Here is a 72,089-nt window from a genome sequence, read left to right on the forward strand (position 1 = left end):
TAATTTTCATGCCTTAGCGACAGTAGGGTGCGAAATAGAACAGCGTCGTAGGAAAATCGGCAACGGAAGAAAAATACACTTGAAAAAAAAGCGTAAGTGATCCCCCTAAATTTGTCTTGTAAGAATCGGAGAAAACATGTTCTGAATGGAGTTAATCGGCTAATTAACACCGGTTTTGTCGCTTGACTAACTCAGGCCTACGGTCTTTGTGGTCAATTCATGCGCATCAAAACTTGGAATAGCCGATAAACACGCCAACGTTAAACTGCCAACCAATGAACATATGACACATTTTACGTCATCAATGTAAACATTAAAATGAATTTTTCTGGATTATAGACTTTGATTAGTTTAATATACATATTAACAGTAATTCTGGATTCAATATTTTAATAATAGTTGTTTAACATTTAATGTTAACACGCATTTATGTAAAACAACATTTGTCGTAAAATATTGTATAGGATTTACCTAAAACTATCATGTAATTTTAAAGATGTTCTAGTGCAAAGTTATCCATATATGACAATATATCAAAATGTGTTGGAAATGAACTTTGGATATGGACTTATTCTATAAATGGACTAGTGAAGTAAGTAGATGGTACTAATATGCTTAACTATGTGACTGATAAAAGTTTATAAAATGATTATCGAAAATTCGTTCATTGTATATTTCTATAGCTATCGTGTCAAGTATGAGCAATGTCTCAATTGTTAAGCATTATATTCAAAATACTGGCTTAACTGTCCACTTACACAAGACAGCAGTTACGATGTTAGCCTTGTTTCGACTCAATGTCAAAACAGAGGGAAAAAGAATCCCTATAGAACGTTCATAATGACTAATTTGAAAATGTTCGCATTTCAAATTTCACCATTTTTCAAGTTTAAATGTTGAATCTGCTTAAGCCGGTGCGAGGTGGAGGGTAATTTGCACTATTACCGGCCATGAACAGGCTCAATCAAAACGAGCCTGCAATTATTTCATTTTTTACGCGTTGGGCTTTCTATAGGGATTCTGTTTTTCTCTATTTCTTTTTGTTCCATACTACATTTTGTGTCCTTTCTTGTTGTTGTCTCGTCTACGGTTATTATCCCAATTCCCCCACCCCCCATGTTTGCTTTATTTTCATTTTGTACCCCCTCTTCCCCGACCTCAAGTCCTGTTCCACTACAACCCTTTACATGTGCAGGCCTATTAATTAATTTTCCTATTAATTTCCTTGTCGGTTTCTATCTCCTATTATGTATTTATAAAGTAATCACCCGTCAGTGCTTTGCCTTGTGCCTTGTCCTACTTTTGTTCGGTGTCCTGCTAGGCTCTTCACTGGTGGTTTTGTGTCCTGTGTTGCTGGGTCGTGTGGGGATTGCGTTCATTGAACACCGCCCTTCCTTCTACTTCTAGTTCTACATCATACTGCACGATTTTTCTAAGCAGGTATACATTGTATACATTTTTAAGAGACAGCTATGAAATACAAGGGAATCCGGGAACCAGTCCGTTGCTCTTATTGAATAGACACCTTGGTTCTTTTACATGCCCAATGTATAGCACTGAAACATGCGAGGGTTACCTGGATTTTTCACCAGTACACCTCTAGGAAGGTGGGAAACACAGACAATGTCTCTGAAGAATGCCTCTGAAAAAAACCCAGGGTCGAACCAAGGACCTCAGGAGTGATAATAAGTGGTATAACCTACTGAGCTATCGCGCCACATTGATGAAAACCAACGTATGTTCGACGTCCATGTAGCCCAGCCTAACGCAAGTGATTGCGCACAGATTTGGGAGATATACGGTAAGCATTGTTAACAATTTTCCTGGTTATGCGCGCGTACCTCAGGTTACATAGCCAAAATCATTTTACTACCATGAATCTTAGAAAATTGACTTTACCACACCAGACGAAAGGATGCAAAAGACCTCGGACATAGATTCAAAGAAATATTAAATCCGGCGTATTTATAATATTAAATGTGTCAGAAGAAATCCTATAGACACACTAATTGGTCTTTAAAGCCCTGAAAAACGAATGGGACAATCGTTAGGAAATAATGCATTATTGGCCAATTCTTTCCGTGTACTTCAAAAAAGAAATAAAATTATTTTCAATGAAACATCATGCTCATCTATGGAATCATGGTGTTTATTTCGTTAAAATACTGAATACCTATCGTAAAAAGAAAGTTATTTAAATATTCGTTTGCTCATTAACAGTCACATAAAGCAAAACTCGCTGCTTCTGTACAATCTTATTTAAATTAAAAGCATGTAAGTATTGATGAATGCACATTTTATTTTACCTCCAGCTTTACAGCAGATCAAATTAAGTTAAAAATCATTTGGAATGAGAATGTCATTATTAATTCATAAAGGTGTAAAATGAATTTTTATTTTATTCTGTTTGCAAAGTATTTGACGAGATTTATGTCGGTCTTTTCAAATGATAGGTTTAGAGTGAATAAGATCATCGATATTATTGTGCCGCTTTTGAAATTGTGTTCATTGTCGTGATAAAACATATTTCTGCTTACGGCTAATCAATAACCTGCTAAATAGTTAAAAGGCCCGGTTTTCAATACCCCATTTTACATGCTTCATTCACGCATATGATTCTTTTCAACAATTGAAAGACTTAGATCTTATCATATCATTTACTTTACAGGGTTTAGAGATATATCCAATGAAGATTTTAAAAAAAGTAAACTATACCAAAATCTTAAATGCTCTATAACGCCCATTATGCCCGAGAAATGCTTTTATTTTAATTCTCAAAAAGTTTTTTCTTGGTGTCCGGCCACATAATTTCCAAAGGAGTTACTCGTCTGCTTGTTCCTGAACCTTAGTGTGTTTCTGTTGCTTTCAGGCAATTATTGATCGTAGTGATAAAGTATTTTAACGGAAGTCAAACAATTACATTTTGTACATTTTGCTGCACGTATGACAATCAATTTTACGTTCAAAGCTACCTGTTCAGGTAATGATCGAGCATCTTACATGCTCCAATACTACTCTTTTAATGTTATAAACCCATGTTTGCCCTTATTTAAGAATGGAAACAAGTATTAGTCTCTAAGGAATATCTTGCCTTCAAGGGAAAATACAACAATATTATATGGTGCAATGCCATGCAAACTTTACGAAATGATCAGGTTAAAGCCTAGTTGTGGATATCGGCGGCATTTTACGGTTCAATGATTTTTGTAAGTGTTGCCCTTTAATGAATGTTATTGCCCCGAAGGCACACTGTCCCTCCCCCCGTCCGTCCGATAATCTTCATCTCCTAAACTTCATGTTGGATTTCAATGAAACTTTACAGAAATGAACAGTACATTCCCTAGTTGTGTAGATAATCGGCACGTTCCGCTCCGCTGCACAAAATGGCCACCAACCCTATATATAGGAAGTTCTTATCTAGCTTTTAGGTCAAACAGCTGGTCTGATTTCAATGAAACTTCTCAGACGTGATCATCACCATCCCTTGTTTTGCATTTCGCTGGCATGTTTTGTTCCGCTGCACAAAATGGCGCCAGGGCTATCAATAGAACCCTCTTGGTCGGCTTTCACAGGTCTAACTGCTTGCGTAATTTCAATGAAACGTCACAAGAGTGATCAGTACCATCAGTAGTTGTTCATTTTTCCCCACACGTTCAGCTTGGCTACACAAAATGACCACCAGAGCTATAATTAGAAAAAAACCCTGTCCGGCTTTCACAGGTAAAACTGTTAGTGTGATTTCAAAGAAATTGCACAGAAGAAGTCAATATCATCCCAAGTTGTGTAAATCATATCGCAAACACATTCCGCTGTGCTGCACAAACTGTACGCAAGACCCGTTATAAATAGAAAAATCTTGTCCGGCGTTCACTGTTGCTTGCAAGATTTCAATGAAACTTCACAGGAGTGTTCAGTTCCATCCCTGGTTGTGCATATCGCCCACAAGTTTCGCTTTGCTTAACAAAATGGTCCCCAGAGCTATAAATAAATAGATCTTGTCTAGCTTTCACAGGTCAATCTTCTGGTGGAATTTTAATGAAACTTCATAGATGTGATCAGTACCATCCCTAGTTATGTCTTAAACACACGTTCCGCTCTGCTGCACAAACTGGTCGCCAGATGAGCTAAAAATAGAAAAATCTTGCGTGGCCGATAACTTTCACTTTCTTTTACCGTCCATGAAAAGGCTCAATCAAAACGAGCCTGCAATATTTTCAATTTTGACGTGTTGTGCTTGATTAAGGGAGTCGGTTTTTCTCATTTTTTTTGTTTCATACTATTAAAGTGACTCTTTTGTGTTCCTTCTTGTTGTTATCTCGTTTACAGTAAGGATCTTCACTTCCCCGCCCCTAGGTTTGCTTTATTTTAATTTTGCACCCCCTCTTCCCCGACCTCAAGCCCCTTTCCCCTACAACCTTTTTTTGTAGGCCTATTGATTCATTTTCTTTTCAATTTCCTTGTCTGGTTCCTTCTCCAATTATGTTTTAATAAAGTAAACACCCGTCCTTGCTTTGCCTTGTGTCCTAATACCTATTCTACTTTTGTTTGATGTCCTGCTGGGATCTTTGCCGATGATTCTTGGTTGCTGGGTCGTGTGGGGATTGCGTTTATTTAACGCCGCCGTTCCTTGATGAAAACCAACGTATGGTCAACGTTCATGTAGCCCAGCCTCGCCATTCCTTGATGAAAACCAACAAATGATCGACGTCCAGGAAGCCGAGCCTCACGCAAGTGATTCCGCACAGACTTGGCAGATAAGAAGCTGTACTAACAATTTTCATAGTAATGCACAGAAAAATGTAGCATACATCAGGTAACACATCATAATTATCTTGAATCTTGGAAAATCACTGATGCAAAGGACCTCCAAGATAGATTTAAATAAATATTAAATTCGGCGTATTTTTAATATTGAAAGTGTCAGAAGAAACCTTTTGATACACTAAATGTTCTTCAAAGCCCTGAAAAACGAGTGGGAAAACCTTCAGAAAATAGTACATTATTGACCAATACTTTTCACATATTGAAATAAAATTTATTTATCATGCTATTTATATAACCATGGTGTTTATTTCCTTCAAATGTTGAACACGTATCGTACAAAGTACGTTATTAAAATGTTTGTTTCTTCATTAACAATCTTATAAAGTAAAACTCAATGTTTCCGTATAATCTCAAATATAGAAGCATGTAATTAATGATGAACGCATATTTAATTGTCCCTTTAGCTTTACAGCTGATCAAATTATGTTAAAGATCAGTTGGAATGAGAACATTTCATTTCAAATATATATAAGTGGATAGTTGTTATTTATTTAATTCTGTTTGCAAATTTCTGGATGACATTTATTTGTGTTATTTTCATTAAGAAATAGATCGTTGTAAAGTGAATGAGATAATCTTATTCTTGTTTACTTTTTGAAATCGTGTTCACTGAAAATAAAGACAAGTCGTGACAAAACATATTTCTGCCTACGGTGAACAATTGACCTGCTAAACAATAAAAAGGCTCGTTTTTCTATACTAAATTTTACATGCTTCATACACACACTTAATTCTTTTCAACAATATAAATACCTAGATCTAATCATATCAATAATTGTAAAGGATATAGAGATATATCTGATTACAAAATTTAAAAACAGTAAAGTATTCCATAATCTTCTCGTCATTCAAGGCTAACTTTTCAGGTAATGATAATCTAACATGCTCCAATAACAATTTTTGAATGCTATAAACGAATGTTTACCCTTTGTAAAGAATGGTCTCTAAGGCATATTATGCCTTTAAGGGTAAATACCACAATATTTCTTTCACACGTGAATTTCGGCGTAATTGTTTTTTTTGGTGTCGCTTCTACGGAATAATGGCGACATATATAGAGATCATTTCTCCGTCGTAGACTGTCTGTCCCTGTCTGTAACATAAAGATACTTAGGGGTTATCGAAACAATAGGAAACCGTAAATTCCCTTTGATTCTATTCATTTAGTAAGCTCTTATGTGGTTACGTTTTCTCTGATATGGCTAACAGAACTAAAGAGAGAACAAAAGAGTAGCACTTAAATACCAACCTTTGGGCACATCCGTCCGGCCATTTGTCCGAAACAAAAGTGACCGGATAATCCTAAAAAAACTTCTCGTGCAATTTCATCCAAACTTATTATCAAACTAAATCAACTTAATTAAACCGAGCCTGCAACATTTACAATTTTGACGTGTAGGGCTTTTTTAAGGGATTATTATTTTCTCTATTTTACATGAAAGATCAGTTGTGAATATCGTCGGCATTTTCTTGTACAGTTATTTTAGCTCGACTATTCGAAAAATATGAAGATCTATTGCAGTCACCCCGGCGTCGGCGTCCACGTGCGCGTCTGCGTTTGTTAAAGATTTTTGTAAAGTCAAATATCTCAATTGTTGCTTGAGATATTAAATTGAAACTTACAATACTTACATAAAGTAATAATGTTCATCAGATTGACAAGTTGGATATCTCTGCCTAAAATATTAACAGAGTTATGCCCGTTTTTAACTTAGAATTTTTGGTTAAAGTTTCTGTAAAGTCAAATGTCTCAATTATTGTTTGAGATATTAAATTGAAATTTACAATACTTTTTTATAGTAACAATGTACATCAGTTCGCAAAGGTTCATAACTCTGTCTGCAATATTTGCAATTTAATGCCCCTTTGAATCTTATAAATTTTGGTTAAAGGTTAAAGGTCTTAAGAACTATCAAAAATATTTACTTGAAACTTTACACATGTACTTATGGTAATAATTGAAGGTCACATCTCAAGATCCATTACTCTGCCATGTATTTTGACTGAATTATACTCCCTTTTGAACTAAAAAAATCTCCTTTTCTTGGTTAAGTTTTACATGCAATTTTTGCATATCTCCGAAACTATTAAAGATACAAACTTGAAACTTCATATGTATATTGTGGTCATAAATAATGATCACTGAACAGCATTCATATCTGCGTCATGTATTAAGGCTGAATTATCTCCCCCTTTTTATTTAGTATCTTGGTTAATGTTTACATGTAAGTTTTACATATCTCAATAACTATCAGAGATTTTGATTTGAAACTTCACATATGCATGAAGGGTCATAATTGCATGTCACTGACCAAGTTCCAGTACTCTATCTTGCATTAAGGCTGATTTATCTTCCCTTTCCTTCTTAGTCTTTTTGGTAAATGTTTACATGCAAGTTTTACATAACTCAATAACTATCAAGTTATTTATTCAAAACTTCAAATATGTATTTTTGGTATAATTGTAGGTCACTGCCCAAGATCCATAATTCTATCTTGCATTTTAGCTGATTTTTTCTCCCCTTTTGAACTTTATATATATATTTTTTTCCGAATATTTAATTACATAACCTTTTGAGATATAGCCTTGATTCTTACATTACTTGTTCTGTAATCAATTAATATTTCAATTTTCACTTTCAGTACTACAAACTTCTTTTCAAAAGCCATGTTCATAATAATATTCTGATAAATATAAAATGCATTTCCACTTAACCAGCCGGACTAGCGCACAGATAGTGTGCTCGTCTGTCAAAAGGTAGACCTGTTTTCAATCCCTGTCCTTTCCATTGGTTCAATGCCGTTATTTTGATAACTGTTCTAATTGTCGAGCATGCTGTCATCGGACAGCTCTCATTTGCTTATTTCCAAATTTATGCCCCTTTTTATACTCAATGAATTTCATGGTTATTTTTTGCTTGTAAGCTGGTATCTCCCTAACTACTGAAGGAAATGGATTGAAACTTAACATATATTTCCACTGTGAGTTTTTAAGATGATTGGCACAAGCCCATAACTCTATTTAATCTAAGGAAAGATTTAGTAATAAAAACTAGAACAAATTTCCAAGATATGGGGGCTGCGCAGCATCGCCTGAAATAAAATTGAAATATTCTCTGTTGGAAAAACTAGCATGTAATTGTTTAGTTAACACTTTTTTAGGTATTTTATCTTTTTCTATCTATAATCCATACATACATTTAAACATCAAACTCTGATTATTATTTACACGCAAAGCAAAGAACTCTGATCATTATTTACACCCAAATCAAACACATTTATCAGCCACTTATACAAAATATCTTTTCACGTATACGTCTCTTATACTAGACACCTGGCGAGCCCAAGCTCTAAACAACTTATGATCAAACAAAACAATAAAATCACTACAAAATGAAAAACACAAATATGAATATCTTTACAACTCTAAGATACAGTATAAACCACAAACATTCAATCAACAATATTATCTTCACAAAATCTAATCAACATCTGAAAACAACTTAAACTGAAGCAACCAATATTTACATATATCCTCAAAACAAAGCATGAACTTATATTATCTTGACCAGACAAAATCACTCTAAACAGTCAACTATTTGCAACCAAATATTTATTACCAAACATATATAACTGAACAACCAAAACAACTAATTACAACCAATAAACCCAATTAACCGACTTCAACAAATCAACAAAACTACCTTCAAAACAACAAATTATCTTCTCAACAAAAAAGTAAACGCTACTACTGATTTAAAATCTCTCCCTTTACTCGCATATTTTCTATTCGACATTTACATCCACAGCAACAGGTTTCTAAATACACTGTTCATTGAAATATGATGCACTTCGGTGTATCGCTGTAGGAAGACATTAACTCATTTGAAAAAAATATATATATTCGTATCTACAGTAAAACTGTACAATTATTCTGACATACTCAATGAAACGTGCTTGTGACAACTCTATCGAATAGTCAAGCATTGCTGTCATCCCACAGCTCTTGTTGAAAACGTTATTGCCCTTTAATGATTTTTATCGGAATACTCGTCTTATTTCACTAAAGCAGTTTCAAATTTTCAGAATTTATACATAGCTCAAGTACTAACGCATATTACACAGGTTTTCCGGTTGCATCATATTTGAGTTGAGTTATAGCCTTTCAAATAAAAACATTTTTTATTTGTGTTGCCAGCTGCACATGAGTCAATTGTAACTACTCGGTCCTTTCTGTCAATCTTTGGATAAGGACCCCGAACACAATAGTATGAATACACAGAACTGAGGCAGTATTTCGGTCTAACCTACGCTAAGAAACTAAACTACTTGTGCAATTTTATCCAAACTTTACAGGAATGATCAGTACCAAGTCAAGTTGTGCATATCGTTGGCATTTTCTGGAATTATGATTTTCCTAAAAGTTATTGTACTTAAATATATGATTTTTATTTTCAAAGATTTTCCAAACTACCCCTCTTATACCACTAATGATATTACAAATTAAACTTTACTGGATTGAGTGGTTGCCCAAGTACTTGTGAATATTACAAAGGTTTCCGTTTGAATGATTTTTGGCCGAGTTATGGTCCTTGAAAAAAAAAGTGTTTTTGTGTTGCCAGCTACACAGGAGCTTGTCTGGTTACTCAAAACAAGAGCCACTGCCGGGTGGGGCCACGCTCGTCTATTTGAAGTCTATTTTACTTTTTGCTTGAATTTTTTTTATGAATGTTCTCCACAAAGAGCTGAAGTTACATGCATAAATTTGGAATCAACATCGTGTCAGAAATATGAATAATGCTACATGCTCAAGTGGTGTCCCCTACTTTTTATATCACCTCCTAAGTATTATGAAGCAAATGAAAATGGTAAATACGTACATAAGAACATGCGTAATGGCTGTAAAAAATCTTCATTCATACAAAGGTAGCGATTTTGTATGTACCGATTTCTTCAGTGAATGGGCCTTAAGCTTTATGCTTCGGAATAGTTTGTGTTTACCAGAGACATTCAAGGATGCATACTCACTGTATTCAAATAAACAGTTTAAACAAATCTTAAAGAAAAAAAATCCTTTTTTAATTTCAATAGGTATATACTTAATACGGATTGATAGAAGTTCTAGCAAGTAATTTCAGATACAAACAGAAATAAATAGTGTAATCTTCAATTATATAAACCGAATGTATATATTTTACATCCAAAGGAAAATATAGTATGTTTCGTAAAATATGCCTGACAACAATTTATAATTTAAAAATGGCAACAGATGTGCAATTTTAAACAAATCCGACTCAATGTCAACAGGTTGACATTTTGTACTTTTAGTTTCTACAACCATAAAAATTAATATATAAATAATGTATTATTTGCTTTTGCATTTATGAATTCACTAATCTAAGGCGGTAGTTTACTTGATATGTTGGAAATAAACTTGTCGACAACTCCCAGCATTAAATTACCAATTGTATCCGTTCTGTGTATTTATACTATTATGTTCGAGGTCCTTATCCGAAGACTGACTGAAAGGGTCGAAAAGTTGCGATTGAAGAAGATCTTTTCCAAAATGTTGTTTTGTCAAAGTATAAGGATTATACATTTATTAATTACCAAGTTACAGTCAATTAAAGCAAAAGTCAGTACAATTTCAACAACTTAACCTTCAAGGTTATTGTGATAATAAGGCCAAGGTCAAATTGGGTTTAGTATACATGAAAGTCTTATCATAAAAGCATGTCCTACTAAAATATGTAGTCAATCCATTCAATAATAACAAGTTACAGCCAGTTACAGCAAAATAATATAATAAATAAAAATAAATGAAAATTTCATTAATTTGACCTTCAATATCAAGGTCACAAATGAGTGAAAGTCAAGGTCTGTCTAGGTTTTTTAAAGGGCTGCTCCTTGAAGATTATTATGTTCAAGTTTTAAGACAAACCATTCAAAAATAACAAAGTTATAGCCACTAAAAGCAAGTACCCAGCAAGAGAGTTTGAAGGTCAAGGTCATTTATGAGTGAAGATCAAGGTCTTTATAGTCATCTAAAAGGTGTATCCTAAATAATTATTATGTTCACGTTCGGAGGCAATTTATTGAAAAATATCAAAGTCATACTAACTTATAGCAAAATCACCAAAAAAAAAATCCAAGTAAAATTTAGACATTTAACCTTGAAGGTCATAGTCATTTATGGATAAAGGTCAAGGTTGTTATTGACTTTTAAAAGGTATTGTCCTAAAGGTTGTTGTGGCCAAGTATGAAGACAATACATCAATGACTTAAAAAGTTATGATCAACATACAAGTTTTCGGACGGCAACAACAACGTCAACGGCAACGTTGACATGACTGTAACAATACATCTACTTTCAGTACAAAATTAAGTCGAGGTAAAATGTACTGGTACAATTTCACCCAATCTTCACAGGAGTAATCAATACCAAGTCTAGTTTTGCATATCATTGACATTGTTTTTGTTCAATGATTCTTGTCAGACTTATGACCCATTTATGGTTTTTGTTTGTCCGGATTAATTTTCTTATACCACTTATACTATTCTATGAAACTTGAAAATAAACGGGATTAATCTGTAGCTCAAGTAATTGCGCATATTACATAGGTTTCTGGTCAAATGATTTTTGGCTGTGCTATAGCCTTTCAATATTATATCCCGTTAATTATTTTTGTTGTCTCTTTCCACACAGTAGCTGCAACATGCAACTGGCTATCACGAGGCGACACATGTGATAACTTAGTTACACACTATTTTCACTAATTATATTTAGACAGTATTAAGATAAATGTCATGAAATAATAATCAGTTCAATCAAAGGGTTACTTCGTCTGATTTTAACAATAGCTTCATTCATTTATGAATAGTAATATTGTGCCGATGAAAAAGTAATTAGTGACTATTTTAATTTAAAACTATTAGTTATCCTTATAAATAAAGAAAAAGTAAATAGCAATAACAATTAAGTCAGGATATTAAACTGACACAAGAAGTTTGTAATACAAAGAACATAATTTACATGTGAAATTATTTTTCTGGAAGAGAAATTTTTTGTCCCACACCCTCACAAAAATAAATAAATAAAATAATAAATAAAAAAGTAAAGAAATAAAAAAAGAAAAAAAGATACATGTTGTGTGTATGTGTGCGCGCGCGCGTGTTTTTTTATATCTATTTATTCATTTTATTTATTCTATTTTACTATCATTCACAACAGAGTAATAAACATGTTTCGTCTATTTTTTGTAACTTTACTATTAATTAGTACAACACATCTGCAACTGTAAAATGTTGTCTGTAACCAAGGGACAGAGAGGGAAAAGTCCATATTAACAGAGCTTAAGATATGATTGTTTTATATGTTATTCTTTTCTTTCTTCACCAATATAGTTTTTATAGACCCTATACAATATAGTTTTTATAGACCCTATATGCTTTCAACAGAGTTAAATTATTTGTCATGAACACTGCATAGTTGTAGTCTGATTAGTATACCATTGCAGTGATTTTTTAAAAAAGAGCAAGACCACGCTTAAGATAGACCCAATAATGACAATGACTTTTTGTTTGGTTTTGATTTTGAAAAGATGCTATCACGAAAATCTTTAAGACTTATGAAGCATATTTACGGGGACATAGATTCGACATCAGAAATACTTTATGTAACACGTGCGCACGCAATGGAAGACATCAGAAATATTTTATCTGTCACGTGCGCACGCGATGGGGGACATCGGAAAATATTTAAATACCACGTGCGCACGCGATTTCTACCACGTGCGCACGCTATGACTACTACGTGCGCACGCGATAGCTACTACGTGCGCACATACAATTTATTACGTGCGCACGCAATAGCTTTTAATTTCAAAAAAGTCATGAATAAGCACTTCCCTGTCCATTTTAGAAATTGAATGTATTACGTGCTCACGTAGTAGTTATCGCGTGCGCACGTAGTAGTTATCGCGTGTGCACGTAGTAGCTGTCGTGTGCGCACGTAGTAGCTTTCGCGTGCGCACGTGATAGATCAAAATATTTCTGATGTCCCCATCACGTGCGCACGTGATAGATAAAATATTTCTGATGTCCCCCATCGCATGCGCACGTGTTAGATAAAATATTACTGATGTTCTCTCTATGTCATCGTATATTTCAAGTATAATGTATAAATTTGTCAATAACGTCATAATTAAACATTTTAGGACCAACGTAGACATTTGAAGAAAAAAAGATCTATATCGTTATGTGGTTAAGTTTTGTAGTTCATTATAATGAAGGAATCTCAAATTTGCTTTGTAAGTTTGACACGTCACAATTAAAATCGACCTCGACCTATCCTACAAACGTTATTATAACATTTAAAATAGATTGTATAGATCGCGGATACTAATATCAATGGTTTGGCTAAAATCATTGATTGTCGTTGAACGGTTGAACAGACCAATTGTGGTCAAAAGAAATAAGAACCGGGATGATATCTTAAGGTAGATAATTCCTCCAAAACAACACCTATTGTAAAATGTAGATTACATTTTGCTTGCAATTTAATTCGTTTATTGAACCTTAACAATGGTAATGTCATGCTGCAATCCTAAATTATAAATTGCAGGATTTTTTATTTCAAAGGAGCGTGTGCCTTTTCCTACACACTTTATTAGGTGTTCTTACATGATAATTCTTCTCACTATTAATAAATAAATAATGCTTAATCATAAGTCTCCCTTTTTACAGATCTTAGCTTATTCTGAAACATTTCATGAGACATTGTTTTGCTTGACTTTTGCTTTTAAACAGAAAAAGTTTTGACATTGTCATTTTTGTCAAAATTGTAAAATACTGATACCTTGAATACATCTGCTCATTATTTTATTCCGCATTTACTATAGTAATTAAAATAATTACACTATTTATTAGTGACCCGTGTTAAATACAATATGAAATACATAAGTATTTAAAGTTTTAAACCAAAGGACAAAGTCTCGCAGGCCAAGGGACCTGTACGTAACAAAAGGTTTTTAAATGGTATGACCATCCTAAAGGGCAGTACAAGGAACTAACATAAATGACAACATATGTCAAATATATACTTTAAAGGACACTCCTGTATGCAAAAATGAAACCAACTTTACCATACGGAATTAAATCTTGGATGTAAAAAGTGCCCTTTTCCGAAATAAGGAAATCTTTAAATAATCTACAATATCATCCATTTGAAAAATGTTTTCCAATTTGTAAGAAACATAATGTAACATTCATTTAACAATCCACATAAGCAAAATGATTGTTTCTAATCAAAATTCATGAAATATGTATAAAAATGTTACCCTACCCCACCCATTTTTAACACGTGTTTGACCAATTTCCTACTTAAAGAGCCTAATTTTAAAATCACCAAACTTTGTCTGTAGTATTCTTCGGTAGTCTTTTATCCAGTTTGCTCATATGAATTTGATTGGCCCCTTTTAGGGGCCGCTTACGCTAAAAATAAAAATACCTTTAAACGTCTATTTCTACAGAACTAATCTATGGATGGTCGCCAAACTTTGTCTGTAGCATTCTTAAATAGTCTTTTATCAAGTTTGCTAATATTATTTTAATTTGCCCCTTTTAGGGGTCTCTAGGACTAAAAATAGAAAAACCTTTAAACATCTTCTCCTTCAGAACTAATTGATGGATGATCACCAAACTTTGTCTGTAGCATTCTCGGGTAGTGTTTTATCAAGTTTGCACACATTAAATTGTTTGGCCCCTTTTAGGGTCTGAAAAAGCTAAAAATAGAAGTACATTTAAATGTCTATTTCTACAGATCTAATGGATGGTTGATCACCAAACTTTGTCTGAAGTATTGTTGGGTAGTTTTTTTTATCAAGTTTGCTCATATTATTTTGATTGGCCCCTTTTAGGAGCCGCTAAAATTAAAAATAGAAATACGTTTAAACATCTTCTCCTACAGAACTAATTAATAGATGATCACCAAACTCTGTAGGATTTTTAGATAATATTTTATCAAGTTTGCTCATACTAATTTGAGTGGCCCCTTTTAGGGGCCGCTTAAGCTAAAATAGAAACACCTTTAAACAACTTCTTCTTCAGAACCAATTGATGGATAATCACCAAACTTTGTCTGTAGCATTCCTGGGTAGTTTGCTTATATTAATTTGATTAGCCGCTTTTAGGGGCCACTAAAGCTAAAAATTTAAAAAAACCTTCGAACATCATTATCTACTGAAATAATTGACAGATGATCACCAAACTTTGTAGCATTCTTAAATAGTCTTTTATCAAGTTTGTCATATTAATTTGATTTGTCCCATTTAAGCTTAAGCTTAAATACCCCAGGTCATGGCATTTCTTCAAATTATTGTTTAAACATATTATATGCTCAAATTTAATATTAGAATTTATTGACATACCAACACTGAAAAGCAGTTGTTTCTGGTGAGCGACTCATGGCCATCATGGCCTTCTTGTTAAATTTAGCATTTTTCAGTCAATAGATAACTATAATAATTAAATAATAAAAATTAACAGAAAAAAGTTGACCTTTCTAAGGTTTGAATCCTCGGTCCTAAGTTTCAATGTATTTAACAAGTGTTCTAGCTGTTTGGAATACACTTCAATGCGAAATGTTGCTATGAATCTATAAAAAAGGCTTCAATATTGTTCAAACTTGGCACACATCTTGACTGTATCAAAGCCTTTGTTACGGCTTCCTCAATCTTAATTTACTGTTACTATTGCAACGAGGGTACATCTCAAAATTGCTTAAAATCACTAATTTATGATGTTTTTTTCCTTCAGAAGTGAATTCAAACTACAGTAACTGCAACTTCTCCATGGATTAAGATAGAGTCAAATGCTCTTCAGCGTAGGTTACACATTAACTAAAGGTCAACCAGCTGCCATTTTTAGCCTCTCACAAGTCAAATATTTCCTGGAGATGAAGGAGTCTGCCCCCCTCTGGCATCCCTTGATGTATCAATTTGATAGTGGATTGCGCCGAAAAAGTGATCACTTTTTTAACAACATTCCTCAAACGAAAACAAGTGTTTGGGGTCTAAATATGTCTTTTTTCATTATTTGAAGCCTCAAAAGATGGAAAGTAAAAAGGCATGAAAATAGGTCTATATGAAGTAATGGGGAAAATGATTTGTAATAAACAAATAGATGTATTTTGAACACTGTTCAACAAGTTTGGAAAATGTTAGAAATGATTGCCCAACCAAATGCAACCAGTTACAATATGCATGAATTTAAATTTACGCTGTGTACCGTTAATACTCATTAAATACACGTGTGACAATAAATTTTAGTAAATATGTAGACGCATTTATCATTCGCCCGATGTAAGCTGATTCAGGTCTATGTCCTTAGTAATATAATAATCTCTAAAATTATGATCATAAATCACCTGATTTCAGCATAGTTCAACCTCGGTTGGTTCGAACTACGATCTCTCGAACAAATTTGCGCATGCCCATTGAATTCGAGCGCAGGATGTTTGACTGCACAAATAACTGAAACGGGACAGTTATACAATACTGACCTACAACAACGATACTGTTCATAATTTTATAAAAATATGGTTAAAGATCCTTATCATTTTTACTTGTTTGTCCTAAACAAAGACAGTTACGACCAAAACCTTTACTCCGTAATGTTGAAGATGATCATATATTCAAATGTTTATTATTTTAATGTCGACAGATTCTAATGAATCTGTTTACAAATAAGCCAGACTGTTTTATTTGTCATACACAGAAAGACAATGAAATCACTCCAATTTAACCACAAGGATAACAGATGTCTAAAACAACCTAAAATTTGTCAAATCTAAATTGTCATTTTTTTCTTTTTGTAAATTTTGTATGCACCGCTATACATGTATGTATTTTATGGCTATAAATATAGCTTAAATTCTTTACTGTAAACTAAAACCTTTGTATTTGATTCAATTTATAGATTTCACCAAAGATCCCATTGTCTCTTTGTTCGAGTGTTTTTTTCGTTTATAAATGAATGAATAGATAAACGTCTCAAATGATTGGACACATTTATGATTTATCATTTAAAGTATTCATTGTAAATGGAAAATAACTATTCAAATCTTAAAATCTTAAACCACTACACTATTATGGCGTGTTATTCCTAGTGTCAAGTAGTTCAAAATGGTTAACCTAAAGCCTATTGAAAACCCATTCTCACGATAGTCATCAGTTACTATATTATTTTCTTAATGCGTCTTTAACGAGGGAACATATGTATGATACAATTAATTCTGTTATTTTAATTTATTGCATTAAAGATTTTCTTATATCCATATTTAGAGAGAAGTAAGCCCTTAACTTTAGCTGTAATACATTAAACCGTAACTCAAATTGTGTACATACATAAACCCTAACTTAAAAAACTTCTTACTTTCCTTGTTGATATGCACTAGTCCTGTTATTGTAAAATGTTCCATAAAAAATAGCATACCCTTTTAATAGGAAATGTTTACTTAGTTAATAGTCAGAATAACTGCGGATATGTAATAAGTTCCATACTAGCGTTTTTATGACATATACATGTATATGTGTTTTCCAGTTTCATCAATTGTCCAGTTTAAAAAGGAAAATAAATACCAAATGGTTAAAGTAATGAAGGTACATAAGCCTTTCTTATGATTGTTAAAATGTATACATTTTTCTTAGATATTCCAAATAACAATTTAAAATGTAGATTGTAAGATAAATATGTAAACCTCGACGTTATTTAAAATATGTTATCTATCTGAGCGGTAATTATTAGCAATCTAACTCCAGTCTGGAGTTTTGAAAAAGACCGATCTTATTTCGATTTTAACAAGACAAAATAAGTAAGACCATTTCCGCACCTTAAAGTAGTAAGTGAAATTAAAATAAAAGCTAGTATCATAGATCTTTTGTAAATTATAATTAAAATACCCATAAATATCAGACTTGATTTTACAGACGTGTTTACATCCTTGCTAAATTAATGAATCTTCATCCTGACTTATGGAATTTCTAATAACGTCGTTATGACGACTTATGAATGAAATGGATACTGGATGACGTCATTGAGCACCTTTTGAATTGTCAATTATTCTTCTGATAATTTAAATAAATGATAAGTGTCAAGATGCCTGCGAGATGTTATTATAACATTATAGAAGAAAACATAATACGGACGGAAAGAATCAATACATTTATTTATTATTGTTGCATTTGTTTATCCTTTTCATCTGAAAAAAGTAGTTAGTATTAATTGGCAGTTGATTGATTTTTTTAGTAAAATGACAAAATCACGGATCATTTTGATTTAATGATCATGAATTTATTTATGGTATTACAGAAATGATGATCTGATAACAAACGAACAATGGCAACCGCCAGTCAAGCAACGTCTTCAAGGACGCAGCAGAATCGTTGTCGTCTTTTTCGTCTGCAAATTCTGATTATAGACGGCGGACTACTAGTTCTGAGGAATATTTTCAATCAAAAACTGCAAAGTGTTACTCTTGCCGCATTGTTGAAGAATGAAAGACAAAGGATTACAAAATTAAGATCAGACAGAATAATTACGCAGGTACAATATGATCTACTGTTTCCATCAGGGGGCAGCGGTCCAGCTACAACAGACCTAGACATCACGTTAATCATATGTCTCCTTAGAAACATCAAGTCATTCGGGCTGAACAAGAAGTTCCAATGGAACTCGGTTCCCGCACAAGGTGATACCTCAGTTGAGGCTGATATTTCCCGTCTGAAAATGTACAGGAACGAGGTAAATAAGAAATAAGATAATTAGTTATGTTTTAATGTTTGAGTGCTTTGATTTATAACCTATTGTGAACAAAAATAATCTATATGACGTCTAGTTTAAATTATTAGGTATAAAATGTAAATTTTTGCTGAAATAGCTTTTAGATTATAGAACTTTAAATCCTAAGAATGTTTACTTTTAATGCTGTTTAACTTAATGTTCCTACTAATTTAGTATTATTATGTCTCAGTTACATGATGTCTTAACGTATGAAACATCTTCATTAATTAAACTACGAAACATTTCCATTAGATGGTATATATCAAAGACTGGCTTTATAATATGAGATTTAGCCAATGGTGTTGCATGCTTACATAACATTATATTTATATTTTTTGTCTTCCGCGCATATATATTCATTTGATATCAATATATTTAATATAATCTTACGTTTTAATTAGCTTAGTCACATATCTTCGACAAGTGGAATAACGTTGCCTGTCTTCGCAACAAAGTGGACGGAGATCGAACAGGTTAGTCTGGTACTTTATCTAACTAATATATCTATCTTTTTAGTTTCGTTCAGTCTTCAACCAAACCGTCTTGCTTGCCTGTAAATTAATTAGAATTCTTCACGACATAACTGTCTGAACTTTATGGAATGTAACTATTTGGCTGAAGACTTAATCGGCCCTTATGCAAATACAGGCACATGATGATTTCTCGCAAGACACATTTATATTTTCTTTTTATAAGTATCGTGTTTTCTAGTACATTTTAGAAGTCATTTGAACTTATCAATAAATTTAAAAAAATAATTTGAGGGCAAAATACATATACAATTTTATATAAGACAATCATTGTACGACAAACTAATTGTTATATTTTTCTGGTCATTTGAGAATTGGCAACCGCTCAGGCAGCTGGTGCTAGGGGGCATAGGGATGTAGCACTTCCTCATTATTCCTCATGTACGAACTCAATAATCTATTTTCATGTAGATTTCTAATTTTGCTATGTTTAAAGCTTCCAAGCAGCAATCATTTTTCCCCAGATGTTAAATAATTTTATAGATGTAAATATTTTGCTATCGCTTTTTTTGCAATGACATTTTGTATGGGTCTAGTATTGTTATAACTGAACTTAATTCATAACGGGAAAATGACGTCTACTTAAGAACGCCATTAATTTATAAAAAGCGCGCGTGAATGACGTCACTTAAATCACACATTTTGTCTCATACAGGGGGTGTGAGAAAGGTTTCTAGCAGAGGTGTAAACAGTAAATAATTCTGTCTGGTAAGATACAAGCAGAACATAGCAGAACAGAATTTAACATTTGAGCCGCGTCATGACAAAACCAACATAGTGCGTTTGAGACCAGCATAGATCCAAACCAGCCTGCGCATCCGCGCAGTCTGATCAGGATCCATGCTGTTCGCTTACCAACTCTATTACAAGTAGAGAAACTGATAACTGATAGAAAACAGCATTGATCCTGTTCAGACTGCGCGGATGCCCAGGCTGGTCTGGATCCATGCTGGTCGCAAACCCACTTGTTGGTTTTGTCGTGACGCGGCTCATTTATAATCATGTGTATTAGCACGATGATCAATGTTCAATGTCCAGTGCGTTCATATACAATGATCATTTTGTTTAGTTTTCAATAAATATGTTTTGGTGTGAGATTAATAATGGGATCGTGATTAATTTGATGGCATCCATCATGTCCTTTTCCAGGTTCTTTTGAGGTTGAACTTGGCGGTGACCCCCATACCAAACCTACAGAAGATGATTGATGACTTTAAAGTGAATCCACTTGATCCCGAAGCAGAAAGAAGGGTTCAGAAGGCCATAGACAGTTTGGCAATTGTTAGAAAAGGGAGTAGAAGCTGATTTAAAACTGATAAAAGAGAAAACCAAGGATATAGAAGTTTCTGTGAAATTTGCAAAATGTAACAGTGAAGGAGTTAAACAAGAAGACCAGTGAAAATGCTAAACAAATACAGGAATTAAAGTTAAAGGAAGAAAGTAGAAAATGTACGTCCTTGACGCTTTTTAACATAAACCATATTTTAGTTTTGATTTTATTGAAAGATCTTTTTGTCTGATAAGTGCTTAATTTTCTAAACCGATCACTTTGCCTTTCATTTTTGATTTTCATTGTTATCATTCGAAATTGTATTTGGTAATCAACATTGAAATTTAATTTCACATTCTCAACTGCTTTTTTCAGTTAAAATTTGTTTATATTCACTATATCTGTCATGTAATAGATAAATTGATTTAAATGCAGATAACGTAAAACAATTGTTAAAGTTTAATTACTTATTGCAGAAATTTACATTTAAAATATTAAATTGTCATACTTCAGGTGTCACAGCAGAGACAGAATCAATGAGACAGTCTCAATATAAAGAGTCGAAAAAAAGTAAGTTATAGCTCTTTATGAAATAATAACATATTTAAAAGATGTGTGGTATATAATTAACAATGTTGGTTCAGAACACGTTTTATGCTGTGTTTAAGAATATGATTTATGCATGTTTTGTGTATATAGAAAGAATATATTCAAGGTAAATAAGAATGAACATATATTTGAAAAGGTTTTTATAATACCTACATATTCTGTCTTTACTGAAATACATAAGTCTGTGTTTATATCTTGTTTACTTGACTTTTAAACCTCATCCTGCTTATATAAATTTTAACGATTGCATTATTTAAAATGCATGAAACATTTACATGTGTATGATTATACTTATGCGACATTCCCGCCCTCTTTGTCTATAGATCTTAATAGTTATAAGATCGTCATGATTGCATTTATAAATGCATGAAACTTATACATATTTATGATTATACTTATGAGACATTCTCGCCCTGTTTGTTTATCTTTATAGTTATAAGATCGTCATGCATGATACATGTTAAAGAAGTATTTTACATCCTTTTTGGCGAAAATACTTGCCACTTCTTACACAAATGTCATTTCACAGACGTTTTATATTTTCAATATGTGTAAAATACGGTTCAACAGAGCACGAACAATAAGTGTGTTTTCTAGTTTCAAATTTCTGTGCAAACTGGTGAATCTGTTTATTCAAATAATAAGAAATGTCTCAAAATGCATCAGAACATTTCACTTTAATTTTATATTGATAATCTGTGTATTTCAATGATAAGAAAGAGTGAGTGGAGCACCACACTAAATACCGTATTCCGGTGTATACCGGGCAAGGCGCTTGAATCATAAAATGCTAAAATCTTGCCTCTTTACTCAACGGAATGAACTTTAAAATGTCTAATTCATCTTTTCACACCGATTTAAGTATGATAATGAATGAAAAAGTAAAAGTCGGCGAAAAAAACTAAATTTGTCTATTTTGTGATCATGATTTCTGCAAGCGTCTAGAGGTACTGCTCCAATCCTGTATTGATTTAAATCCAATCAGAAGAAATGTCTCAAATTCCATGGGAACATTTCACTTTAATTTTATATTGCTATTTAGGAAAAATTTACGTCACTTCCGATTTGAGGTCACATCACACTCTAACATATATGTGATACCAGACTTTAAGTGTTATACTTAATTTCACAGATATATATTACACCCTCTTGCTTTGTTTACATTTGAATTAACGTTGTAGATTTACTTTCAATCCATATTTACTCCTTATTTTATTGTTATGATAAACAATAATTTTTATCACATTGTATTCCTCCAAAGTTCAAACACATCAAATCACAATAAAGTTCATTTGGGTGACACATAATATGACGTAATATAATAATGCATACTATTTTTCATTGGATGCCCTTTTTCAGTGACAGTCAAATTTTAGTGTTTTTTAGAGAAAAAAAGATATTACAAAATAATATTTAATCATAGTGGACCTGATGTGTAACAGCACAGGAATTTCCCTGAAAACCCTTCTTTTAAAATAATTTCTTTAACTATCAGTTTCCTTATTATTGTTTTAATATAGCAGATATGATTAAGTTCTCTTCAGAAAAGTAACGTTTTTATTTTTCTCTTTTTATGACTGTCTCTGTATGTCTGTATGTATTTATCAATTAAGCTATATTAGACAAAAAAAAATGGAAGATATATAAGAAGTGATTATCTTGCAATTTGAAATAGGTTTCTTGTATTGTAACACTTAAAGCAACATGCCTCCAGATTGGTGCTTACATGTATTTTCATATTTAAAAAAGAGATGTATTTTATAGTAAAATATTGTGAAGAGAATAAAGAAATAATTTATTGCAAACAGCACTTATAATCCACGTAAATTACGAAAAAAATGTGTCAAAATAAACAAAAATAGTTTTAACTGCGTAAGTAGCTCAGTACAAATATTGTGATAAAAAAAGTTGATATTACAAAATCAGTTCTTTATTGCAAATAACATGTAAATTATTACGCTTAAGTTAATTTTGTTAAGATAGTGGCTCATCTGAAAGCATGCAGTTTAGATATTTTTATATTTTCTATTGCTTGGTTTACTTACGGTTTCTATGACGACAATAACTGTATTTAAGCTATAAATGTGACGTCATAATTTCATATCTAATATTATGAATTTATTCAACTTATCTCTTGTGAAACAAGTATGCTTTGTTTAAAATGGCAAATCTCTGATTCAATATAAAGATGTACAAACAAAAAGATTTTCCTGTCAGATCTTAAGACGAGAAATATTTTTTTCAGGATTTTGTTCTTTATAATCTTTTTAATCCATATCAAGAAGATCTCCCATTCAGGTCTTGAATCACGGAAAATAATACATTTTCTCCACGATTTTGTTAACAACATTTACATTTCTTATCATCTTTGAAGAAACAATCATAAATAATTGTATTAATTCTAACTAGTTCAATATTCGCAATAATTGTAATAATGCATAGTTTCCATTTTGAAAAAAAAATTCCTTGATTGAATGTTATTCAACGGTCCGATTGTATTGGGGAAAAAACACAAAACAAACATTGCATGCTCCCTTCTTTTTCACACGTGCGACAAATGAACAACGCCGTCGTATGCATGGGATAACCAAACATTTAAAGAAACTGGATTCGAACTTGTGTCCGATTGTCGCCAAACGTATTGACGGATACATAAAAATCAGGGGATATTAAATTAATATAGTCGAGGTATTCTGATTGCCTTTAGAATTATTTGCCTTCTTTATGTTTAAGTGGATATTGTTTTCAGTAATACGTTTCAATCGGGGACACTTTTAATTCAGTAAGATAACATTTTAAGGTTGAAAGGTCTGCTTGTTGTTTTTCAAAAAAAACATGTATATTCTATATCGTTTAATTAAAAAGGCACCACCTTACACTTAAATTCAAGGCCTTAAAATGTTTTCCATAACTATTTGAAAAAGTGTTTGTTTTTACTACTATTGGGAAATATTGTCATCATTTGACAACTGTTTTAGCTGTTGCATTAAAGTAATCTACATTGTAAGACATAAATATAGGTGTTTTTTCTGAACTGTATCCATTTTGAGCAGAGAATATTTATTGTATTATAATATTTTTATAAAAATGATGAGTCTTGGTGTTAACAACTTTTTTAAGGTTTTTGCACTAGACATACATATATTTTCGATGGTACACTTGTCATTTAAGTAATGAAGTTTCTAAAAACTGGATATTTATAATTTGTGAATGCGTCACAGAAAAGTTTTAACAGCGCTTTGCCACATACCCGTGTCGCTTTTGCGACTCTGTAAAAACGGTATTGAACTGTCGTGCTAATATTTCGACGTGGCGTCATTTGTGTTGTAATATTAGTTATTGGTTATATGGCCCTATATAAATGGTTGTTTTGAAATATAAACCAGACTTGATTGGCGATGGTTATATTGCAAACAACCGTTTAAATAGGTCATATAACCTGTCAGGAATATTTATAACGAATTTATAATGCAGCAAACTTCCAATTTGAGAGAAATAATTTAAGTTTTCTTAAAAGATGGACAGCAGCCGTGTATATAAAACTTTTATAAAAGTCACGATTATCCAATTAAAAGGGATATTACAAACGTGCAGTATTATTAAAACATATTTGAGCATAAGCTGCACAGAATGTTAACGTTATACTATAAGCGCATCAATAAAAAGCGATTCTTTCTACCGTTAAAAGGACTCCACTAGGTTTTTTTTGACATGATGGGATCGAAAATATTTTTTTCAAGATAATTGTACCATTTCATGTAGGTTTAGACCACTCTTTGTGCAAAATTTCAGATCATTCGCGCACACAGGTTTTCCAGAAATATTATTCAAATTGTAAAAAAACTGACCCAAACTGAAAAGCGTTTAAACGCTTTTCACTCAAATTAGGCTAAGAAAAGCATAACAATACGATTTTCAATTTTTTTAAGTATATTTCTTAACTATCTTTGCATATATTACTGTTTAAAGTGCCCCAGCTCATTTATGTTAGAAATTCAAATGTTATGTTTTTAGACTTTTAAACCTCAGTGCTGTCCCTTTAATAGTTCGTATTTTGAATATGTGATAAATAAAACATTATGGTCAGGTAGCTTTATTACTAAATTTATTAGCCGAGTATCCTTCGATTTATTGAAAGTAATTATAATATTTCACAACGATTCATAATTTTATTTGACAAATATGGTGGCTGAATTTGTGCTTGTTTTCGAGGCAAAAATCTGAAAACACGAACATGCTTTTTTCGAGTGGTGGGACGAAAGATCGCCAGGCGAAAACACTCGAAAAGTGCAATTTTCGCCCCGCCACATGTAAAACACGCCACATGTTATGTATCATATCGTTACCAACAGTTTGTCGTATCTTTCCATGGCGGGGCGAAAACCCGCCAAGCGAAAAATCATATGTCGGAGTTTTCTTTTAATTTGCCGTGTCTTTTTATTTTTCGCCGCGACAGGCGAAAATTTGAAAAATATTATGTGCTTAACAAAAATGTGACATTGAATTTAACAAACCCCAATCTCCACGCAGTGATCTCCCCTTAATTCTCTTCGTCATAGATCTCTGCCACCAAGGTCCCGATATATCAGAATGTCTGATATACTATATTTTTTTTAAAAAATTGTTTTATTTACTGCTTTTATCTATCAGTTAAGTTTTTTCTCATTAGATTAAACAATGTTTATGGATAAATAAATAAATAATATGAATATTTAGAAATAATTTTAAAATTATGAGAATATTTTCTACCGAGACAATATTTTGATATTTTATATGTTTTAGCTTTTGAATTTATCTTTCGTTATTTTATACACTTTTGATTATTTTTTGATAAACCATATCGAACGTAGGCACTAAAAGTTAAAAATAAAACAGACATAGAAAAATGACGTTAGATTTTCTATGTAACGGTCGATATTTACATTTGAATTTCGACGTTACGTCATGTGACTTTCATCATCGAGTGACGTCTTTGAAGCAGTGATTACAATTCTGCCAAGGGAGGAAATCACTGTGAGGAGTTTGTGAATTTAAGTGTTAACTGTAACTCGATTTAGATCAGCATAGAAAATCTTATTATATATACTAAGGAAAATATATCTAAATGTAATAAACAAATATGTTATTATTCACAACCTATGTGACCTATTGTCTACTTTTTATTTAATTGACACATTTTCGTTTGGATATTTGAAATATTTATATCTATTATGTCTAACGGAGAAAATATATTTATACCCCGTCAAACAAAGTTTTCAGGGTATACTAGAGTCAACTAGTGCTCGGTTGATTGGTCGGGCGGACGGTCGGACGGACGGCCCGTTGCAGATTTTTGTCCGGGGCATAACTCAGAATGTACAAGAGATATCAATTTCAAATTTTGTAGGTGGATAGATCTAAATGAGTAAGCGTGCGATACAGAAGAACCGCAACCCCACCTTTTATAAATTTTAGAGTTAGTGCCATTTGTTCATTTTTACACTTTGAATTTAGTCCATGACAGAACTTAAGAACTATAAAATGCATAGTTCCTGTTTATTTCCGAACTTTTCATGATTGTTTTCTTAATCATGCTCTGTATGTATTGTTATAATTGCTTCTTCTCTTGATGTCATGAGTTTTCGGTAGATTGTCATCGATTCACAAAGTTCGAGAAAGCTGAAAAAATCATATACACTATGTGCAAAATTTGTAGCTAATAAGCATGTTTTCTGACAAGCACGTGTCGGGTGTATTCGGCACTTGTGTGACAAACTCTAGTTTATTATATTTTTTTTTATATTTTGACAGATAATAACTTATTGTTTGCACAAAAAGAGAATTAGAATAATTTAATTATATATTTTTTTCAAATGTAACTCATTTTCTAACATTTTTCTAAATAATTGTTGCTGTTGTATTTTGAATGTACATTTGTAGTTATTTCTATAGCAAACTGTCAACAGTTAATTTATTAATGTTCACAGTCTCATTGACTGTTTATCTCTGAAACATTAATCATCCATAACAAAGTAAAATTGTGAACATTATTGTGATGTTACTATGACCGTATAGTTATGTTTTAGCGTTCCCGGAGAATAGTTACTATTTTGGGGTAGTTATAAACTTTAAAGAATATTTTCCGCTAGGATATGTTATGTCAAATCAGCAAACAAATAAGAAAAAAAAGGAAACACAAAGAAACCGAACATAAGCATATTATCATTTTCAAACACCTAGCTATATCTAAATCCTAGTTTTTTTGTAAGAGAATATAATAATTAAAATAATTTTAAACAAATGACATACATAATTATGTATTAACTTTAAACCAAATTTATTTTGAGGGTTTGTATATGAACTTCAAACACATGCTTATAACTCACCATTTAACATGAATATTCTCATTACTATATCTAGGTTATTTTATCGTGTTTTCGTATGGCGCCCCGCCATGCAAAGATATGACAGATAAACGAAAAGGTGAAAACGTGAAAACGTGATAGTTATGGTATGTCGCGTTTTCGCGCGGCGGGTTTTCGCCCAGACATGCAAAGATACGACAAATTGTAGATTTTGAAGACAGATCTATAGAATGTGACAACGTGTCGATCGTGCTTTCATTTGGCGGGGCGAAAGGTCGCCAGGCGAAAACACATCAAAGTTGCATTTTTCCTCTCGTCACGCGAAAATGGTAGATCTATTCACGTTTTCGCAATTTTGCCCTGAAAACATATTCATACGACATGGCATACATCATCCACCATAGATGGTAGAAAATGACAGTTCTTACACGTCAGTCGTTTCTATTTATAGTTTAAAATGTTAATTACAGTTTATCCAGTGCGATAAAAAGTTTCTTGGGTACATGCAGATAATTAAATTAACAGCAAAGCTACCAAAATAATTTTAATTGTAAAAGATTTAAAAGATAGAAATATCAGCAAATGAGATTCTCAGTCAACTTGAAGGTATTTTTAAGACATTTTGTATTAATATTTGGTAAAAATCATATCTATGTTGTGTTCGTCTGCTTATGAAAAAATAACAGACGAATACGATTTGTAGCGTGATTTGTTTGTCTATTTCCAAGTTTTTTTAGGGAATTATCAGAAAATGTTTTATTTTTAAATTTTATCTCTAAATGACTTCGTTTTCATTCTCTTTTTAATTTTAAAAAATAAATATGACAAATTTGGTTTTTGGTTGCCTGCTTACCGAGTGTTTTTTCTTGTATTTTCATGGACTACCCAAAATTTTAATATGTTTAGGTTACTATTAGATCTAGTTATAATAATCTATGTCAATTATTTCTTTTTCAGAATTGAAGGATGAACTCATTACATGGTACAACACCAATCAAAGTACAGTTCCTCTTTCACCACTCACAGATGATCCCCATACCCCTCTTGCTGGATTCTATATTTTGCCAGAAATTGACATACAGACTAATTTACTAGGCAGAAGGAAAGAAACAACTAGAGTCAAGTCGTTAGAGGACCTGTTTACATCTGGTAGAAATGTTCCATGTGAAATATATTTATCAGCTGTTGCTGGATTTGGGAAAACTGCATTTTCAAAATATCTCGCTATAACATGGTGTCAAGCTCATAAAAGGGATGAAAATTACAACCATTTTAAAGAAGAAGAGTTGCAAGCGTTATCTGGCTTCGAGTTTTTATTTCTAGTGATATTGAGAGATTCAGCTGAAATCTGTGATGTTGACGACATGATCAAACAACAAATCATAAATAATCTTCCTTGTAAATCTGAAATACCAAAAACTCTTTTAAATGACATTTTACGTGATGAAAAATGTCTTGTGATATTAGATGGACTAGATGAATGGTTTCATCCTGAAAACGAGTGTACAAGAATTCCTAAAAGTATTCCACATCGATATGCACGTGAAAAGTGTTTAATCTTAACAACGACCCGGCCATGGAAGCTTGGAGTCTCAAACTTAAAAACAAGTCAAATGAACAAAACAGTAGAGCTTGTTAAACTAAATGAAGATAATGCTTGGCAGTTTAAGCTTAACACAATGAAAATTTTGATAGGCAACACTGAAGATGATGAACTGATAAATGAAGTGTGTACATTTGAAGAAGAAATCAGTGACCATGACCTTGATGAAATGGAATCCACCCCTCTCCTGTTACTCTATCTTATATGTTTATGGGTTGAAAAAATTCAAATAGGAAATTCAGCAGTAGAATTATATACAGGCATTATTCAGCTCCTTCTATCTAGAACAGAAAAGTTACATGGAAAGTTTCATTCATCGTGTATGACATCTCCGAGTAAAGTTCCCGAATGTTTCAGAAAACATAAACATTTCTGTAGGTACTACATGTTTTTGGTGACCATTGGGAAACTAGCTTTTTATACACTATTCAGTAAGAAAAAGGAGCACACATTAGTATTTGATGAAAATGTTGCAGAAAAATATCTTAACCCAGAAGATTTGAAATCAAGCTGTCTATCAGGAATATTATCAGAAAGTAAAGTGAAAACATTAATAAATGAAAGTTGTAAAATCTCATTTTCACATAAAACAGTGCAGGAATACTTTTCAGCAATATTCATAAGTTTTCAAAATACAGGTGAAGTTCAAAAAATCATCTTTGAAGAGTGCAACTGTTTACAAAATATTCTAGACATGTCAAAAGTGTTTGGCTTTATTAGTGGTATGAACCCTAAATTAATGTCTACAATATCAAGTGATTTGATGCCTGTGATATACAATGATAAAAAAACAAGCAAATACAGAACTTTGACATGTTATGATTACATGTACATTGATCCATTACAAAACATACAAGACATGTACATTTCTTGTGCCAAAGAAAGCCAGGAAAACAAAGACCTCAAATTGTGTTTTACAAGATTTCTTCATTAATGAAAAATGTCAACAAGAAAACTACTTCAAACAATTACAACATTTATGTCAACAAAACAAAGAAAATATAAAATCAATAATGATAGAAAATAAAGATATTTGTAGTCTACAAGAAATTATCAGTTTGTTTACACTCTCTGACCTTCCACATATAGAGAAATTATTCTATAAAGGTGAAATTGTAGAAGAAGAAATAATGAGCTTGTTATTGAACCCTTTAAAATGTTTAACTGTGAGATCAAGTAAATGGGAAAATCATCAATTTGTAGGAGAACTTTGCCAGCTGTCTGCAGAGATAAATGGACGACTGGTAAAATTACAACAACTGGAGTGTTTATATATAGAATATTTCACTATGACCCACGAGGTAATGGAGACATTGTTAAATTTCCTCACTAGTAAAAAATCAATGAAAGAAATAGGATTGTACAGGTTATACTGTAGTGATCACAAGAATACTTCATGTAGGGGATTCAACCTTGACCTGTCTCAACATTCACAACTAAGATGTTTAGCATTGAACTGGATACCTGTGTCACAATTAAACATGGATGTATCGTTGTTAGAGGACTGTGATGTAGGTGAATTATATAAACCTGGTGTTGTGTCATCTTATCTCAGTCAACTACCAGCAGCCAGTAAACTACAAACATTTGAGTGTGCTAGTCTAGAATCTTCCAGTGACATAGAAACAATGTTACAAACATTATCATTGTTATATCATGTGAAAGATGTTACGTTGGCTTACATCAATCTAGGTGAAAGATCATTAACACTGTCACCTCAAATGATCAATATTGAACGTGTTTACTTGTATAAGATAACAATGTCTTGTTCAGTGTTATATGATCTCATTACTGTTATAAACAAACTACCACATACAGTGACAGTATCTATGGGAGGTTGTGATATAAAACCAAAAACAGAATTTGAAAACTTTAAAACATTTATAAAACAATCAGACAATTTTGTGGTCACCTATGATGGCACCTTGAAGTCTGGAGAGTACTGGTTTGAGTTTAAAACAACAACAAGTACTGAGTTACCTTAAATGAACTTGGGAGAAATAATTTATAAATAGATAATGAGACAAGTGACAGGTGAAATAGACATCATTTTTTATTTTGAGACATTTAATCAATAATTTGCTGTACATAACAATGTGATGTGAATGGAAACTGAAGATTTTCTTCTTAGGACAACAAATGTGGATTACATTTAGATGTGTTTAACCAAAGTAAGTGTTGTTTATTTTTCTACTTTATAATAGTAATATGTGGCATATCCATGTACTTGTTGTTCCGGGGCTTGGTCCAAGCATTATTAGCCTTACTATAAGAGATGTCATCAAAATCAGTCTTGGTCAGATCATCCTGTGACCAACTCGTTACCTTTTGGGCAGATTGTCAGTACATTTTTAGCTCCACTATACGAAGTATATGGAGAGCTGTCCTACTCACCCCGGCGACCGCGTCCAGATTTCAGATTTAAGTTTTGGTGCAGTAAAATGTATTTCACTATAACTTTTTCATTTCTTAAGGTATCAACTTCAAACTTCAAATATATATTTATAATCACCAACTTCATCTTATGTGACAAAGTTCATAATTCTTGCATCATTTTTTTCAGATTTATCTCCCCTTGAACTTAGAATTTTCCTTAAAAAATATTATTTTTCACTATAACTTTTTAGCTCACCTGAGCATATGCTCAGGATGAGCTATTAGGATCACTCTTCGTCCGTCGTCCGTTGTCCGTTCACACTTTTAAAACGACATCTCCTCTGAAACCATAAGGCAGATCATAATGAAACTTCACAGGGATGTTCCTTGTGTGAAGCCTTAACAAAGTTGTTCAAAGAATTCCATTCCATGCAGAACTCAACCATCTGGTTGCCATGGCAACCGAAAGAAAAACTTTAAATGTATTCTTTTAAAAAACCCTAAGAGCTAGAGCTTAGATATTTGGCATGAAACATGTTCTAATGAGTGTCTACCAAGTTTGTTCAAATAAAAGCCCTGGGGTCAAAATTGGCCCCTCCCCAGGCGGTCATTGATTTTCCCTATATAGTAAAAACTTAAAATATCTTCTTTTAAAGAACTCATAGAGCTAGAGCTAAGATATTTAGCATGAAGCATGTTGTAATGAGTGTCTACCAAGTTTGTTCAAATAAAAGCCCTGGGGACAAAATTGGCCCCCCAGGGGGTCTTTGATTTTCCCTAAATGCATATAGTAAAAACGTAAAATATCTTCTTTTAAAGAACCCAAAGAGCTAGAGCTAAGATATTTAGCATGAAACATCTTCTAATGAGTGTCTACCAAGTTTGTTCAAATAAAAGCCCTGGGGTCAAAATTGGCCCTGCCCCAGGGGGTCATTGATTTTCCCATAATAATATATGCATAAAGTTAAAACTTAAAATATCTTCTTTTAAAGACCCCAAAGAGCTAGAGCTAAGATATTTAGCATGAAACATTTTCTAATGAGTTTCTACCAAGTTTGTTCAAATAAAAGCCCTGGGGTCAAAATTGGCCCCGCCCCAGGGGGTCATTGATTTTCCCTATATGCATATAGTAAAAACTTAAAATATCTTCTTTTAAAGAACTCAAAGAGCTAGAGCTAAGATATTTAGCATGAAACATGCTCCAATTGGTGTCTACCAAGTTTGTTCAAATAAAAGCCCTGAGGTCAAAATTGGCCCCGCCCCGCGCGTCATTGATTTTCCTTAAATGCATAAAGCAAAAACTTAAAAAATCTTCTTTGAAAAACCCAAATAGCTAGAGTTTAGATATTAAGCATGAAACATCTTCTAGTGAGTGTCTACCAAGTTTGTTCAAATAAAAGCCCTTGGGTCAAAATTGGCCCCACCCCAGGGGGTCTTTGATTTTCCCTATATGCATAAAGTAAAAACTTAAAATATCTTCTTTTAAAGAACTCAAAGAGCTAGAGTTTAGATATTAAGCATGAAACATCTTCTAGTGAGTGTCTACAAAGTTTATTCAAATAAAAGCCCTGGGGCGGAAGGAGGGGGGGGGGGGTAGATCGTTGTTTTTCAGTATATGTGTGCAGTAAAAAGTTAACATCCTGAAACATCTTCTAATGGGTGTCTTTCAAGTTTGTTCAAATAAAAGCCCTGGGGTTTAAACATGGCCCTGCTCTGGGTGCCTTTATACAGGTGAGTGACTTCAGGGCCATCATGGCCCTCTTGTTCATTTCTTAAGGTATCAACTTCATACTTCAATTGTATGTTTCTTATTATCAACTACATCTTATGTTACAAGGTTCATAACTCTAGCCCCAATATTTCAGCTTTATCTCCCCTTGAACTTAGAATATTCCTAAAAAAATAGTGTTTTTACTGTAACTTCTTTATTACTTAAGGGGTCAACTTCATACTTCAAATATATGTTTCTTATCATCAACCACATCTTATGTGACAAGATTTATAACTCTAGCCCCAATATTTCAGATTTATCTCCCCTTGAACTTAGAATATTCCTTAAAAATAAAATTTCTTTTACTGTAACTTCTTTATTACTTAAAGGATCAACCTCTTACTTCAAATATATATTTCTTAATTATCAGCAACCATATCTTATGTTACAAGGTTTATAACTCTAGCACCAATATTTTCAGATTTATCTCCCCTTGAACTTAGAATTTTCCTTAGATATATTACTTTTACTGTAACTTCTTTATTACTTAAGGTTCAAATATATGTTCCTTATCATTAACCACATAAGTCATAATCTAGTATCAATGTTGCAAGAATTATCTCCCCGTTAACTTAGATTTTTTTTTACTTTAAAAGTGTTATTTTTACTATAACGTCTTTAGTTTTAAAGGTATCTACCTCAAACTTCAAATATATATTCCTTATCATGAACCACATCTTATGTGACAAAGTTCATAACTCTTGAAGCAATCTTTTCAGATTTATCTCCCTTTGAACTTACAAATTGAAAGAAATAAGTGAACACTTCTGAACCGTGACACTCCCCTGCTATATTGAAATTTATCCTTGAATTTCACAGAGTTACAGAGCAATGTAATCTAAACTCTGAATTGTATCCAGTCACAGTCCCATGTCACAGGGTGAGAAAAATGTGCAGCCCGACTGGGACGCGAACCCTCAGAATACCGTACCGCAGCTCTACCATTACTGAGCTATCTGGCAGCTTACACTATATCCCCCATAAAAAGTTAACAGTTCTGAACCGTGACATGTGGAAAAATGTTACAAGTAGCAAAAATATGAAAGAGTGACAATTATTTTTTATTTTGTCGCACTTTTTTACCTTTTGTCAGTATTTTGTGAATGAGCCCTTCAACGGCGACAACACAAATAAGAAAAATGAGGGAGGGGAGATAATTTTTTTCATGCGCCAATAAAGAATTCATTTTGTTGCCCCATTTTAGTGTACAACCGCCTTAAATTTGGTGTTTTATCATACTGTCACCTGTGCATCCCACCGATAACAATGTCTATTTTATTTAATTTATTTTGTTTTGTCCCCGTCAAGGGGGGGGGGGGGTGACAAAAAATGGAAATTATAGTAAAGAAAACAACAAAACAAAAATAAGTATTGTGCAGCCTGGTGGGGACACGAACCTAGGACCCTCGGAATACCATACCATGGCTCTACCGACTGAGCTATGCGGCCTCACTCTTTAATACATTTCTCCCCTACTAAATAGTAAATTTCGCTTCAGATACTGTCCTACTAATTGAAAATTCATCCTCAAATTTCACAGGTTACAAAGTAATGTAAATTTAACTCTGAGCTATATTCAGACACAGCCAACAGTTGGGCTCCAAATGTCACAGGGTGAGAAGAATGTGCAGCCTGACCGGGACTCAAACACGGGACCCTTAGAATAGGTCCGTACCACAGCTCTTACTGGCTGAGCTATCCAGGGGCTAACACATCTTCTCCCCTGAGCAACACATAAATATAATATTACATCCAGGACATGCCTTTTTTTTAAAAGAAGTTTATAAAAGGTAAAGGGGAAAGGTCTTGTTTATTATAGTGCCACCACTACTATGAGACACCTTTTGCTTGCATACCATGTACCTCCAAACTCAATTCTACCTGTATGCCAGGCGCCAGGCGTGTAGAAACCGGTAACCATTCATTTTAACTACCTTGAGGCTCACGAAGTGACCATTTCGGAACGAGTCCCATTTGAAACATTCATCTTTCAATTAGCGCTCCCCGTGGGGCTCGAACCTTCAACCTCACGATCAGAAGGTAGATGCCTTAACCACTAGGTCAATGGTACCAAATACACGTACACACTGAAATATGTATTATATTACCCTTTGTTGAAATTTTTCAAACTCCACTGTTGTAAATTCCGGGATCAACATCATTTATAATGTTAACATTTAATTTCTATTATTCAAATGTTGTTTTTAGCTCGACTATTCGCAGAATAATCGAGCTAATACAGTCACCCATTTGTCGGCGTCGGCGTCCCTGTGGTTAAGTTTTTGCATGTAAGCTGGTATCTCCATAACTACTGAAGGGAATGGATTGAAACTTCACACACTTGTTCTCTGTGATTATCTAAGATGATTGGCACAAGTCCCATAACTCTGATTTGCTTTTTTACATAATTATGCCCCTTTTTCGAATTCTTGGTTAAGTTTTTGCGTGTAAGCTGGCATCTCCATAACTACTGAAGGGTTTGTACCTTTAGCATTATTATACTCAATGAAACACCCTTGTGACAACTTTTCGAATAGTCGAGCGTTACTGTGTTCCGACAGTTCTTGTCTGACTATATATATTTCTACAGGAACATATCATGGTGTTTTCATTGTCACTCCAACATTATCTCTTATACAAATTAATCAATTTGTATAATTATATGCAACAAGATTAAAAATGTTTCATGCATATAAAAAGTTCATAATTTTAGTCCAATTTGAATTAACAAAAAATAGATAAATACAGAATCCCTAAAGAAAGCCCAACACGGCAAAATTGAAAATGTTGCAGGCTCGGTTTGATTGAGCCTGTTCATGGACGGTACTGGAAAGTGCAAGTTACTGTCCACGCCCCCTAGCACCGGCTTAAGCAGAATTCAACATTTAAACTTGAAATAGTAAAATTTCGAATTAAGAAACATCCGCAGATGTGTTCATACGGCGGTTATCATGGAACCTTCAATGTGACACTTCCGTGCCATTCCATGAAAAGCGGCGTATGGTCCCCAAGTAATAAAAAGCGGGTGCCCTAAACGAGAAAACAATGGGCGGAACTAAATAAAATGGAATTTTGAAAGGAGATCAGAGGTTATGAAGACTCTTTAATGTCCTACCATTATTGGTTATTTTGTAACAGGGTGAAAAAAATGTGCAGCCTGACCTGGACTCAAACCTGGGACACTCAGAATACCTTACCACAGCTCTACCGACTGAGCTATTAAGCAGCTTACACATCAACCCTCAAATTTCTAAGGGTAATACAGAGCTATGTGAATTGAACTCTGAGCTATATGCAGTCAAGGCAACACATTGGGCGCCAATTAACATAAACAGGATGAGAAAAATGTGCAGCCAGACCGGGATTTTAACCCGAGACCCTCATAGTACCATACTGAGCCACTTACACATTTGCTCCCCTAAACAGTGAACAGTTATGAACCATGGCATAATCTTATTAATCCAATCCATGTGATCATTATCCAATTAAATACAAATACTACAGTGTATGTCTATAAAAAATTTAAGAAAAGTTCTGCTATCAATTAATAAATGCAAATTAAGTAAATGGAAATCTAAATATTCAAGGGAGATGATCTCTTGTCGAGTTGTTACATCTTCATCTAGTGATCCAAGGATCATGAGATACTAAGATTCCATCTTCACCATGCTATCTCACTCATCCACTTTATCTAGATCTTTTCTCTTAACCCTTTACCACATATATACGCGAAACAACGCACTTTCGACCCCCCCCCTTTTTTTAGGCCTCAAAAAGTGAAAAAATGTCCTTTTTGGTTAGGGGGGTTTGAAGGGGGGCGGAGTCCCCCTCATCGCCAAGAAAATTTTGGACTTGTGAGAGGCTAAAAATGACCCCAGGTCGATCATAATGTAACGTTTAACCAACGCTGAAAAGCCTTTGACTCTATCTCAATCCCTTGAGAAGTTGCAGCACTTTGAAATAAATTTTGATGGAAAAAATCGAGGCAAAATAGTGTTTTTTGGCAATTTTGAGATGTCCCCTCGTTGCCATGGTAACAGGAAATTTAAGACTGAGCATGTCGTTACAAAGGCAATGGTCCAGTCAACATTTGTGCCAAGTTTGATTAGTATTGAAGCATTTTTCATAGTTTAATAGCAGTTTGAAGTTGTAACAGGAGGCTTTTCAGTGAAAACGGCCATTTTTCACAATATGCTCATGGGGGAAAGGGTTAAAATAATGATTTCATTGCCAAATAATGTGTTTTACTCTATTATCATATACCAAAATATTTTCCCAGGAAATTTTGACTGTTATAAACTAACAAAACTCAGATTTTTAACAAATCAAAGTCATTAAAATTAATGATGTCTTATGAAGAAACATAATTACACTAGAATTAAAAAAGCATTTTAAACAGTTCTCTCTTAAAGTGACATTATGCTCATATTTTCATAGTCAAGTTGAGCTGAAATGATTTTATATTTCAAAAAATTGACTGTCAAAATGTTGTTTGACCAACAGTTGATATAGAAAAATGTTAAGGGTAAAATTATAAATCTGTCTAAAATCTTTCTTTTCTGATTTAAAGTCCCATGAATGGTTCAGTTTTATATATTTTGAATCATTTAGCCACAGGCAAGCATATAATGTCTCTGACTGGTGAATACTTGTACTCAGGATTTGTACTCAACTTTTTTCTTATCAACAAGCCAATTTAACCGCAACAACTAGAAAAACCAAAATTAAAATAAAGCCAGTCAAAAAATAATATTTCTATCCACATATTCATCAATTTCCTGGACCTCCATCTATTTGATGAGCTTTTTCAAATTGTAAATCTTTCATCTTATTTTATTTAATATATAAATATTAAAACTTTATTTGTATGTTTATATACAGCTTGAATAGTCTGTAATGACTAAGATAGACAGATAAGAACAAACAATTTAGTAAACATGAGTTACATCCCTAAAAATGAAGAAAAAAAATGAAACCCAAAAAGAAAGTGCCATGAACAGCAAAATTATAAACATTTGACTTATTTTGGAAAATATTTTAAATCTATAAACAGTTATGTTGAAATATCTGATTTAAATGTTTTGTTTTTAGCTCACCTGTCACAAAGTGACAGGGTGAGCTTTTGTGATCGCTTTTCGTCCGGCGTCCGTCCGTCGTCCGTCCGTCGTCCGTCTGTAAACTTTTACTTTAAATGACATCTCCTCATAAAACACTAAGCCAATTTCATCCAAACTTCACAGGAATGTTCCTTTGGTGGTCACCTTTAAAAATTGTTCAAAGAATTTAATTCCATGCAGAACTCTGGTTGCCATGGCAACCGAAAGACAAAACTTTAAATATCTTCTTTTAAAGAACCCAAAGAGCTAGAGCTAAAGATATTTAGCATGAAACATGTTCTAATGGGTCTCTACCAAGATTGTTCAAATAAAAGCCCTGGGGTCAAAATTGGCCCCGCCCCGGGGGGGTCATTGATTTTCCCTATTTGCATATAATAAAAACTTAAAAAATCTTCTTTTAAAGAACTCAAAGAGCTATGGCTAAGATATTGAGCATCAAACATGTTCTAATAAGTGTCTACCAAGTTTGTTCAAATAAAAGCCCTGAGGTCAAAATTGGCCCCGCCCCAGGGGGTCATTGATTTTCCCTATATGCATATAGTAAAAACTAAAAAAAATCTTCTTTTAAAGAACCAAAAGAGTTAGAGCTAAGATATGTAGCATGAAACATGTTCTAATAAGTGTCTACCAAGTTTGTTCAAATAAAAGCCCTGGGGTCAAAATTGGCCCAGCCCCAGGGGGTCATTGATTTTTCCTATATGCATATAGTAAAAACTTAAAAATCTTCTTTTAAAGAACTCAAAGAGCTATGGCTAAGATATTTAGCATGAAACATGATCTAATAGGTGTCTACCAAGTTTGTTCAAATAAAAGCCCTGGGGTCAAAACTGGCCCCGCCCCGGGGGTCATTGATTTTCTTTATATGTGTATAGCAACAACTTAAAATCTTCTTTGAAAAAACACAAATAGCTAGAGTTTAGATATTAAGCATGAAACATCTTCAAGTAAGTGTCTACAAAGTTTGTTCAAATAAAAGCCCTGGGGTCAAAACTGGCCCGGCCCCAGGAGTGCCATTTTTTTTAACTATATGTGTATAGTAAAAACTTTAAAAAAATCTTCTTTTAAAAAGCCCAATGAGCTAGAGCTTAGATGTTTAGCATGAAACATCTTCTTATGGGTGTCTACCAAGTTTGTGCAAATAAAAGCCCTTGGGTTAAATTGGCCCTGCAACGTTGGGTGGGGGTGGGGGTTGGGGGGCCTATATACAGGTGAGCAACCTCAGGGCCATCATGGCCCTCTTGTTATGCAATGCTGCAGACTCAGTTTGATCAGGCCAATTAGAAGGTAGTGGTGATAATTATGGGTCAAAAATTAATCAAATGTTTAAATGCATTAGATCTATATCATTTTCTTCTGATATGATTTACTTTTAATAATGGGTCATTATCAATTCAAATGTTTCTTTGATATTTATGCCCATGCTTTATGTAAATAATAGATTAATGACATGCCAGCTAGATACATTGTATCTCAGTCAATACAGCCCACATATACATGTATGTATAATATTCTGAGGAACCCAGGTTTGATTCCAGTCAAACAGATGTATAATATTCTGAGGATCCCAGGTTCGATTCCTGTCAAGCGGCATATTTTTCTTACCCTGTGATATTTGGTGCAAAATGTGAAATATAGAGCTTATAGGAAGTATACTCTGTTATTCATGAAACGAATTGTGAAAAAAATTCAATATGGCAGGGATTTCACAGTGTAAACTTCTATAACAAACCTTATATCTCAGTTGGTAGAGCTGTGGTATTCAATGCATGTCAGGTTTGAGCTCCAGTCAGGCAGCATATTTTCACCCTGTTACTTTTAGGGTCCAAAATGAAGCTATGACGATACTCTAAGTCAATTCACTTTGTCACTTAAGTGTTCCAATGAATAGTACAAATTTCAATAAAGTGTCCCCGGGTTATGTCAATGCAATGATGAGGGAAAATGTTTAAGCTCACTCACAGTAGACCTGGGGTATGGTATTTAAAGGGTTCTCTGTTTTTTGGTAGTCCAAATGGTTTCCGAGTGATACTTAGAGAATGCTTAGGCTTAGGAACTTCATACTTAGTATGGTGAGTGTCCATGACCAGAAAATGACCCCTAGTATTTTTGGGGTCATGAGGGCAAAGGTCAAGGTCACATCGACCTTGTAGGTAAAAACGGTTTCCGATGAATAACTAACGAACGCTTAGGCCTAGGAACTTCAAACTTGGTGTAGTAATTGATCACGACCAACAGATGACCCCTTTTAATTTTGGGGTCAAGGGGTCAAAGGTCAAGGTCATACTGACCTTTTAGGTAAAAACTGTTTCCAATGAATAACTAACGAACGCTAAGGCCTAGGAATGTCAAACTTATTATGGTGATTGTTAATGACAGGTAAATAACCCATTTTGATTTTGGGGTCAATTGTTCAAAGGTCAAGGTCACATTGACCTTGTAGGTAAAAACGGTTTCTGATCAATAACTTAAAAACGCTTAGTCCTAGGAACTTGAAACGTGGTATGGTGATTGTTTGTGACCAGCAGATGACCCCTTTTGATTTTGGGGTCAAGGGGTCAAAGTTACACTGACCTTGTAGGTAAAAACGGATTCCAATCAATAACTTGACAAACCATATGCTATTGGCGTTCAAACTACTTAGGTGCATCATACTTGACCAGTAGATGACTCATATCGATTTTGAAGTCAAGGGGGTCAAATGTCAAAGTCAGATTGACCTTGTAGTCAAAAACTTTTTCCGATCAATGAATTGACAAACTATTAGCTGTTTGCCCTCAAAATTTGAAGTTGCATTGGTCTTGGCCAGAACATGACTTTTTGGATTTTTGGGGTTAAGGGGTCAAAGGTTAAGATCATATTGACCTTATATGTAAAAATCTTTCTGATCAATATCCCAACAACTCATGGTCCCTTTACCTTCAAGCTTCACAGATTCATTGGTCTTTGCCAGTAGATAACCCCTATTTATTGAAGGGTCAAAGGTCAATGTCTTATGATATTGACCGTGTTTATAAAGACAGTTGTTGACCAAAAACTTAACAACTTAAGTTGCCTAGGTTGATTTTTATACTCCAAAAAAACGAAGTTTGGGGGGTATATAGGTGTCACCCGGTGGTCGGTCAGTTTGTTGGTCGGGCGGTCGGTCGGTCCAGACGTCCGTTGCATTTTCCTTGTCCGGAGCATAACTTGAAGACTAATGGTTGGAATTCAATATAACTACATACAATGGTCAATCACATTTAGAGGAATTGCAGTGCACAGGAACCATAACTCTATCTTGACTAATTACAGTTATTGCCCTTTGTTACTTTTCCTTGTCCGGGGCATAACTTGAAAACTACTGGTTGGAATTCTAAACAACTTCATACAATTGTCAAACACAATAAGGGAAAGTGTTGTGTACAAGAACCATAACTGTATCTAAAGTAATTACAGAGTTATTGCCCATTGTTGCTTTTCGATTGCTTTTTTTGTCCGGACCATAACTTGAAGACTAATAGTTTGAATTCAATATAACTACATAAAATGGTCAAGCACATAGAGAGGAAGTGCAGTGCACAAGATCCATAACTCTATCTTGACTAATTACAGAGTTATTGCCCTTTGTTACTTTTCCTTGTCCGGGGCATAACTTGAAAACTACTGGTTGGAATTCAAAACAACTTCATACAATTGTCAAACACAATAAGGGGAAGTGCAGTGCACAAGAACCATAACTCTATCTAAAGTAATTACAGAGTTATTGCCCTTTGTTACTTTTCCATTGATTTTTTTTTTGTCCGGAGCATAAGTTGAAGATAAATGGTTGGAATTCAATATAACTTCATACAATGGTCAAGCACATTGAGAGAAAGTGCAGTGCACAAGAACCATAACTCCATCTTGACTAATTACAGAGTTATTGCCCTTTGTTACTTTTCCTTGTCCAGAGCATTCCTGTACGAAAATTCTGAGCCAATTCTGTACAGACTCTGTACCAACTCTGGTTGTTATAGAGGCAGATTTTCATTTTTCTGTACAGAGTTGACACCGACACAGAATTGGACTCAGAATCTGCCTAAGAAATAGATGATTTTCTGTGCAGAATAAAACAGAATCAAAAAATTTTCTGTACAGAAAAATTTTCACACAGATATTTTGCTCTTTGTTATTTTCACAAGACAGAATTTCAATACTTAGAAAAAAAATTGAGGCAGAATTTACATAGACACACAGAATTTTAACACTTAGATAAATCTTGCGACAGAATTTACTTTTCTAGCCAGAATTTCACTCTGAGTTAATCTCAGAATAGTAGATAGATATTCTGTAATATCAGGTGTAACCCCCATGTAACCCCTGTTGGTCAATTCAAATCTCTCAGACTGCCACACGAGGTTTTATTACACAAAGTGTCTTCACATTGGCAAAGATTAAAACATTAGCAAAAGATGAATATGTTTTGTTTAGTTTATTTTTCTAATGATAAGTAAACATTAGTTAGTTGTTGTGAAGAGCAATCATGTAGAGACTTGAAATTCTCAGATTTAAGGGCCAAAGAGGAATTATGATGGAATTATAATCAAAACCAGAGGTAAGATTTTGCAATGTTTTCTTTTAATTTTTCTTTGAATTATTTGGTTATACCTCCGCTATAGATAAAAAGAAAATATTTATACATCTTTTAATAGTCTATGAATTATCTATATTAGTTAAATTTACTCTGATTTGAGACAGACCACTATGGTCTAATGAGTATAAAATTAATGCACTCAGAGGTCAAAGCTGGGCCAGTGAAATTATTAGTTCATAAATTGCTTTTTGATCAGTTGATAGCTCAAGATCTTTTTTTTTTTAATTTCTTGCTCTATTATGCAATAACTAGTTTAGCTTTTGGTTTTGCTATTCTATAATTCAATCCATTTAGTTTGAATTAATCAATTCAAAACTTCCAGGAAATTATGTAGAATGTATGACCAGCAATGGTTGCTATGGTCAGTACTTATCAGCAATTCTATTTTTAGAATATTGGCCACTTGTAAATCTCTCCTATTTTAGGTTATGTTGCGATTTACATAACTGTGTAGATTTGTAACACAAGCTTTGGTCAGGGATGATATATGTAAACAGTTTTATTAGTCAGTGACTTTGATGTTACTTGGTGCAAAAAAACTTAAGGTATATAGGTATACAATTTTAACTGTTTTATATACACATTGAAATATTTTACAATTTTTGCATATCATTTAATAATAGAATGAACATAATTCAAATTTTTTTTTTACTCTATATTACATCAGGATGTGTGTGTGGTGCAAAGACAGACACAAGCCAAATCCCTATGATGACAGCGCCCTCAACAAGGCTATTACTCATTGGATAGACCTCTCAGGAAAGAAATGAATAAAAATTGTTAATTAAAATTAATAAATAAGAAATGTTCAAAAGGAAAATTGATTTTATTTTTAGCCAAAAAAATGAAAATCTGTACAGAATATTTTCTGTACAGAATTTTTTCTGTGCAGAATTCCCTTTCAGATATTTCCTATGGACAGGGTTAATTTTGTACAGAATATGAAGAAGCCCAGATTTTTTTCTGCCCAGATTTTTTTTCTGCCCAGATTTTTTTTTTCTGCCCAGATTTTTTTCTGCCCAGAAAATAATCGGCTTAATTTAAATATTTCAGAAAAAATCTGTACAGATTTCGTTCTTTATCCTTATTGCTAAAATCTATTAATAGAATTCTGGTTCAACTTTGTTTCATTTGACCAGATTTTTTTCTGTACAGACTCTGTACAGAGTTTTCTAAATAAAGTCTGTACAGATTCTGTCTGCATTCTGCCCAGACTTTTTCGTACAGGTTATTTGAAATCTACTGTTTGGAATACAAAACATATTCATACATTTGTCAAGGACATTAAAAGGAAGTGCAGTGCACAAGAGCCAAAACTCCATTTTGACAAAATACAGACTTACTGCCCTTTGATACTTTTCCTTGTCAGGAGCATAACTCAAAACGTACTGGTTGGAATTCAAAACAACTTCATACAATGGTCAAGCACAATAAGAGGAAGTGCAGTGCACAAGAACTAGAACTCTATCTTCAGTATTTATAGAGTTATTGTCCTTTGTTCCTTTTCTTTGTCTTTCTGGACTTATTACAGAGTAATTCAATTAAACTTCATCAATGGCCAACCACATTGAAAGGAAATGCAACATATAAGAACCACAACTATCTTTAATTGCCCATAACCCTATATTTCAATTCTTTTACAAGGTATTCTGTTACTATAACATCCTCATTTCCGAAGCAGTCTTGTGGGCGTATTAATCACATTTAGTGATAGTTCTAGTTTTTATTAAACTAAAGATGCTTTTGGTATACACATTTCAAGGTCTTATGTAATATAACAACTTGGCTGTCATTAATAAGGCCTACATGATTTATAAAATTTATACATATGTTATTTGGTAAAATTTTTTGTCATATATATATTGCTGCACACAACCTTTGCAATCACAATGACCTATTAAGTATTCATGACCAGTAGATAACCCCAGTGTCTTTTCTAGGATTCGAAAAACAGGGGGGATTTTTATCGAAAAGTTAGAATTCATTACATTTGTTGACCTCTTTCCTTCTTTATCTATTTAAAATTTCCCCCTGCCTCTGAAAAAATAGTGGGGAATTCTCAAAAATATGGGTGAATCCCCCATCCCCCAACCTAGAATAGACACTGTAACCCTAATTGATTTTTTGTCACTAGGTCAAAAGTCAGTAATAATAAATAACCTGATCACATGACTAATGGACTGTCGATAGGGGGCATACATGTTTTACAAACATATCTTGTTCAATTTAACCTACTCCATAGCTCACTAAATTTAAAATATCAGCTATCTTTATTGTTTTGGAAACATATGAACAAATTCCACCAAATATTAAAGAAGATGTGGCATTTTTCCTGCACAAACTAATAAGAAACTAAAATACCACAGGATTGAGATATTTGTATTAAATCAAATTCAACTTTATCACTCAATATATTTAAAAAAGTTCTAATAGTTAACATCTATCCCTAGTACTTGACATGAAGGATAAATTTAAAAAAAACATATCAAATTTCACAATATAACAAAAGAGCCATATTACTTTCCCTATGAATCCTGAAGGCAAAATCAGGTACAACAATTAATATATGCATTTAAAAAGCAACAGCAAGATAAAAGAAATTCAACCTTAATAGTTCTAATATCATATCTATTAACAGCTCTTATTTTGCAACACAATAAATAAAATCCCCTGTTCTTTCATTAAATAATAATCAAATGGTAGCATTTTTCCTTTAATGACCTATGAAATTAAGCAAAATCACTAAAATTCATAATATGCACTTATTTTGGAAATCTCCAGTCCAAGGGAGGTAACTGGATGTTCTCAAACCTGCGAATTCATGACACACGACTTAATAATTAAAGATTTAAGCTCTACATCAAGTTTTACATATCTTAATATTACGGATGATAGAAATACAATATTTTACACCTAAACTAATCAATATAAAGCAGTTAAAAAGTGTAATTTACAATTTATCTCATTAATATTGTGATAAATGGAAGGTATCTTTATAATTCCTTTATTTTTCAACTCATAGAAAAAGACTATTTTAGCTTTTTTAGTAATTTTCTTTCAAATAAAGTTAATATTCATACTCACGTATAACTAGATTGAGAATAAATATGTTTTAGGCTGAATTGCAGTCGGGGACATTCTATGTGCTCAGTCCGGTTCACTACCTGGCCGGGAGGGGACAACACGAGATGTCTTCGGGGGTGCCTTGCATTATCAGACACGACGTTATGCATTACGTTGCATGTTACGTAGCAATCTTGGATCCATGACTTCTATAGCTAACAATAACTTTCCATAGCAACCAGTGAATCTACCATTGAATTTCATAGCAAGGAAACTATTGATTTTTGTATAATAGCAACCTGTGACTTCTTTTGTAACTATTGTTGTCCCTTAACAGACCTTTCCAGTGTTTACAGTTTTATGTAACTTGGCTAACTTGTTATCCAATCGCTACACTGAGATAATACATAGTCACTGGTTGACCTGGTTTGCACAAAAGAACACGTGCTTATGTTTGTGATACTGTTTGTGAGCAGTTGACCTAGCAATGAATGGAAAATGTGTGGCTAAATGTTACGCTACGAAAAACCGGAAATAGCCACATGTGACTTCTTTTGTAACTATTGTTGTCCCTTAATTATAAGTAGCAACCAGTGATGTTTTTACAGATGTACTTCAGATATAAATATAAACTTTGTGATATCACTTTCAGATTTAGATTTAATATATTTGCTTCATTTCATAATACTACTTGTTCCTTGTCATTAAGTGTATTTATATTCATGCGAGCGATATAAGGGTCACCGGGATAGCCCTCTTGTTTTTCATAGTTTGTGGCTAATGTAAAATTTGGACTTTTCAAAACCTGTCACAATTCTTCCAAGAAAACTGCTGTATTGAATGATGTGAATTTTGATATCACAAATTCAAAATTGTACCAGTTTATGTTAAATGTTGAATAATGCTTTAGCCGGTGCTAGGGGGGCGTGAACGGTAGTTTGCACTTAACAGTACCGTCCATAAACAGACTCAATCAAACCGAGCCTGCAATATTTTCAATTATGCCGTGTTTGGATTTCTTTAGGGGTTCTTTTTTCTTTATTGTATAAACATGCTTACATGGTAATGAAAAAAAAGAAACTCTGTTCTTTCAATGTGACATTACAGTAAATATAATGCACAAAAATAAGCTATGAAATTTTTACTAAATTCACAGGATATAAACATGTTTTAGAGCATAATATAATGTCATACAATTTTTTAAATATATGTGAGATACCTGGTAATAAGTATGTTAGCTCAAGATGCTTCTTACATTTGTTATTGTAAGATTGTTATTTTAAATCTTTGTTTGGTTTGTATTTTCAGCATTATGTGTATTCCTTCTTCCAAGAAATGGACAGATTCACAAACGACTTCTATTATTCGAAGAACTGACATTCATGTGAAATTTTCTGTGTTTATGATATGAACAAAATCATAGAATACATGTGTTTATGATATGAACAAAATCATAGAATACAAAATGGGTCCTAAACCAACATAATGTGTCAAATCGGATTCATGAACAGTACATGTATGGAGAAATTTTGCATGTGTGCAAATACTGAAGTCACCTAGTGTAATGACGTCCAACAACTGGTTGAAGATACTGGTAAAAATATATAATAGTTGATATTAACATTTCTCTTTAAAACTCAAGACTCAAATGAGTACCTGTCACTTAGTTATTGCCAGAGAGTTGCAGTCATTGTATTGTTTAAAACATGGATAATACAGCTCATACAATTCAAGGCATGAATAAGCTTACTCGTGCAATATTGCGTTATATTAACTCTCAGGAAATTTATTTAGTGAATGTATACATAGATATTTGTTTAGAATTTTTACTGTATAGTATGTGCATTATTTATATTCATGTATAATATGTAAATATACATTGCTGTAATATAGAACTGCTAGTCAATATTTGTACAAAAAAACTTTCAAGAAGAAACATTATGTCCAACCATTAGTGTATGTAGTAGGTTAGTGAGTGAGTTTTATTTAAATACGGTCACTTCAGCTTAAATTGACAATGAAAAAATTATGTCACTGTCAATTAGAAAATGTACATGAATGTCCACTTAAATATGATAAATTATATTTTTGCGTTATCTTTGAAATCATAGTAAATGCTTATCATTTGTTAATGAAAAAAATCACTTATAGATGTATATAATTTTTTAAGACAAAATGAATTAAGATTTATTTTCATTCATATGTTGAAATTTTTAATATAGATCTGTGACTAGTATTATACAACAGCTTATCAAGTTGTGTTTCTATTCAAAGTTACACAAGTATTGTTTTCTTATATGTTTTAACTCAACATTTTTTTTTTAAAAAAAAAGGTATTGTTACAGTCATATTGGCGTTGCCGTCCGCAAACTTGTACCTTGATCAGAACTTTTAAATTTCTTAGTGTATTGTCTTCATACTTGGCCACAACACCTCTTGATACAAGACCTTTCAGTAGACTAGACTTACCTTGACCTTTGTTCATAAATGACCTTGACCTTCAATGTCAAATGTAAAAAAAATGCTTGTTTCTTGCTATAAGCTGGTGGCTATAACTTCAAACTTGAACATAATAATCTTTTAAGATAGCCCTTTAAGTTAACCAGACATACTTTGATCTTCACTCATGAATTATGACCTAGACTTTGAAGGTCAAATTAATTATTTATTGCTGTAACTGACTGCAACTTTGTTAATATTGAATGGATTGACTTCATATTATAACAAAACATTCTTTAGGATAAGACCTTTCATGTATATCAAACTCAAATTGACCTTGGCTCTTTAAAAACATTGGCCTTGAAGGCTAACTGATTTTCGCTATAATTTTATGTTACAATGTACTATGTAATTTGAATCCACAGATTTTTAGATTATTAAGTTAAATAATTTACATATGGCCTTGACCTTTAGGTAACATTGACTGTCAAATGATTGATTGATTGAATGATTGACTTTTGATTATATTTTCTTAACATTGTCGTTTATCAATGGAAAAGTTCATACTAAGCATAACTAGACAGACCTATAAAAATATGAAAAGGAAAACTACACTTTTTTCTTTAGACTCGAGATTAGTTTAAGCCGTTTATTTGTTTGCTTTCAAAAGGTCGAGCGTTGTCCCTGCCCAGAAGTGGCTCGTGTTTATGAGTTGCTGTAAATAGATTTTTATGTCCCGCCACAAAATGGCCGGGCATATAGTGTTACTCTGCTTATTATGGTTAAATTATTTTTGGCAGAGTAATGCCCCATTTAATTTTAAAAAAAAGAAAATTGTTTTGATTATCTCCCTAATTGTTGTTGACACTGTAAAAAGTTAACTCAAATTTGTCATATGGATATATCATAGAAATACTCAGGTTGAGTTCGAAATATGTCATGGTTTGATGATTTTTGACAGAGTTAGATCTATCAGTCTTGAACTTTGTAAAAATAAGTTATTTTAATTTCCCTTCATTATCTTCCCAACAGTTTTACAAATTCAAATAAAATTTTCCATACGGATACATTAAGAGAATTCTCAGGTGAAGTTTGAATTTCGTCATGCCTTGTTGATTTTTGGAAGAGATATGCCCCTTTAACTGTGAAAAAATAAGAATAAAGATATTTTCAGTTCTAGTTTATTATCTTCCAAACTGTTGTACACATTGAACCCAAATTTAACATATTGATATGTCATAGGTATACGCAGGTCAATGTCGTATTTGGTCATGGTTTGATAGTTTTTGATACAGAGTTATGCCCCTTGAACTTTTGGGGAAAAAGAAGAAGTTGGCAATTTCTGTTCATTATCTCCCAAACACTTGGTCTCATTCGACTCAAATTTGACTTACAGATAATCACAGGAATAAACAGGTTTGTATTTGGTCATGGTTCGATGATTTTGGTCAGAGTTATTCCTCTTGAAAGTTTGAAATTTCCATTTTCCACACTCCTACTTTTTAAGTAATGTATGCATAATGTTAATCGCATGTGCAGGTATTAAACAAGAAAATACAAGTCAAGTTAAATTATTAAATTTGGTCTGATGAGTAACCATTTTTGTACTAAAAATAAAAGAAATTTTCTGTTAAAGGAATTCCATTGAGGTTTAAAAGCCTAAAACATAAAATTTGAATTTCTTACATAAATGAGCTGGGGCACTTTAGACAGAAATATATGCGAAGATAGTTAAGAAATATATTTTGTAATAATTGAAACACGTATTTTTCTTAGTCCGATTTGAGTGAAAAGCGTTTAAACGCTTTTCATGTTAAGTCATTTATTTATGTGAATAATTATCTGGAAAAACGAAGTGCGCGATTGAAATTTTTCACAAAGATTACAGGTCTAAACCTTCATCAAATGGTACATTTATATGGAAACAAATCAGTCCCATCATATCAAAAAACCTCAGTGGAGTCCCTTTAATGTTTTTGTAGAATGTATGTACAAGATTTATATTTGTGGGCATAGTTTCATGCAAGATTTGTATTTGTGAACATACACAAATATAAGATTTGTATTTGTGTATATAATTTTCAATTAGATTTGTATTTGTGTACATATTATTAACTATATTGTATAAGATTTGTGTTGTGTACATAATGATTAATAGAAGATTTGTATTTGTTTGCTTTATTTTCTTTAAGATTTTTATTTGTGTATATATTATTTAGTATATTGTATAAGATTTTTATTTGTGTACATATTATCTACTACATTGTATAAGATTTGTGTTGTGTACATAATGATTTATAGAAGATTTGTATTTGTTTGCTTTATTTCCTTTAAGATTTTTACTTGTGTACATATTATTTAGTATATTGTATAAGATTTGTGTTGTGTACATAATGATTAATAGAAGATTTGTATTTGTTTGCTTTATTTTCTTTAAGATTTTTATTTGTGTATATATTATTTAGTATATTGTATAAGATTTTTATTTGTGTACATATTATCTACTACATTGTATAAGATTTGTGTTGTGTACATAATGATTTATAGAAGATTTGTATTTGTTTGCTTTATTTCCTTTAAGATTTTTACTTGTGTATATATTATTTAGTATATTGTATAAGATTTTTATTTGTGTACATATTATCTACTACATTGTATAAGATTTGTGTTGTGTACATAATGATTTATAGAAGATTTGTATTTGTTTGCTTTATTTCCTTTAAGATTTTTATTTGTGTACATATTATCTAATTCATTGTATAATATTTGTATTTGTGCACATAATGATTTATAGAAGATTTGTATTTGTTTGTTTTATTTTCTTTAAGATTTTTATTTGTGTACATATTATCTAATTCATTGTATAATATTTGTATTTGTGCACATAATGATTTATAGAAGATTTGTATTTGTTTGTTTTATTTTCTTTAAGATTTTATTTGTGTACATATTATCTAATTCATTGTATAATATTTGTATTTGTGCACATAATGATTTTTTAGAAGATTTGTATTTGTTTGTTTTATTTTCTTTAAGATTTTTATTTGTGTACATATTATCTAATTCATTGTATAATATTTGTATTTGTGCACATAATGATTTATAGAAGATTTGTATTTGTTTGTTTTATTTTCTTTAAGATTTTTATTTGTGTACATATTATCTAATTCATTGTATAATATTTGTATTTGTGCACATAATGATTTATAGAAGATTTGTATTTGTTTGTTTTATTTTCTTTAAGATTTTTATTTGTGTACATATTATCTAATTCATTGTATAATATTTGTATTTGTGCACATTATGATGTATAGAAGATTTGTATTTGTTTGCTTTATTTTCTTTAAGATTTTTATTTTTGTACATATTTTCTACTACATTGTATAAGATTTGTATTGTGCACATGCTTTACAGAAGATTTGTTTTTGTGTGCTCGATTTTCTATAAGATTTGTATTTGTGTACATAGCTTACTATTAGATTAACATTTTCTACATTATTTACTATCAGACAGGGACTTTGAATTCTTAGATGTAAGACAGCTATCCAGCTAGCTTATGAAATTACGGTGATTCTACTCAGGAGTCTATTTGTGCCTGATACAATTAACAGAAAGGCACCTGAGATCCTGACCTCTACCAGTAAGACTGGATCCTGACCTCTACCAGTAAGACTGGACATATACTGAGTTGGTGTGCCGTAAAACCCAAATAAACAAACACTTTTTACTATAAAACTTTTATATTTATGTACATGATTTACTCTCAGTTTTGTATTTGTTTACGTGACTATCTATATTATTTGTAGGTGTGTAAAAGTTTTACTACATGAATAAGATTTGTATACATGATTTACTTTAGGATTTGCATTTGTCTATATTATTTACTGTACCTTGAAAGTTCATGTAAATGACAAGGAGAATTGATGCTAGAATGACTATTTGAAATTTGTAGTTACTTTTATGATGTTTTAACGTTTTATACCTTAACCTGCGCTCAGACTTAGTTTGCAGAACCTAATGGAACTCAGTAAGAACAATCTTTCTATGGACCGTATGAAATGAGTTGTTTTGGTCAGCTTAACATTATATAAAATATATTTAAAGTTTCAATCGATTTTTATATTTTGACCGTACGTTTTACCACGAAAAAAAGTATGTTATATAAACTTTTCTGTAATAATTCTCCTTAAATGTGTAATAATTCTCCTTAAATGCTGAAAAAAAAGATTTGTTTGTCATACATAAATTAATTATGTTTGCGAAAAATTTTGGAAGACATATTGTTTTTGCCTTCGCTGTGTGTCTGTCCGTCCGCATTAAGCTTGTCAGCCCTTCACAGGTCAGACTACTTGTTGGTTTCAACCAAACTTTACAGGAGTGATATTAGTACCATCCCTTGTTATGCACATCACTTGTACATTCGCTTCGCTGCACACAATGGCTTCCAGAGCTAAATTGAAAATTCTTGTCCGGCCTTCACAGGTCGAACTACTGGTGGGATCTCAACCAAACTTTAAAGGAGTGATCAGTACCATCCGTAGTTGTGCACATCACCGACAGTATGTGCTCCACTGCACTAAAATGGCCATCAGAGCTTTGAATAGAAAAAAACTTTTCCGGCTTTCACAGGTCAAGCTACTAGTGGGATTTCAATGAAACTTCACACGAGTGACTAAACATAGGTTTGGGTGACATACGTTTTGGTGACAAAAACCCTTCTTGTTTTAATTATACTCATCAGGAATAATTATTGGGCATCGTATAAAAATAATTAAAATCAAATCAAGATTGCTGCATTAGCTAATAATGATAAGAACAACCTCCAGCCGACATAGCTTGTTTAACCACTTGGCAGTTTAATGAAGGGAATATGAAGGGAATATATTTATTTTGTTCGTTTAACATACAGAAATGGTTTGAAATGGAGTATGTTGTCTACCAGTACAACATTGTTTTCCAATTGATTGAAATCACTAAGAAGTTTTCGTTGAGACTTGAAACAAAAATGATTCTTGGACAATATTGTACAAAACAGGTTATTTGTACTGTTCATAACAGTTTTAAAACAATTGTACTGTACAAAAACAATTAACAAGTGTACTGTCTGCTGAGAGAAGGTATTTTCCTCTTGAGTGGTTGACTCGTGTTGGAAATTAATTATTGAATATTGTTGTATTGTTGCTGGAGTAAAAAAAAAGATTATTTCTTTCCTGAACATAATATATCCAAGATTTACTGTATTTTGTAATCATCATAATTATTATGTATAAAAACATATGATTTTGTATGTTTGCATAATGATTGTTTAAAGATAATATTATTTACTATAATAAATTAATACATCAGTGTTGACACAATGTTATTTATCATTCCACTGTTTACACTTATTTTCCATATATTTATGTCCAAATGACAGAAGTGTGTCTTGAATATTATCAGAGCTTTTTTCCTGTTCAGCAAATTGAAAACGTAATGTTTGGCTATTGGTTTTGTACTACATCATTTCTTTAAACAAAGTACAAGATCTTAGCATATAACAAAATTGTGCGCCTACGGCCTTCGTGGTCAATTCCTACGCATCAAAACTCCAAACCGGTGTTAAATAGCCGATATACACCTCTCAGGCCGATGTTATTTCTTAAACAAACACTTGGGAAGTATAGGTTATGATATGTTTATAAGATTGAATTTAATTTTGTAAATACCAATTTAATTTTGTAGATACATGTATGTACTTATAATTTGGTCAGGCCCGCGCGGCCAATTTTATTTTATAAATACATAAACTTACGTTCTAATAAATTTTAGTATAGGCTAAAGTTTATTAGTACCTATTTACAAAATTTAATATGTTAGACGCGGTGCGGCCGCGCGACCAATTCATTTTTTTTGATACGTAATAGTTAACCAATATTAAATGTTTGAAATTATTTTTTGTCCAATATAGGACTGCAGTATTTCAAATGATTTGCAACACATTTCCTTTGGTAAATCGGCAAACTGTGAATCAGTGGTAGGGTGATTGTTTTTACTCCGGAAGACGGAAGTAAGCCACATTGAATTTACCAGAATACAGTTCAACCATCACATCATTCCTGGGCAGATTGCCAAGGAGTTTACCGGTTCTAGCTGCCTTCACTTTCGCAAGGATGGAACTGAAACTTCTGTACATACCAGGGCAGAGGTACGGTGCAAATGACCGTAGAAAGGATTGCATGATTAATCCTAACGAAAGTGATCTGCACCGTCTGGGAAATTCCTATATCTTTGGTTTTCTCTTTTATCAGTTTTAAATCAGCTTCTACTCCCTTTTCTTACAATTGCCAACTGTCTATAGCCTTCTGAACCCTTCTTTCTGCTTCAGAATCAAGTGGATTCACTTTAAAGTCATCAATCATCTTCTGTAAGTTTGGTATGGGAGTCACCGCCAAATTTAACCTCAAAAGAACCTGGAAAAGGACATGATGGATGCCATCAAATTCATCACGATTCCATTATTAATCTCACACCAAAACATATTTATTGAAAAATGATCATTGTATAGGAACGCACTGGACACTTTAACATTGATCATTGTGCTTATACACACGATTATAAATGAGCCGCGTCACGACAAAACCAACATAGTGGGTTTGCGACCAGCATGGATCCAGACCAGCCTGGGGCGTACCTTGGCTTATTTTGAGTATACGCCGAGTTCAGGTCTTTGGTCGAAAATAGCTTTGTGCTATAACCAGGGATTGTACTACTTAAAAATTGTCTTTATCTAAGTAAAATCAAGTACATGTATTACAATGTAAGAGAAATTGCACAGTCTAGCTTGTACACTGGCTTAAACGATTCATATAAAAATAAATTTACTACCGTGTATCCGAAAAAATAAACATAGCCAGGTGTCTCTATTGTTATGAAGATGGGTCTAAATAGTCTTTTTCCTTGTTATTTATCGTTTGTTCACCATACCGTAACATGAGATAAAATCAAGGAAAATATTATTTAAAATGATCTGTATGACGATAATACAAACAAAATAGCTTAAATGTTTTAGTGTAACAATAGGTTATCGTGTTCACATCTAAATTAATTGTAGTATCGCGTGATCATTTATTTAAAGTATTTCCAAATTTCAATGTTAAAGAAAATATTTTTTTATCTCATCCATTTTGTTTCAATTTTCATCCGAAATGTTTAAATTAGTTCAGTACATTGTTAAAGGACTAACGCACATAAAAACATGTTGGTATATAATAAGACTCGCCATCAGACGTCGCTGAAAATGAAAGAATCTGGACTTGACGTGTCTTATTATCTCTTGACTTTTAAACATGTTATAGGTATACATTGTTCTCATTGTATATCTATTTATGTTTTATATGTATAGATGAGACTATGTACGAATAATAAGGAATATATATGTTATGCTGTATTTTTTTCATTTGATTCTTTCAAAATACTTTTCGTAAAATTATTATATTTTCTTGTTTATGTTATAAAAAGTTTTTAAATTATTGAAATTCAAAATATGTAGATTATCAATTAGCCAGACCCCTGACATGTTTATTGCAATTTCCGTGTCTGACACATTTATGTTTATCTTTACGTCACATGTATGACAACGTGACTATTATCATTAATTTTATCTACGACATTTATTTGAAGTTTTCTTATCTGATTATCTGTTTGACTTAAAGAAAGGAATTAACAGGCCGCTGACTTTTGATATCTGGCGTGTTAATCAGTCTAAATCGAACCATTTTTATTGGTCAAATCTATAATTTCATATTTGATAAAATGTATTTTCATTGGTTAATATTTTCCTGTTTAAGGGTCATTTTTACATTGGTTAATTATTGAAACCTATGTCGCAATTATCTTTGTATTAATAAAAGAGACAGAACTTTTTTATATAGAGGGATTCAGGCAGTCAGACACTTAACATGTGACGGTTTAAGTCCGCAGTTTTCTGCGGTGCATTTTAATGTACATGTACATATATAATTATTTGTTATTTTGACCGGTCAAAACTGTTGGTGTAAATATAAAAATAAAAGGAAACTATATTAAAAACAAAAAAAGGACTTACTAAGTTGTGTGTTTATAATAACTAAAGAATTTTTTAATAAATACCAAATTAAAATAAGTGACTATTTCAAGTTAACGGAATATTATTATACTACGGAGAAAATACGGCAAACAATTATTTGTTAAAGAATATTATGGACTCGGAAACCAAACGTACCTCCAACCTCCTACCTACCCCATCCCGATTAAAACCCCGCACCACACATGGTGAAGAAGAGAGGCGAGCATCTCGGTACCTCGAATCAGCAGCCAAGCGAGTGAAGATGTGATAGACAAAATAATCGAGATTCTAAGGAAATTTAACAACCAGGGACATTGGCAGAAATTTAAATGAAAAAAAAAATGAGAAAACCCGTAGACAAGACAATTAGACGAAACGTTGGAAATAAAGAAATTATGAGAAGTTAAAGGAGATAGAAAAAGAAAACATACAAGACGAAATAAGGAACTTTCAATTGCATTAACGTTTGCAGAAATATATGTATACGTCAAAATTGTTGATTATGCAGGAGACGAAAGTTATGAAGAACTGAAGCAGTGGAGAAGAAATATAAATTACAGAACATTTTGTTTTATCAATTCACATGTTTTTAATTCTCACATACTTAATGTCGGTATTGTCTTAATGGTATGTTTACCTAAAATTGGGCTTTATTTTATTGATAATGTGGACATATGATTTATTTTCTTATGAAAATATGGTTGTCGTGTCATTTCTGAGTTTATGGCTTTAACTTTGCATCTGATTATTTTAGACATCATCACTATATATAAGATTTTGTATGTAAATTTCTGTTAGTGAACTGAGTGTGTGTGAATTCTTATTTTAAGTCTTATCTATAGTTACTGAATGGGTGTGTGTAGAGCTCGATACATGTATTTGGTTGCGTTGGTGTCTAAAGTGGTGGCTTGCTTGTGTTTTAGTGTCATTGGTCGGAATGATTTTCTTCATCATGATTTTATGTGCCACTTCGGTATCTGGTAAAGAGTTGCATGTGTTGATAATTGCATTATGTTTGATGATGGGTGATGCTACTTATAATTGTTGAGTAGAAAAAAAGATGAAAGTATTATGAAGTATCGTCTATATAAGGCATTCGTTGACGAATTGATGTTGAATTATTGTATAATCATGAAAAGATGAAATATATATTTTTAAAGACCTAATCATTAGATGTTGATGAAACTTGTAAACTTTCTATAAATTAGCATGTACTTTGTTAATATAATTTGCTTTGTGATATTAATACTTATAGACTATAATGTCTGGTTTTTATACTGGTATTTTAAAATTACAAAATAGCTTAATAAATATTATGTCTTATTACATGCTGAGGTATAGCTTGTTAAAGTTGATTCTATAATGTATTAAGGAAAATATAATTTTTGTGAGTTCATAAAAAGAAAATTGCATACTGAATTTAACAGATGCTGTGTTGAATTAAAGTTAGATTTTGGATTTCCAAGAGATAACATTGTGGCTTTCCACTAAATTTAATTCAGGATAACCTGTGCATATTAAACATATTGTTTGTGGTATTCCACAACGAAAGTAACTTTGATTAATAAAACGGAACAATGTTTTGAGATAATCACTCTATTAGCACTCTACATAAGCGCATAATACTTGTTGTAATCACTTTTATTATTTTAATATATACAAGGAACCTCTCACTTTATGGAATAAAGTAAAATAGAGGAGGAGGTGATGTTATGCTGTATTTTTTTCATTTGATTCTTTCAAAATACTTTTCGTAAAATTATTATATTTTCTTGTTTATGTTATAAAAAGTTTTTAAATTATTGAAATTCAAAATATGTAGATTATCAATTAGCCAGACCCCTGACATGTTTATTGCAATTTCCGTGTCTGACACATTTATGTTTATCTTTACGTCACATGTATGACAACGTGATTATTATCATTAATTTTATCTACGACATTTATTTGAAGTTTTCTTATCTGATTATCTGTTTGACTTAAAGAAAGGAATTAACAGGCCGCTGACTTTTGATATCTGGCGTGTTAATCAGTCTAAATCGAACCATTTTTATTGGTCAAATCTATAATTTCATATTTGATAAAATGTATTTTCATTGGTTAATATTTTCCTGTTTAAGGGTCATTTTTTCATTGGTTAATTATTGAAACCTATGTCGCAATTATCTTTGTATTAATAAAAGAGACAGAACTTTTTTATATAGAGGGATTCAGGCAGTCAGACACTTAACATGTGACGGTTTAAGTCCGCAGTTTTCTGCGGTGCATTTTAATGTACATGTACCTATATATTTGTTATTTTGACCGATCAGAACTGTTGATGTAAATATGAAAATAAAAGGAAACTATATTAAAAATAGAAAAATGGACTTACTGAGTTTTGTGTTGATGATAACTAAAGGATCTTTAAATAAATACCGAATTAAGATGAGTGACTATTTCAAGTTAACGAAATTTTATTACTACGGACAAAATACGGCAAGCAATTATTTGTTAAAGAATATCAAGGACATGGAAACCAACCTCCCCCCTCCAGCCCCAGTACCACCCCGATTAAACCCCGCACCACACATATTATTGTTTGCAGTAGGTTGCAATTTATTACTATAGACAATAAAATAAGACAGTAGAAATAACTTTATATATTGATATATTTTAGGTCAAATAAAGACAAGTTGACTATGGTCTGGGACAATAGATGTGTGCAAAGGTTTTGAATAAAATTAATATGAGATGAAAGAATGTTACTAACTTAGACATGATATAATAACTTAAAACTATAAGGTAAACTATAAAAAAGAATTGCATATGGTCAACTCCCTTCCATTGTTCTACAGATGTCAAATTGCAGACGAGACATATAAATGTAAACAAATGAAATAAATGTTCAGTTGTTATTGATTTTGATTCTGCGGGAAAGATGATTGTAATAAATTTGATATTTTATTATCATTGTTTGGGTTTTATAAGGTTAATTTGCGTTATATAACACTGATTATTTTAATAACTCAATCTGCAGAAAGAGAAATGTCCAACGAAATTATTCACATCATATTTATTTTAATTATTTACATTGTGTACGTCATTCTGTGGCTCTGTAGAAAGGCTGAACATTTAAATATTGTTTTCGGAGTCCTTAATAGAATCCGCATACAGTGGGATGTTATAAATTAAGAACTTAAGATAATTCAAACCATACTTACATAAAAAACTTTGGTTACAGGGATTCCAGACTGAAACAACGATAGATCAATTCTCACTAAAATTGCGTATACACATTATCAAAATACTAAAAAAACACGTTTTCGAATTTGGAAACATCCCCAGCATACCTTAAGTATCAGTTAGCAGCTACGAAAGTGCTTATTGAAATAATCGTTTTTATTTGTTTGGGTCGTCAGACCAATTTGATAATTTTACTTTTTTTAATTTAAGCCCATTACGTTGTTTCAGTGATATACAAGCGTTCACAGCACTGGAAACCAACCAATTTCATTTAACTATTTTCAACATTGTTTAAGGGGATAAACGTTTGCATCAGGAATTTAGTTGACAAATAATCGATCAATATAGAAGAAGGTCTTTGAAAACTGGTGACCGTTGAAGACCAGAGAAGGTCGAACATAAAACAATTATTTCTTTTAAGAAAATTATTAAATAGGCCTACCATTTTATGAATAATTCCGAGCAAAAAAGTAAACACACAAGTTTACGCAGAAAATATCTCTATTTATTAGATGCCACTACGTATATATATTTTAATCGTGTAGATTTTCAGTATAAACAATTTAATGTTTGTAAAATTTGAGATAGATATTAAAGAAACATTGATAATTTTCAAACACATCATTCAAGTTTTTCCACCTTAAACGGTAAAATAATTATAGAAAATTAGAAATATCACGTAATAGTTTTTTGTTCTTAATGAGGTGCTATTCGGACTAATTCCCTTGAGATAAATCCGTAACGTACCGGCAAACGGTATTTAGCTAGGTTTTCGAAAAGGTCAATTAACAAATCATGTACGGTTTACAGATCACATGCTCCTCCATGTACCGCGCGTACCAATACCCTGCGGTCTCCAGTCCGCAGGGAACAATAGCAGACGATAACAGACGCGTCGATAACAAAAACAATTGACGCATGCGCTGACATTAAACCGGTAGGACGTTAATTATATCAAAGCACAGAAAGCGCTGAATATGTTTGGGTAAAGTGAAGGTTGTGAGATTATAAACCAATTTGTTTTTGTTTAGTGCCACCAATGCTGTTTCCAGTGTAATAGCTGTAGTAAATTGGCAATAAGGCTAGTTGCAACACTGATATTCAATTCAATGTGTATTTGTCATAAACAAATTTAAAAAGAAAAGAAAAAAGATGTCTGAGACTGGGATTTGAACTCCAGACATCTCGCTCACTGACCGAGCGTCTAACCCCTCGACCACGGTGAAGTTTGAAGATAACAGCTTGAAGAAAACCATATTATTCTAAATGAGGGTTTGTAAACCTTATTAATTTCATGGTAAACCTGTTGTTTAACACTGATGTAAATAATCATGGAGCTTAATACATTATCTGTGAAAAATAACACAATATTAGAAATCTTCGACCAATCGGGATTTTTCTTCCCTGATAATTAATGCACCTGTCATTTGACAATCTTAATGCAGTGATTCCCCCCTTAATTTTTCGGCGTTAGTGTAGTAACCGCTTCGAGGAGTTGCACTACTTTCGTTATTTGAAAATAAGCACATCAGGGTCTCAAATTTCGCTACCATTATTTGCTTGGTCTGACGACCCAAACAAATAAAAATGTGAAGTTGGCAGTAGCAGTAGCAAAATTATTAAACGTGAAATTGGCAGTAGCGGAAGCAGTTGCGCAGAAGTAGCAGTAGCACAGTAGTAGCAGTAGCAAAACAATAAAACGCGACATTGGCAGTAGCAGTAGCACAGCTATAGTAACAGCAGTAGCACAGAAGTAGCAGTAACACAGCATTAACAGTAGCGATAGCCGACAGTAGCAGTAGCCGACAGTAGCAGAAGCAATAAAGGTTGCACACACAACCGTAGTAATAGCCCAGCGGTAGCGGTAGCATTAACAGTGTAATAGCAGCAATAACAATGTAGCAGAAGAACAGCAACTCATTTTCGCGATTGCACAGGGGAAAAGGCATCAACAAGCGCAATATTACGCCCTATTGACAGGAAAGATAAAAACCCGATACATACAACAGGGTGAACAGGCGTTAACACGATACTGAAAGCAGTGGACAGTAAGTTGTTAATAGTTAGCACTGTGGCATAGGCAGTTAGCAGTATACAGAAGGCAAGAGACAGGACGCAGTCGTTTGTGATGTCAGTAAAATATTCAGAATATGTTAATGCTTAGGTAAATATAAGATTTTCAAGTAAGCAATGCACAGTGCACATTGACTATCTAATTTTTGTTTTACGTTGAAACATGTTCCCATATGATCAACTAGACGTTCACCTTTCTTGGTGGAGTTAGACCCCAGGTGCCACTCGGTCCAGAAGAAGTAAAAAACAAGAAAGAAAGGTCAGCTATAAAGATCGATCCTTTTTAAAACCAGGTCTTAATATCTATTGCAAAAAAAAAACAGTTTTGAGGAGCCTAGATGCAAGCGTCACATTGATTTTGTGACTGCCATATATATGAGCTAAAACTATTTCGGCAACTGTATAGTTCTTTAACAAATGTCACTGCAATATATTCTTTACTTTGAAACAAAAAGAACACAATAAGTAATAGGCAGTTTGTTGTGACGTTATCACTATATTCGGAATGTTTTGATATTATTGCTGTAGTATGACTTGCTTATTAACACCCGTTCCCAAGCGATATTATACCTATTTTAGCATCAGAATATTATTTTTCATTGTGCCATCATATTCAATTTACTCTAAGGTAAGAAAAAAAAACGGAATTTTGTAAAATCATAACGCCTGATATTGTGGCTTATATCTTCGCATCAGTGTAAATATCAATATAAAATAATGCTAAACGTAAGCTTAAAAACAAAGCATCTGGCAACTTTTAAGTTTTCTTGCTGAAGATTTCACACCAAAACGTTGACGAGTTGTTTTAGCCCTAAATAAGGCTAGAAATGATGGTGTTATATACACGTACTGGACTTCCGATGGAAGAATTTTCTTTAAGAGAACTGAAACATCCTCAAAAACGGAAGTGCAAGACTTTATTGACAGCAGTTGCATTGCCGACATGTTCGCCGCCAAATCTATTGGCCAAGCTTAACAATTTAATCCAACAGACTGAAACAATATTATGAAAATAGAAACATTTCTGAACAAATTAAGTAAGCATTTTGGTTTCTTTTTCAATCCGGTAACATAACACTATAACATGCATGTGATACATTTACTTGTCTTATTCTCAATTTCGGCGTTGCCCAAAGTCACTTGTATCACTTTACGTCTGCATTTGGCAGCAAATAATCCATTAATACACATAATCTTAAAATTTTCCATTTAAATATAAATTACTGTTGATTGAAAGCCAAAACCGCTGATTGAAACAGTCACTCCGTACTTTGTTTACATAGCACGCTATTTTGATTTTGTGTGTCAATAGGTCAAACAGGTATGTGTTATTGACTTAAAGGTTTATCACTACACTATAAACCTTATCGATTGTTATAAAACGCTACTTATTGCTTACCACCAAAAGTGCATAATGTCATGAAATTGTAATTAAACAATATTATTATGTTTCCCCTATATTTAATTGCGTTACAATAATTTAATACCATTCAGAAACCTTTTACAATTAATGTTTTTTTGTTTTTTTCTTCTCTCTTTCTCTCTGTTTTTTTTTCTCTTTTTTTTCGATGAAAGGTTCCTTTTTCGTGGTATGCTATGCCCAGAAAATATCTTTTTTGTAAATCATTCTATTAAAGAAAATGATGCGCGATACATCTTCATTTCGCAAGTATGCGAATACTCTACCACTTATTATAAATCGTGAGTATACACCTTTTATTTTCTTAAATCTATTTTTAAAACATGGTAAACCCATTTCAAACTTATGTTTCTAAAATTAGAAAAAAACAAACGGGATATCTAAATTTAGAACACATAGAGTTAAAAAAAAAACTTCTACTTATTCATGTGGAATTAGTTTATTATGATGTAAACTTATAAAGTGACTGTGTGTATTATTTAGTAGAATCTGTTGTAATTATGTATTCTTCTACTTCTTATTATCTTATTAACTATATATCCTGAATGTCTTAACTGCTTATTGATAATTTGAAGATTTTGCCTTATAGCCAACTAAAGTTTACTCTTGTTATGAATACTACAGAAATCGTTCAAGCACTTATTTTATTATAATTACATTATTGTTATTATATTTTGTTTTCTTTTCAAGTACGTTCGTTGTTTAAATACATTTTTTTCAGTCTGTCTTGCCGATGTACATATTTTGATTTGTTGCACCATAAATATTACAGTTTCTATTTCTAAAATACTGTTAAAGTTACATATTTTTCTTGAGTAATCTCTGATTTGTTGTTAATGTAAGTTTTCTTTCATTATATTAATAATGACAGTCCTGAAACCTTGTAATCACTGATACATTTTAAGTGCAAGTTTTCTCTCACCACTCTAAATATGATATCATTAAACCTGGTAATTGCTGATGCATTTTAAGTATTATACTAAATACGGCTTGTATGATTCCATTGAAAACTAGTAATCGCTGGCGCATTTTTAAGTTTACTCTCTTTATTCTTACTATTATAGCCTTTAAGCCAAGTGTATATTGATGCAACTTTAAATGTTATTGTAATGCTGCCAACTTCACGAACATCTTTGACGCCTTGTAATTACGTGTGAATTAATTAATTAATTCATTTCTGACAAGTACTTTCATGATTTGAACACATATGCCTGGCTTTAAGCCTAGTTCTTGCCGATGTACCTTTATTGATATTTAACTTTGTATCATAATATAAATGTTTCTATTTCCATATTTAATAATTGTTTTAAATATATACAAAGATGAATTGTATATACTGTATCGTGTCAAGGTAACATATTTATTTTTTTCTATATTATGATATACATGTATAATATGACTGTTTGTATTTCCATGTGTTATAATTGTTGAAATATGTTAAAGCGTAACTTAATACATTTTGACATGTTAAGTTAATAAATTTCTCTTCTTATGTAATGATTCATGATTCAAATATTGATGAGTATGTGTCTCCAAACATTAACATTATAATCATTTCCTTGCTTTCAGCAAAATGATATTTCTATCATGCATATTCCAATTTTTTTAATTTTTTTTAATGCTTCAAAATAATTCTGATATAGAAAACACAATGTTTTAAGAAAAGTATTTAATCAATTATCAAATAAGTTCAGATATATCTTATTATTTCATCAATTTCATCATATATCATATTATCATAACAATTTACATTTTTCACATCTATTCTCAAGTTTATTTTTTTCTTTCTCAGATATACTTCTAAATATGCTATCTTCCTTTTTATTTTATCTACTCACAATCTCTTTTTCAACTCATTTATCTCAAATCATAGTCTCAAGATCTTCATCTAATGTTAAACGGATAAATAATGTGTACATTCTTCTCAACGTGTCTTACCAATGTATGGTACTGACGGCAGAAACCATAGTCCTGATACTCTTATCATCTACAACATAGTCAACTATAACATTTTTAATATTATACTGCTGTCACTTGTCCATACATGTATTATGGGTTGTATCCTCTATTCACTCACTTGTTGTTATGTCTATATACATTTTTCTGCCCTATATCAACTTTGTCATTACAATATAGTTTATTAGTTGCTATCAAACACATAGGTTAATAAAACTTCCCTATAAGAATGTAATTCCAAATCTTGACAAACTTTAAACATGAGGTTTATATACGCATTTATAGAAACCTTATTTATAACTGTCCTTTGTATGTGGCTATATTTACTTATTTTGATAGCCGGTGATGTCCATAAAAACTCTGACCCTGAATTGTTTTCAACATTCTTAGACTAATCTCAGTCCAATTTTACTAATACTCAACATCACCCTTAAACATCCAAAGCAATTGTCATAATTTTGACTTAATTTATTTAGACCTTCATGGCTTTGATATACTGGTTTTCTCTTAAACTTGGCTTTGTCCGAAAATATAACTACCGACGATCTCGCTCTTACATCATATTTAAGTCCCGAACGTAAAGACCGTGTACAAAATACTTATGGAGGAGTTATAGCATATATCAAACATATAAACTTACATTACACCAGAAGACGTGATCTTGAACTTAACTTTCTTGAAAATATCTGGATTAAACTTATTCTTGAAAACAACAAACATAATCTTTTTGGAGTTTTTTCTATCGAGCACCCAGCTCGGGTGCAATTTACAATGGTCTTATTAAAGACTCAATTGCTCTTGCTGTAGATACTTATATAACAAATATAATTATAACAGGAGCTTTTAACTCTAATGCCTTAAACAATTTATCAAAATTTAATAGAAAAAGATCAGCACTTACACAACAATTTAGTTTAGCTCAACTAATCAAAGAACCCACACATTTTACTGAAAATTCTAAGTCAATAATTGGCTTGATATTTGTAATCAACAAAGAAAAAAAACAAAAACAAAAAAAACCCCCAAAAAACGCACGAATAGCCATAGGTTTGATATCAACAATTTTTCCGATCCGTTATTTTCTACCAATGTCGGTACACACTTTAATAAAACCAATCATTGTATTAAGGATTTTAAATTTATGCCTATAGAGATTGTCACCGATGATATGGAACGCTTATTACAAGAATCATACTGGATTCATAAGCTTAACACATTATCACCTAATGGTATGAATGCAAAAGGTTTGTACAATATATAACTTTGTCATTACTGAGCCGGTATACATATACATGTAGTATGTTTTTTCTCATATCAAGGTTTTTTTTATTATTATTTATTATGAGAATTTTTGTATCACATGTGCAAATCCATATTATATGTGTAATTTATTGTATATTGCTGTATTTATATTCATGAAAGATTCTGTATTTATTTGACAAAGTTTTTAATCCCGCGTTAACGTCACGTTCGGTTTAGCGTATAGTTAAACAGACGTTGCGTCATTTGTCATTTGTTATTTTATAAACGTCAATTTTTTCTGAAGAAGACTAAACGTCGAAAGCTTAAGAAAAACGTTTGTTTTATTGAACTGATTATATAACCAACAAAGAAAACATACTTCATTCTGGTGATGGTGAACATTTCCTAGATCAACTGGAACAATTGCTTTGATACTGACATAAATATATATACTAACAAAATGACAGATAAATTATTATATACATGTATTACCAAAGATTGTATTCCAAATAAGATTATATATGTTCGCCCTTCCGATGTCCCGTGGATGAAAAGTACTAAACGAAGTCATAAACGAATAAAAACGATTATACTGTATAAACTAAAAATGTGTCTTTATGCCACGAATGCCCCTGCATGCAACCAAAAATTCAGATGTTATAATATTTAGATCCAAATTTGTTTGCACAAATTATTTTTTTCATTTTAAGTTCAAAGCCCTTAAAACTGTTCAATGTTAACACAAACCATTTTTATACAAAGTTCAAGGCACTGAAACTATTCAGTGTAAACTTTTTGTAAATTGCATATGATGCATATTTGTAGTCAAAATAATGGGTACATACATTTCAACAAAAGTATGAGTGCTGAAACTGAAAATTCAATTTTTTTCCAACATTCAAGAAAGATAACTTTGTCCAAAATTATTGAACCACGACCAAATTCAAAATTGAACTGCTTATTCCTTAGATGTACCTATATGACAAATTTGAGTTGAAAGTGTACAACCATTGGGAAGATAATGAACGAAAACTTAAAATCTCTGATTTTTTTCCAAGTTCAATAGGGATAACTCTGTCAGCTATCATCAAACCATGACCAAATTCGAACTTGATCAATGCATTCTTATGAAATATCCATATCTTTAATTTGTTGTTGAATATTTACAACTGTTGGGGAGATAATGAATGTGAACTGAAAGTTTCCTTTTTTCAAAGTTAAAGGGGCATAACTCTGCCAAAATCATAGAGTCATGACCAAATTCGAACTTGACCTGTGCTTTTCTTCTACATAACTTGACCTGTGCTTTTCTTCTACATATCCATATTTAAAATTTGAGTTGAATATGTAACACTGTTGGGGAGATATTTGATGAACAGAAACTGAAAATTTCATATTAATTTCAAAGTGAAAGGGGCATAACTCTGCCAAAAATCATTGAACCATCAACCTCTTTAACCATTTTCAGGAGAACAGCTTCCTTACTTCAGTTCAATCAGGATTTCAATCAGGCGATTCAACAGTCAATCAAATAGTGTATATTTACGATACTCTTTGCAAAGCCCTTGATACCGGTCTAGAAGTACGAGTTATTTTCTTTGACATAAGTAAAGGTTTCGAAACATGCTGGAATTTCTGGATAGGTCTATACTTGGTTTCTCGAATATTTAAGAGATAGACAACAACGTGTTGTCCTTTCTAACTCTTAATCGTCCATTTGTTATCTTTCAGCTGGTGTTTCCCAAGGCTCAATTCTTTGTCTTCTTCTCTTTCTCATATTTATTAACGATATTGTTGAAGAGATATAATCTTGTATCAATTTATTCGCCGATGATACTAGTCTTTATCTTGTTGTTGAAAATCCACAAACAGCTGTTATCACATTACAGTCGGATATAGACAAAATTTCAATATTGGCAGATACATGGCTTGTTTCATTTAATCCTTCTAAATCTGAGTCTTTATTAGTCTCTAGAAAGAGATATCCAAATGAACATCCAGGACTATAAATAAATAATCAGACTATTACTAAAGCTTCTGACCACAAATATATTGGAGTTTTCTTTCGAATAATGCACATGGCACTCACATATAGATTATATAACAAATAAAGCCTGGAATAGGGTAAATATTATGAGAAAACTTAAATTTCGCCTAGATAGAAAATCACTAGAGACAATTTACACTTCTTTCATTCGTCCATTACTTGAATATGCTGATGTAATATTGGGAAATGCTACACATTTTTAATTAACGAACTTAACAAAATCCAAAACGAATGTGCTCGTATTGCTACCGGATGTACAAGACTTGTTTCACTCGGAAATCTTTCAAATGAAATAAACTGTGAATCTCTCGAAGAAAGACGATAAATTCATAGAATGATCCTACTTTTTTAAATTCAAAACGGACTTACTCCAGATTATCTTTTCTCAATTCTACACACAACAAGTATTGATAGGTACAACCTAAGAAATATTGACAATATTCCGGGAATATATGCACGAACTAAACTTTATTTTAACTCTTTTTTCCGACTGCAACGAGGGAATGGAATAATCTTCCACACGATATCCGTGACCTTCCAACTCTCACATCATTCAAAAAAAAATTAAGAAAACCATACGACACACGCCTAACTATTACTTTTCTGGTGAAACAAAACTTCAAATTCTTCATACAAGACTTCGAACAAAGTGAAGTTCTCTAAACTACTATTTGTTTTTGAAAAACATAACTACATCGCCTTTATCTTTGCGGCCAAATAGTAAATAACTTTCATTTCTTCTTTGAACAAATGTACACAATTTGACACATCTCGTCAAAAATATTTCGAAATTTGAATAATGTTGACATTGATTTAAATGTACCACTTTTAGGCAACCCAAACCTTTCTGACCAAACTTGTGAAATAATACTTTCACACGTACACACTTACATCCAAGAGACAAAATATTCATTTAACACCCAAACAGTTAATCATTATATTCCTATACTTTATACCTCATTATTGACCTTTCTCATTCTTCACTACATTTTCATCTTCTTGTGTTCTTTTCAAATACTATTCTACTTTGTATGTTTATATTAAAATAAATGTTAATTCGATCAATTAATATATTCATCCTAAATATATATTTATTCTAGATATATTCAATATAACATATTTTATGTTTCTAAAAGCATTTAAATACATATCAAATTCTGAGTTTTCTTTTTTTCTAATATAAACTTGTAATTTCTGTAAAAAAATATGCTATTGTTTAAACGCCTATTATATGTCAATTACTCACTTAGGAGAAGAATTTCATGTAGTCTTTCATTCTAATCCTGTTTTTTTTTAAATATTTGAATTGCTCTCTGTATATTGTAAATTGTAAAATGTATAAATTTTCTGAGAAATAATATATGTTTAACCTTTTACCCCATGAGCATATTGCGAAAAATGGCCGTTTTCATTGAAAAGCCTCCTGTAACAAGTTCAAACTGCTATGAAACTGTGAAAAATGCTTCAATACTAATGAAACTTGGCACAAATGTTGACTACACCATAGCCTCTGTAACAGCATGCTCAATTGTAAATTTCCTGTTACCATGGCAACGAGGGGACGTCTCAAAATTGCCAAAAATCACTATTTTGCATTGTTTTTTTCCATCAAAACTGATTTCAAAGTGCTGCAACTTCTCAATGAATTGAGATAGAGTAAAAGGCTTTTCAGCGTCGGTTACTAGTTACCCTACGATCGACCTGAGGCCATTTTTAGCCTGTCATATGTCCAAAATTTTCTTGGGGATGAGGGGGCACGTCCCCCTTCTGGCAACCCCCTGATGTAATATTTGGATGGGGGACGGCGCCGAAAAAGTGGTCACTTTTTTGAACAACATTTCTCAAACGAAAAACAATGTTTTGGGTCTAAATAGGGCATTTTTTCACTGTTTGAGGCCTCAAAAGGGGGGGGGGGGCAAAAAGCCGTCGAAACAATCTTATATAAGGGAAAAGGTTAAACTAAACTAAACTTAAAATGTACTTCTGAAAATACGTACAGAAACATTTGTTAATTTACATGCTTCTTAAAGGAAATTAATTTTTGTCATGTTTATAATTGCATATTTGAAATTGTTGTTCGGTTTTTGCCTATTTTAATTTCATTCACATGTGCATTGACTGAAGGTTAGTTCTTACTGATTTGCTGGAAAAAAGGAACCCGATTAAAACTACCAACGTAAGAAAATATCTTGAAAATATAGAAAATTGTACATTTGTGTATGTTAAGTTACGAACCTATGTAGGGGCCTCCGTGGCCGACGGGTGAAGGTCGGTGGTTCTACTCAGGTGCCCGTTCGTGCCTGAAATAATTCACAGACGGGCAGCTGAGGTCTTCCTTCACCAGTAAGGCTGAAACGTCGCTGTATAACCTATACAGTGTCGGCAAACGTACCCTTGTCCTGACTGACAGTTGAATTTTGCTCTTTTAATCAGAGAGGTGGTTTAATAAAACAATCAAATCTTATCCAGTTCTAAAGTGGAAAAAAAGAATATTCTACATTATAAAGCTGGTAATTTTTGGCGTCTGTCTAGCTCGGATCATTAATATCATTCTCAGTATTTAATTGAAATAAAATAACTTTGTAAAAAGTGTATATATGTAATTTATGATAACTGTATTATTATTAAATTTTAAGGATAAAGTGTTAAATTACTCGTAATTTCAGTAAAAGTTATGATGGCTGATTTAGGCCATTCGTGTTTTATGCCCGCGACCCCGCCAAGCTTAAAGTCGAGAATTAATTAAAACGGCGGGGATACGCTAATTAGGGCTCCGCGTCCCCGCTATTTTAACGTGTTAATTATCGACATTTCGTTTTGCGGGGTTGCGGAACGAAAACACGCTTATTTGCGGGGGTACTCGGAAAAGTTTTATTGATCGCTAATAAGCGTGTTTTCGTCCAGCGACCCCGTCATTTTATTTCTTAATTCTCGCTTTGCACCCCCGCGGGACGATGTTTTATCTATTATTTTACTGATGAAATTTCGACCCACGCCCATGCTAATGAGCGTGTTTTCGTCCCGCCACCCCGTCCTTTTTTCTTAAAGGGACTCTTCTGAGTTTTTTTGACATGACGGGACTGAAAATATTTTTTCCAGATAAATGTACCATTTGATGTACGTTAAGACCACTGATCTTTGTGCAAAATTTCAGATCATTCGTGCACTACGATTTTCCAGAAAAAAATATTTAAATTGTAAAAAAATGACCCAAGATGAAAAGCGTTTAAACGCTGTTCACTCAAATTGGGCTAAGCAAAGAATAAAAATACGAATTTCAATATATTTCAAAGTATATTTCTTGACTACCTTTGCATATCCTTCTGTTTAAAGTGCCCCAGCTCATTTGTATAAGAAATTCAAATGTTATGTTTTAGGCTTTTAAACCTCAGTTGAGTCCCTTTAAATCTCGCTTTGCACCCATTAAAGATTTTTTTAATTTTATTTCGCCGCACATCCTCGCTGATAAGCATGTTTTCGCTCCGCTCCCCTTCCATTTTTACTTGTTAATTTTAGGCTTTTCCCTTGGAGGGGCCGCGGGGGGAAACCACGAATGGTACAAATCAGCTACCATAAAAATAAGTTTATTCAATCAAATCATATTAGAAATATATCAGGGCTTAAATGGAACACTTCAAAACTTCATA

At 32.5% G+C, this 72,089-nt stretch overlaps 1 protein-coding gene across 1 annotated transcript; it reads left to right on the forward strand.

The window, feature by feature from the left end:
• Nucleotides 1-18,493: 18,493 nt before the first annotated feature.
• Nucleotides 18,494-47,401, forward strand: LOC132744755 (uncharacterized). Its single transcript, XM_060733569.1, has 6 exons — nt 18,494-18,623; nt 19,064-19,135; nt 20,342-20,641; nt 20,976-21,032; nt 28,373-31,189; nt 47,266-47,401. The coding sequence occupies exons 4-5, from the start codon at nt 20,999-21,001 to the stop codon at nt 29,950-29,952; spliced, it is 1,614 nt and encodes a 537-aa protein (XP_060589552.1). The 5' UTR covers nt 18,494-18,623; nt 19,064-19,135; nt 20,342-20,641; nt 20,976-20,998; the 3' UTR covers nt 29,953-31,189; nt 47,266-47,401.
• The last annotated feature ends 24,688 nt before the right edge of the window (nt 47,402-72,089 follow it).

This window comes from Ruditapes philippinarum, unplaced genomic scaffold (genome assembly GCF_026571515.1).
Source record: "Ruditapes philippinarum isolate M1 unplaced genomic scaffold, ASM2657151v2 ctg4016_1_1_1_1, whole genome shotgun sequence".
In the NCBI taxonomy this organism is placed as follows: Eukaryota; Metazoa; Mollusca; class Bivalvia; order Venerida; family Veneridae; genus Ruditapes; species Ruditapes philippinarum.

Coding starts and splice junctions, on each gene's coding strand:
- LOC132744755 (XM_060733569.1), top strand. CDS start 20,999: ATGAGACAGTCTCAATATAAAGAGTCGAAAAAAA. Junction 21,033..28,372: donor ATATAAAGAGTCGAAAAAAA/GTAAGTTATAGC, acceptor TTTCTTTTTCAG/AATTGAAGGATGAACTCATT.